We start from the raw sequence: 72,089 nt of genomic DNA, 5'->3' as shown, positions 1-72,089 counted from the left end.
TCGTCGGCAAATATTCGGTGTATGCGAGATTACCGTCCTATCCCCTACTGACTAATATTGCTGTGATGACGAAATTTCAAACAGGGGCTATGTTTGTAAATTTCCTCGCATTTGAGACAAGCGCTCCCTGAAGACATGGTTCCCCCTTCCTCTCTCCCTCCATTTCCTCATTCGTACTCTGTGGGCGCCAAAACACCCTCTCCACCCCAGCCTCCTCCGCCCGCCACCCCATCCACCGCCGTCCTCCTCCACCATGCCGGAGCTGATACCCCGACGTCGTCGTCCATTACAAGAGATCGACCTCTCTCATCCACGGCTTCGGACCGGGATCCTTGCATCCCGTCCTCTCGCTTCATTCCCGCCGCCGTCCACCTTGCCGGCGCTGCTGCTACTACCGTCTCGTCCGCCGCGCTCCGCCGCCACCGTCTACCCTCCTAGATCTGCTTCCACGCCGTGGACAGCCATCGCTACCGCAACACCGTCAAACTCTCAGCAGATGCATACACGGTGCCGCACCAGAGGCTGTACTCTTTCGTATCTGCTCAACTTATTTATCGCAGCAAGAAAATAGATCGCCACTACTTTACTCTGATTTCTTTTCCATCACTTACTTGTTAGTTGAAAGCAAACATTGGTTGCGAAGTTTCCTTTGTCCGGTTTGCACCTTCAGATCCGCCATGGCATGCTCAACACTATACTCGCAATGCTTATGGTTTTCCCCTTTTATATTCCACACTAGTTAAATGAGAGTAGACTAAATTTCAAAATTGGGCCAGTCGATTTTTGAGAGCTCGCTGGAGTTCGCCGGTGCGAAGGAAGGGGCACGGGTGGGGATGGTGGTTGTGGGGGGCGGTGGTGGGGCCTCGCCGAACGAAGAAAACTCGACGCTGGTGGGGGCGGGGGTGGGGGTGGGGGTGGCGGAGGAACACAGGTGGTGGGGGCGGTTCAGGGGAGGGCAGGGGGTCGGGGCCGCTGGTTCGGCCGGCGGCCCGTGCGGTGTTCTGTATAGGAAGAATCAGAGACGAGGAAGAAGAAGGGTTAGGAGATGTAGAATCTTCATCCAACCGCCTGAAATGGTCGACTGACCCAAATGACAAAAGTCACGCGACTTGCATGCAGACATGCCTTTATATCCAGTACCATCATCGTAGCTTCGTAGCACTGCTCTTCCTACTTTACTTTTGAAAAGCACGTGCACCACATATAGAGAGACAACAGGGAGTTGCATTCTTAATGCGCTCTGGTTCATCATGTGTGGGCACTGCGCAATGAACATCTTATTATCCAAAATCTGCTTGCTCTTCTTTAGCATGTTCCTCTTCCATTCTTCTTTAATAAGTACTCTCTCCGTTCCTAAATACAAGTCTTTGTATAGATTCCACCATGGACTACATATGGAGCAAAATGAATGAATCTACACTCTAAAATGTATCTGTATACATCTGTATGTGATCCATAGTGGAAATCTCTACAAAGACTTATATTTTGGAACAGAGGGAGTATGATAGTAGTACAATATGTTCCTTGTAGTGAAGACGAGCAGGGACATTTGCAGTGTAGAGGTCTATACGGTCGGTTGTGATGGACACTTTGAACTCTTTGGGCCTCTTTGATTCGTAGGATTTTGTAAACATAGGAATAGGAATTGTAGTGGCCTGCCCACTTGAATCCTATAAGATTGGCAAGGAAATGCGGGGAGCGGTGTCGCCTTTGAGACTTACATTGATATTAACAGTACCGCACCTTCAGTTGAAGAGAGCTGGTATCCGAAGCCTTTCTAGCCATACCGGCAATACTAGCACATATATTCCAGCAAGTTCCACTTTGCTGATTTTACTCCTGATGCTTACGGTTTTCTCGTTATATCTACACTGTGATCTGTGCAGCTGCTTTGTGTCACACTAGCAGCAATCCACTCTCGAAGCTAAACAACACACCAATCATAAGTCCAAAGCTTACTTCTTCAAATACGAATTGTGATATGAGCCTGACATTAGTTAACAGACACACATTTAATTGGTCAGTTAATGCTCCCACTTGATTTTCCAAATGCATCTGGCCACATATAGAGAGACATCATGGAATTGCATTTCTTTGGGCACTCTGATTCATCATGGGTGGGCAACCAACATTGTATAGAAAGAAGGGGAATCTCAATAATATGCTGCCTCTTCTGTTCTTTAACATGTTCCTCTTCTGTTCTTCTTTAGTAAGCACAGTATGTTCCTTGTCAAGAAGGGAAGCAGGGACATCTACAGTCGACACCTCTATTGGGACGGTTCTGCTAAATGATTTCGCACTTCGAGTTGGTCTTCCATAATACCCCGGAAATGGTGGGAGCCGCGCGGTCTTTGATAGACTAAACTGATAGTAACAACAGTGTGCCTTCAGATGAATAGAGCTGGCCTGTAGGTGACCGATAGGCTTCATATTTGTAGCGGCAAAACCCTATGTTTTCCAGCCAGTTTCGCTTTCCCGATTTATTTATGGTGGTTATGGTGTACCCCTATTATCTACACTATGATCTGCCTACCGGCTCTGCGCTCTCGTTATCATGGTCTGGCAATAAACTTTCTATACGGTATTTTATGAACCTATCATCTGCCAACTATCCATACATCTGGGGCCCCCCACAGGAACCTATTTTTGTGTGTAGTTGTGCCAGATTATATTAATCTGCTCACCATATCACATCACACATGGGCTCTCTCATCAGAATCCAGTGATAGCACACAAGGGTTTACGGATCCTCTATTATATTACAATATCCTATGCATTACAAAGATAATCTTACTACTATTTGTGTTTTCATGCTTTACAGATATTGTACGTAATCACAATGAATATAAGAATGCGCACATCAGATGTATATTGCAGAATAGTTCAATGGGTAACAAACTTGGCATCAAGGGATTGTGGTCCATCGTGGATGCAATGAAACCCACATGCTCCCGACCTATAGATTCGTATTCAGAATATGATCCTAATGACTATTCTGAGCTCAAGGAGTCAAAGGCAGATGGCCTATCCTGTTCACCCAAGAAGGTGCCTGTTCTAATTTGGCAAGGTTTTATTGGTTGCACATATCTTGCATAAGGTGCCTTGCATTTCTTTTGCTTTGTTGCACCGCCATCTGCTTAGTTTACTCATGATATATGTGAAGATGTCATGCCCATCCATTATCAACACCTATTCCATTTTTCGTCATACCATGTTTTTCCATTCAAATGTTGTTCTTGTGTTTCAGACATCCCAAAGGAAGAGGGTGATTGCAGAACCTGAAGGAGTACAAGAAAAGTCCATGAAAAAGGGGGTGCTACCGGGAAATCACATAGCACTCGATGTATATTGGCGATAGAACCCGCGCCGCAAAACTAGGATATCGCAACTATGCTGGTCGCTGCTTTGCTCTTGTGAGTACCTATTGTCCTATCGCCGTCCTTTTATTCATACCTGGTGGATTATGTGACATCATTGTGCATTATAGCTTGCTTATCCACTGTTTGCTCCAAATTATCAGATCTATATTAATGCTTAAATTAATGTAGAATAAACCCAATGCCTATGAAGAAATTTAGTTCTGCATTGTTCTTGTAAGTATCTGTTGTCCTTCATCACTGTACTTATATTTGTCAAATAGTTCTTCATGAACACTTTGCAGCTTATTTTCCCTTGTCTTCCATTTTTCTACACATCAGATCCACATTTACTCTTGCCAAAATATTGAATCAAACCAATGTTACTGAAGAAGTTTAGCTCCGCATTGCTCTTCTCACTGCCTTCTGCCTGTATGACGTATTTACATTTGTACTCTGCATCTTAAGTTAAATAATCGCCATTTGTTACTATATTTTCACATCTTCATTTAGTCTTAACAAAATGTAAAATAAAGGCAATACTCTTGAAGAAGAGTGTGCGGTAAACTTCTTGAATTGCCCCCCATCAATATGGACAAGGCCTTTATAGAGTCTGGCTTCACTACTAATGTAAGTTTGTTCTCCTCGAGCCTTCAAACTTCATTGTTTATAAGATTAACCGTAAGTACAGGATGTTTATTGATGCTATGCAGCTTAAGTTGGTGGATACGAGCGCCAAAGAAGCACAGTCTCATCAAGTTGCTAAGTTGCTTGCGCTGCAGCTCCTAGGCTGGGCTAACCTTTCTTGAACTCTGTCTATTATTTTGTCCACCTGTTAACTTCCACTGGTGGCGACCTGCCCAGTTTATGTAATCTGATGTCTGGTTGCCCTTTATTATCACTGGCGGCGAACTTTGATGCCGAGGGGATGTAATATGCTGTAATTTCTTTGTTGTATAGTCTAGGTTTATTCTTGGTTGATATGCTATAATTTAGGCCAGAAGGTTCAGTGGATCTTAGTGATGTCGGTCTTCAGGCCGGCCTGTTACTCATATGGGCCAAAACATGGGCCTATAATTATCTTGGGCCATTAGCAGGTCTAAACCTATAGTTGTTTCCCACCTCTAACATGCCGAGTAAAGTTCTGGCCAGCTGGGCCAGAGAATACCATGGGCTTTTAACAGGCTAAAACCTAGATTGGGATAGCGTTGAGACGAAAAATTCATGGGCTAATATAGGCCGAAACTGCCTAAGTCCCAAGTTTGGCCCAAATAGGACGAGTAGTTAACAAGCCACAATATATCTCGGGCCTATTTGGCCAAATAAAATTATGGGCTTTTAAGCAGGCCGGTATCTACACGGGCCATAGGGCTAAAAGTGTCATGGGCCATTATCAGCTGGGCTATAAGCAGGCCGGATTCAACGCGGGCTGTAATGAGGCCTAACTGTTACATGGGCCATTACCAGGCTGATAGGCGAGTTGGGCTGAAATTTATCCACAAAGACTACGGGCCGTTAAGAGGCCTAAAGTTACTTCGGACAAGAAATAGCCCAGTTTCTGCATGGGACGTTAAATGGCCTAAAGTTAAACCGGGCCGACAACGTCCTAGATGCACCATGGGCCGCTAACAGTCCGAAACTATTATCGGGCCGAACTAGTAAATGGGCATTTAACAGGCTGAAATACAAACCTGTCTCAAAATGGGCCCAAAAGAACAGTGACCTGTTAATGGGCCTTATCCGATATGGGCCGTAATTTGGCCCAAAACACGGCAGGCTGTGAACGGGCCTGATCTGCTATGGGCCTCAATTTGGCCCAAAACATGCCAGGTTGTTAACGGGCTAGCCCACTAGTGTCAAAAAAATGGTGGGCCTTTAGCTGGGCCGGCCTTTTCACCGTAATGGGCCTCTGTAGGGCCGTGCCACGTGTCGACGTATCATAGGCGCCTCATGTCCAATGAGTGGATGACATCTGTGCCAACGGTGAGCAAACATGTGTTTCCTCCGGCCAATGAGAATTTTACACATGGAAAGTCCCCATTTGTCCGGGCTGTTAACGGGTTATCGGATCCAAAACCGGACCCGATAGCTTAACGACGACCCGTTATGGTCGATGCCATGTGTCGGTCACCCTTGACGAAAGTACTTCTATTACACGCGATTTATCGTCATGGAAGTGGACACTTCTGTGATGATAATTTTGGTAATGTCATGGAACACTTCTACGACAGCACAAGTATGACTATTTTGATTCTGTCATAAAATCGTCATGGATGTACATGCATAACAGAAAACGTGACCTACTGTGACAAACATGTATCATCACGGAAGTATATATTTTTGTAGTGAGTAGCCCCAGGGCCGACGGCGCGCTCAGCTTCGCTTCGAGGCAAAACCAAGGGGCAAGGGCGAAGCGCCGCGGGCACCAACCGCCTGCGGACCCAGTCGACGCGTGGCGCTTGATGGGACATGGGCGTTTTCGCTTCCCCATGTTGCCTCAGCAAACGTCTTGGGCTGACAAAAAGGCTGGCGCCTGCCGCTGAGCCCTCATTGCCTTCCCTTCGTCTTGCTCCACATCCCCTTCGCTCCCTTCTCAGATCGCCTCCATATCTGCCAACATCTCCCGGAGTTTCCACCGATGACGACCGAGAAAGCAAAGTCCGCAACTCCTGCTGCGCGCTCGGCCTCCTTGCTTGAGCCGACCCTCAGTGCGTCCACCATCACCGTGGAGAAGCATCTTGCCGCCGTGCTCCCGCTGACGGCGAGAAACGCCAATAAGGGATGGGAGACGGCGCTCCGGGTTGGCTCCGTCAATCCGGAAACCTTGGGGGAAACCTTCTAACCCTTCTTCCTGCACAGCGTCCTTGCTGGGTTCGTCCCCCCCTCTTCTCCAATTTCTTCTTTGCCATCCTCAGCCATTACAAGATCCACGCCCTTCATCTTCATCCCAACTACATCCTCCTCCAGTAGATCTTCGCCTTCTACTGCGAGGCGTTTGTGGGGGTGGCGCCCTCTGTTGCGCTTCTCCGCCACTTCTTCTACCTTCGGATGGGCAGCTCCCAGTGCTCCTGGTGCGTCTGCTTCGTCGCATCTGATGGCAGCAACATGATCTCGAGGGCCGGGAAGAAGGTGGAGGACTTCCGGCACAAGTGGATCTTCATGGACGCTAAGCGATCTCACGCTTGGTTGGAGCTGCCGACCGCGTTGCCGGCGAAGCTAGATCGGTGGGCTCACGAGAAGCTCACCGACCCCTGGGCGGAGCTGCTGCTAGAGAAGATGACGGCTAACCTGAAGGAAGAGAAGTTGACAGGGGCCATGCTCATGAGGGTGTTCCTGACGCAGCGCATGGCTCCACTCCAGGCGCACTCGTGCCCTCTATGGAGCCATAAGGGCACAGAAGACGGCCTCCGGCTGCTCCCGGACAACTTGTCCGACAAGGAGTTGAGCAAGGCCGTGTGCACCTTGCTCGAGGAGGACCCGGGTGGCCTCCCAGAAGCCTATCTCCTGTTATACCGCCACGACGACGGAGAGAAGGTAGGCACCGCCATGCCCATCTTCAACGAGCAGGGGCTTATGCCGCCAAAGCCTCCCCAGCCCCCTAGCTCCCCTGTGCCGGTGTCCTCCGGTGAGCACTCTGGGGAGGAGGGGGAGGAGGACTCGGAGGCGACCTTGGAGGTGGTGGGGGAGACCTCTTCCCACGGCAGAGCGAGCACCTTCACGTCCTCTCCGATGATGACGACACCGGTGAGTACCTGGTCGAGGGGTCGCCGCGCTCCGAACGGGTTGCCAAGAGGTCCAGGGGTACCCCCCTGCGGAGGCTGAAGCAGGGGACCCCGAAGAAGGGTTGGACGATGTCGCTTCCCTGGGGTGACGCCTCCACCTTGTCGCCGGCGGCCACCGTCGCAGAGCCGGCGGTCGTGCGCTCATCCGCTCCTGAGAGCGCGGCGAAGCTTGTGTCCAGGAAGCTCGGGGGCGCCGCACTCCTGGCCAACAGCAGGGCATAAATTGCTGATGATGAGTGAGCAATTCACCTTGTTTCTGCTTCTAATCTTTGACGCTCTGCTGATGACACCCTCCTCCTGATGGCCAGGCTGCAGCCGGTGCTGAAGAGGATGAAGGAGGAGGCTAGGGTCTTCGAGGCCAAGTGGCCACCCGCGGCACATCGACTCTGGTGCGGGAAGAAGAGGCTGCCTCACATCCACCTGCGATGGAGCTGGCCTCTCGAGGCTCGGGGGTCCAGCCTCAGGGGAAGGCCGCCCATGTGGCCAAGCCGACTCCGGAGGTGCCCGTCTTCAACGCACCTGCTGAGGGTTTGAGGGCTCCGGAGCCCCCTGTCGTCCTTGCTGTCGTTGCTTCGCCAGCCCAGGCGCTGGTGCCAGCTCCTCCCCAAGCCGTCACGCTTGCGGACCATGGTTCCTCTGCCATGCCCGACGCTCCGGAGAATGCCTTCTCCATGCTGGACCAGCTCCGGGCTGATCTTCAAGGCGCCGACCGTCGCATGGCGACGGGGCGTTTGTGGCTGGTCTCGGGGTGGCTCTAGGCCAACTCGTCCGTCAGGACAGCCTGGGGCCAGGCCGAGGCCGCCGCCGAGGAGGGCAGGACAGTGGCCGGCGTGGCTGCAGTTGTTCACGACGCATTGGCCACCAAGAAATGCTGTCACACGGTGGAGGCCGAGCTGAAGCCCTTCCACGACGAGCAGGCCGCCCGCACCCGTCAGCTCGAGGAGTAGGAGGAGGAGCTGAAGGCCCGGGAGGCCGCGCTCACTAACCACGACGCTGAACTGGAGCAGGCAGCCCAGGAACAAGCTGCGGAGCGGAGCCGCCTGGAGAAGCTGAAGGAGTAGACGGAAATGGCCCAGGTGTCCCATACGAAGCTAGTCTCCGAGGAGAAGGCCCGGCTGGAGGCGTGACGCCTTCGTCTCCCTCGAGCTGAGGTCACACAAGGCACTGGAGGAGCTTTACGGGAAAGGGTACGAGAAGCCGCTGGCGACTCCAGATGAAGGCCCCACCAGGCTGCTCCCCAAGCTTGCCGCGGCGCTTGAGGGCATCGTCATCGGAGTGGGCCCCATGGTGGAAGGAGAGGCTCGCGCGCTTTTTACCTCGGCCGCGACGCGCATCTTCAGCCACCTCCATCTTCGGGACCCCAACTTCGACCTTGGTGTGTTGCTCGAACCTGTGGATCCTGAGCTCCACGACGCTGCCGCCAAGGCCGTGAAGAAGCAGGTGGAGGACCAACTACAGAAGTTGCTCTGCGTCGACCCTGCGACCGCGCCTGATGGCAAGGACGGCGGTGACATTGTCGATGACGGGCCTCCCCCGGCAGGAGGCTGTGGTGTCCAATGCTGAGGAAGAGGCTCGAAGGCGACGCTTCCCCCTATTTTAATCCTACAACATTTGTCATGCCTCGTGGAGGCGTAAGAACTTATGCTTTGAGAATTTAAGAGACAGTATGTTTTGTAATAATTTGCTAGGGTTTCGTGATTTCCTTTTCGTTTGCTTTAGTGTTCTGCGTCGGCAGGGCCCGGCCCCGCGCATACCTCAGTCGCCATTGGCTCTTCCGGATCACTAGGACGAGACCAAGGGGTGAGGGGCTACGTGACCAGTCAGGCTCCTTAGTCGAAATGGTTAGAAGTCCCCCTTCATATATGAACAACCTCAGGAAGGAGATGCAGGTGTAGGTTTTAGTGCTCTACGTCGGCAGGGCCCGGCCTTGCGCATACCTCAGCTGCCGTTGGGGCATTCGGATCACCAGGATGAGACAAAGGGGTGAGGGGCTACGTGACTAGTTAGGCTCCTGAGTCGCAATGCTCAGGAGTCCCCCTTGACATACGAACAGCCCTCCATACATTTCCTCATCGGGCTCTCGCTCGGGAGGGGCGCGCGAAGACCAGGTCTGAGGGACCTAGCGAGGTGGCGTACGCCAGGCTTGACCTGAGCGTAGCCCCCGTGCCCAGCCCCCTCGCCCGACTCTCTGATACGTCCATTTTGCATCATGTTTTACTACTGTTATTTATGATGTTTTTATGCATAAAAATGCTTTTTGGAGTAATTCTAATGCCTTTTATGTCATAGTATGCAAGGTACACACAAACAGGGGAATTCCGGCAGATGGAAATCTAGACCTGGAAAAGCTATGTCAGGCTACCTATTCTGCACAACTCCAAACAAGCTGAAACTTTACGGGGATTTTTATGGAATATATGATGAATATTGGAGCAATAACTACCGAAGTGGGCCACCCTGGTGAGACAAGACACCAGGGCGCGCCTTCGCCCTCAGGCGCGCCCTGGTGGGTTGTGCTCATGCAGGCCCACCTCTAGTGCCCATCTTCTAGTGTATAAGTCATTTTGACCTAGAAAAAAAATAAGGAGAGGACTTTCGTGACGGAGCGTCGCCGTCTCGAGGTGGAACTTGGGCAGGAGCACTTTTGCCCTCTCGCGGAGCGATTCGGTCGGGGGAACTTCCCTCCCGGAGGGAGAAATCATCGTCATCATCATCACCAACAACTCTCCCATCTTGGGGAGGGCAATCTCCATCAACATGTTCAACAGCACCATCTCATGTAAAACCCTGGTTCATCTCTTGTGTTCAATCTTTGTACCAGAACTATAGATTGGTGCTTGTGGGTGACTAGTAGTGTTGATTACATCTTGTAATTCATTACTATATGGTTTATTTGGTGGAAGATTATATGTTCAGATCAATTATGTTGTTTAATACCCCTCTGATCTTGAGCATGATTATTATTTGTGAGTAGTTACTTTTGTGGTTGAGGTCACGGGAGAAATCATGTTGCAAGTAATAATGTCAACTTGATATGTGTTCGATATTTTGATAGTATGTATGTTGTCATTTCCATAGTGCTGTCATGTGAACGTCGACTACATGACACTTCACCATATTTCGGACTAAGGGAATGCATTGTGGAGTAGTTATTAGATGCTGGGTTGCGAGAGTGACAGAAGCTTAAGCCCTAGTTTATGTGCTATTCCGTAAGGGACCTATTGGATCCAAAAGTTTAATGCTATGGTTAGAATTTATCCTGAATACTTTTCTCGTAGTTGCGGATGCTTGCGGGAGGGTTAATCATAAGTAGGTGGTTTGTTCAAGTAAGAGCAGCACCTAAGCACCGGTCCACCCACATATCAAATTATCAAAGTAGCGAACACGAATCAAATCAACATGATGAAAGTGACTAGATGAAATTCCCGTGTACCCTCAAGAACGCTTTGCTTACTATAAGAGACCATTTAGGCCTGTCCTTTGCCTCAAAAGGATTGGGATATCTTGCTGCACTTTTTCTACTATTATCGTTACTTGCTCGTTACAAAATATCTAGCTATCAAACTACTCTGTTACTTACAATTTTAGCACTTGAAGACATTACGTTGCTGAAAACCACTTGTCATTTCCTTCTGCTCCTCGTTGGGTTCGACACTCTTACTTATCGAAAAGAGCTACAATTGATTCCCTATACTTGTGGGTCATCACTCTCCTGAGGGGAAAGCGGCGCGGTGAGGCTGAGCAGCGAGCCTAGTGGCTCTCCTGAGGTTACTGCAGCCGTTAGGCTGCCCTCAGTTGTTTATTCACCAGCGCAGAGCATGGTGCGCCCGCTCTTGCACGGGCATAGCCGCTCCTCGACCGTGTCGTCCGCTAGCGGAGCATGGGGCTTCCACTGGTGCGTGGGTGGGAGCTCCCTCCGAGGGGAGACTCCGGGGCGTGTACAGCCGCATCCTGACACGTGGCTTGCACCGCAGGACTGGAGGAGGTGTGTATGGGCACTCGTGAGCCAGTGCGGGACTCACGAGGCCCAACCTCAAGGCGGGTTGCGCCTGAATTTGATTCGGAACACTTGTGATGGTCATGCGAGATGGTTAGGCAGACTGCGCCGAGTGAATCTCCTGAGGTTATCGCATGGGAAGGACAAACACCAACGACCCCAGGAGGTGACATGAACAGGGCCGGCCCGCTAGACAGAGCTCAGCCGTTGGGTTTGTCAACGCTATAGGGACGGACCCGAGCACAGACGCCGTGCCCAGTCTTCTCATGTGAAAGTCCTCAAGAAAGGTAACCGGCGTGTGGCTCCCGCGGCGGCTAGGCACCGGGTCGCGCGCCCTAACTTATCCGCCCCCGATTAGCTCATGCGAGAACAAGCAACCAAGGACCATGGGAGGTGACATGCACGGGAGCTGGCCCGCGAGCCAGAGCTCATCCACTTGGGTTTAGCGATGCTGCAGGGATGGACCCGAGCACAGACGCCGTTCCAGTCCTTAATCATGAGGCGGTCGTGGGCCGGTTTGGAAGGGCGTATGACCTTCATGGCGACGAAGCACTAGACATACAAGTGAACATCATAAAGCAACTCATGGAAAGGGTAAAGCCAGTTCTGATAGATGCAAAGAACGATACATGCCGCAGGGACGGACCCACTTGACTTGGAAATAATGCAGCCTGAGGGGCGGCCCCAACCGAACGAACCAAAAAGTGTCACCTGGCACCGTTGCTGAAGATGTGTTGAAGTAGCTGGAGACGTGTGATGCAGAAGTCGCTCCTCACGAGTCTCCCAGAAGTCAGGAGGCTCTGGAGTCCCAAGGGGCTCACAAGGATCCATCGCCACCTCCGATAGGATCGCCTGGTGCCCGGCCTCATGATCCGCCAGAATGCCCCGCATGTGGCGCTGGTGCGTGGCAGCCCTGTTCAGCAAACCGAAAGGCATGCGAAAGTAGCTGTGAGGGGGGCCTTCACACCGGCCAACGTGGGACGTCCAGAAGAGCTCCTGAGACGCGGCTCTTATGAGCCCTGGGATGCTCGGCTTTCTCATAATGAACGATCCATGCTTGATACTTCTTGTGCTTATTCTTTTATGAAGAAGACTATTGAATTCCGGAGGGATATTTAAGCAAAGAATTAAATGCAACTCTGAAGATTGGGAACTCGACGAAGGTAAAGAGTCAGATATTAAGCATAAGTACGATTGTGTTAAATCTTTTATGAATACCGATGTTTTTCAAAAGTTTAGCACTAAATATGGACTTGATTTGAGATAGAAGCCTCCTTTTGTGAATCATTTGCTACTCATGTTGATCTCCCTAAAGAGAAGTGGTTTAAATATCACCCACCTTTTAAAGAAGAAATTAAACAACCAGTGCTAGCTAAAGAGGAAACTATTATTTATAATGTTGATCGAGTTGTTCCTACTGCTTATATTGAGAAACCACTGAGGGAGTCCTGGATTAGGGAGTCCTCGGGTGTCCGGGCTATTCGATACAAAGCAGAAGGCTTTCCCCGTTGTCCGGGTAGGACTCTCCTATGCGTGGATGACAAGATTGGTGTCCGGATATGTAATTTCCTTTCTCCACAAACCGACTCTATACAACCCTAGGCCCCTCCGGTGTGTATATAAACCAGAGGGTTTAGTCCGTACAAGCTATCAGAATTCTCATAGGCTAGACAACTAGGGTTTAGCGATTACGATCTCGAGGTAGATCAACTCTTGTAACCACTATACTCATCAAATACAATCAAGCAGGATGTAGGGTCTTAACTCCATTAAGAGGGCTTGAATCTGGGTAAACGCCATGTCCCCCTTAACCCTTGTTACCCTCGATCCTCAGACGCATAGTTCGGGACCCCCTACCCGAGATCGGCCGGTTTTGACACCGACATTGGTGCTTTCATTGAGAGTTCCATTATGTTGTCGATAGAAGGATCGATGGCTCGCCATGTCATCAATGATGATATCACTTCTGGAAGGTCCCTAACCCCAGGACAGGTCTTCCAGCTCGGCGGTTTTTCCATGGGTGCTAGCTCGGCCGTTAAGCCAACGGCGGCCCCACAATCGCCAAACATTATCTCCACATCAGCCTCGAACACTCCGAAAAGATGGATCTGGCAGATATCTCGTCCTTTAACGAGCTGCTAGATTGCATTGCCACCCTGGGGCTTGCAACAGACTATGATCGGATCGGGCTTAAACCCGATCAGAGGGAAGTAAAGTCCCCACCGATCACCCATCTGGTAGCTGTCGTTGAGGAACGAGCCGAGAACTCTTCTTCCCCCAAGATAAAAACCAGCTATGTTCGGATTTCCGAGCCCCTCGAGCCGAACACCCGTTCTCGGGAAGAAACTTCATGTCCTCCAAACTCAGGATCAGGCATTGAGCCCGGAAGTCACCTGGACCTCCCTAGTCCTGAACTGGTGACCTCGGATATTCTTCATGCTCCGGATTCAATCTTTGGTCAGGATTCAGGTTTTAGCCCGCCCGCCCACCACAATCAATATTCCCCAAGTAATTTAGGCTCTCCAGACATATGTGACCTAATGTACGTACGACAGCAACCTCAGGAAATGGTCAATCACTTTTGGGCCAGATGCCTCCTTGTTAAAACCAAGATTAAAGATTGCTACGACGACGACGCGGTTTCGGTTTTTGTCGTAACTGTACGGATGAGGGAATTCTCAACGCCCTCAACCGCCGCCGCATAAAGCACTTTATAGAATCGGCACACATAGTACAGAAGTACTGCACGATGGAAAGCGCATGGAATGCCCAGACAGATTGGTGGGAACCCCCTGCCTTTAAGCAGCACACCGTACGGGCAAAACGGATGCACCCGTACGAGGCATCCGACCACAAGCCCATTAACAAGAAAAACAAACCCTTAATGGGATACGGAACTGTCCTTCACAAACTACTCGACAAGCCCTGTCAGATACATGCGATGGCGAGCACCGAACCAATGCACAACCTTCGGGCATGTTGGGTACTCCGGCAAGTGGCTAAAAGCGGCGAGGCTATCCTCATAGTACTACTCCAGAGTGGCATCCTTTGGAGAACAACAATCTTAACGTCTTTACTGCCTTCGAGACCTTCTCCTCAAATAATCGGCGTAAAAGGGCACTCCGCGACCTCGCTGAAGTCAACCAAGTAACCGCAATGAACCCTTGGAACGACACGACCATAACATTCACCACCGACGATGAACCAAGGGCCTGATCAGTCCGAGCTCCAGCCGCCTTGGTCTTAAACCCAATTGTGGATGGCTTTCAACTCACCAAAGTGCTCACGGACAGCGGCAACAAACTTAGCCTCATCTATGAAGACACACTCGACAAAATGCAAATGAACAAGAACCGCATCGAGCAAAGCAATACCACCTTTCGAGGCATCATCCCCAGTCGAGAAGCACAATGCTCGGGGAAAATTAAACTTGATGTAGTATTCGGCATGCCTAAGAATTACAGGTCTGAAGAGTTGCTCTTCCACATAGCCCCTTTTAATAGCGGATATCGCGCCCTCTTGGGGCGCGACGCCTTCACACGCTTCCAAGCCATACCCCATTACGGGTACATGAAGCTTAAAATGCCAGGGCCCAACGGAGTGATCACTATCACCAGTGATCCGGATATAGCAGTCCCCATCAAAAACAAAATCGCATCCTTGGCCCTCGAGGCACTATCTGAGGCCCTCGCGGCCGAAGAGCTAACCACCCTGCGTTCCACGGTGGGCAAAGACGATGTGATCCTCGATAAGAGGCCCAAATCCACCTCTTTCAAACCAGCAGATGAAATAGTCAAATTTCAAGTGCACCCGACGGATCCTAACAAAATATCATCCATTGGAGCACAGCTGGATCCGACGGTCGACACCGCCCTACGAGCGTTCCTGCGCAAAAATTGGGACATCTTTGCCTGGTACCCTTCGGACATGCCCGGGATCCCACAGAGACTGGCTGAACATAGCCTCAATATCATCCAAAGGGGTTCAAACCAGTCAAGCACACGCTGCGGCGATTTTCTGAACCCAAACGACAAGCTATGGGGGAGGAGCTAGCCAAACTACTCGAGGCCGGGTTCATTAGAGAATTCAAGCACCCGAACTGGCTAGCCAACCTGGTCATGGTGCCAAAGAAGGATAAATCCTGGCGCCTTTGTGTGAATTTCAAAGACCTCAATAAGGCTTGCCCTACGGACCCCTTCCCACTGCTCCACATTGACCAAATTATTGACGCAACCGCGCGACACGACTCATTATGTTTGCTTGACGCCTACTCCAGATACCATCAGATTAAGATGAAGGGGTTCGACCAGGCCGCAACGGCATTTATTACCCCGTATGGTCCTTTTTGCTTCAACACTATGGCCTTCAGGCTCAAAAACGCTGGTGCCACTTACCAGTGCATGATTCAAACATGTTTGGAAAAACAAATCGGCAAGACAGTGGAGGCATATGTGGACGACGTGGTCATCAAGACAAAACACGTCGAATCATTGGTGGACAATCTACGCCTCACATTTGACAACCTCCGAACATATGACATACGGCTCAATCCGGAAAAATGTGTCTTCGGTGTTCCAACCGGGAAACTGCTCGGGTAGATTTTCTCCAATAGAGGGATCGAAGCGAACCCAGCCAAAATCTGGGCCCTATCACAATTGGCAACGCCAACAGACTTAAAGCAGGTCCAAAATCTAGTTGGGTGCGTGGCAGCCTTAAGCCACTTCATCTCCATATTGGGAGAAAAGGCATTACCACTCCATTGTCTACTCCGACGCACCAATCACTTTGAATGGACGGATGCGGCTACAGCCGGATTGGAAGAAATAAAAACATTGTTAGTAGGTAACCCAATCCTAGCCGCCCCAGGTGTTGGCAAACCTATGTTGCTCTACATATCCGCGACTCACCAAGTTGTGAGCACTGTGCTCGTTGTCGAGCGAGAGGAAGAGGGACAAAAATTCCCCATCCAGAAACCAGTATACTACGTATCAGCGGTCCTTACACCATGCAAATCCTGATACCCTCACTATCAGAAGATAGCTTATGCGGTCTTTATGGCATTCCGAAAGCCGCGACAATATTTTCAAGAGTGTTCGATCACGGTGGCATCCAAAGTACCACTCAATGACATCATAAATAATCGGGGTGCCACCGGCCGCATAGCGAAATGGGCCATCGAGCTCTTACCATTTTAAATAACATACAAGCCGTGCCGAGCTATTAAGTCTCAGGTGCTGGCCGACTTTGTCGCCGAGTGGACAGAAGACGAGCTCTCTAAAGAGTACAATACATACTCCAACTGGATCATGTACTTTGACGGATCTAAAATGTTAGCCGGACTAGGGGCTGGTGTCATTTTGACATCCCCTCCGGGGGACACAGTCCGCTACGTGCTGCAAATAATGTATACGGACTCCAATAATGCAGCCGAATACGAGGCTCTTCTACACGGCCTCCGAATGGTTGTCTCCATGGGCATACAACGCCTAGAGGTGCGCGGGGATTCAAACCTCACGATATCCCAAATAAATGGAGAGTTCAATGCAAAAGATCCAAAAATGGTGGCATACTAAAACGCCGTACTCAAAATATCGACTTGGTTTGAGGGGCTTGAGTTCCATCATGTTGCTCCGGATAGTAACCAGGCAGCGGACATCCACGCTCGAATGGGCGCTAAACGCGATCCCGTCCTGCCTAACACCTTTGGGGAAAGGCTCTTTAAGCCATCCGTGGTATGGCAGGACGAGAGTGGTGATACTAGCCCGGACCCGATCATACCCCCAGAAACCGAACACAATACAAATTTCATCAGAGTTTCGGCCACCGAAATAACACCTTTCGCCCATGTAATCATGGCCGTTATTGCTCCATTGATCGAACTCTTCCTGGCTTACCTTAATAGGCAGGCGCTTCCCGATGATCAAAATGAGGCTTGTCGCATAGTTCGACGCTCTAAAGCCTATAAAGTTCACGAAGGTGAACTATACAAGAAAAGTACTACTAGAGTCCTCGAAAGGTGCATCTCCGAAGAGGAGGGACGGTAGCTCTTGGCAGGAATACATGCTGGTCTAGGTGGCCATCACGCCGCGACACGGGCCCTTGTAAGCAAGGGCTTCCGTACAGGTTTCTTTTTGCCAACGGCCCGAGCAGACGCACAGGCCCTTGTGCAACTTTGTGTGGGATGTGAGCTTTTCGCCATCACTTGGCCTTTTGCGGTCTGGGGGCTAGATATGGTCGGACCCCTTAAAGGGGGAAGCCACAAGAAGAAATATTTACTGGTTATGGTGGATAAATTCACTAAGTGGATAGAGGCCAAACCGGTAAAAACAGCTAAAGCAGGGCCAGTGATCGACTTTATATCCGGCGTGGTACACCATTATGGTGTCCCGCACAGCATCATCACTGATAATGGCTCCAATTTCACAGCCGATGAGGTGAAAAAACGGTGCGCTAACTTGGGAATTAAGCTCGATTATGCATCTGTATACCACCCTCAAACAAACGATCAGGTCGAACTAGCTAATGGCCCGATAATGAGCGGCATCAAACCCAGACTGGTGCGATACCTACGGGAGTCAGATAAGCACTGGGTTGAGGAACTCGATTCCGTGCTCCGGGGACTTTGGACTACGCCTAATCGCACGACTGGATACACACCTTTTTTCATGGTGTATGGCGCAGAGGCTGTCTTGCCCTGCGACATTATTCATGACTCACCTTGAGTGCGCATGTACGAAGAGAGAGAAGCCGAGCTCGATCGGCAGGACGACCTAGACGGCCTTGAGGAGGAGCGTGATATTGCACGAGCCCGTTCCGCATTTTGTCAACAATAGGCCCGGAGATACCAAAGCAGAGAAGTGCGGGCCAAGACTTATAATGTCGGCGAACTCATTTTATGCCTCCCAGAGAAGAAGAAGGACAAGTTCAAACCAAAATGGGAGGGCCCCTTCATTATAGATGAAGTTCTCACAGGAGGAGCCTATCGCCTTCGTAATGCATCGGATAATCGCCACGAGCCAAATCCATGGAACGATGCTCGGCTCCGAAGATTCTACGCATAAGTTCGGCCATGTTTCTTTTTTCGTCCCCCTTTTCTCCTCTTCATTCATTTTATCTTTCTCGTTTTTATACATTTCCCAGGATATGTTCGGATAAGCCGAACCCTTAAGGGGCACACATCTTTAAATGTATACACCCCACCATGACTGGCGACTTCTTTAAACCAAAGCTTTTTATTATTTAGAGCCTGGAGCTCACATTGTCTACATCATTTGTTTATATACATCCTTTTGCCATTATATGCACCTCTATGACTTAAGTTTTTGCCAAGCTGGGTTGCCTCACTCCTGTGTTTATGCCCTACGTTCCCGATTGTTCGGCTAGGGCGTAAAGGGAGCACCTCTGCGATTGTTACAATTGGGTAATTCGGACCTGTACCTCAGACGGGTGAAGCCGAAAGCTAGCGTTCTTAAGAAAATAAACTGTCGGCAATCAAATGATAGATTGTTACATTCCTGTAACTCTTCGAAAAAAAATGCGGGACAATTTCCCCGTAACTCATGCGCCTTCACGGCAGGCAGACGTCTTCCATAGCTCAAAGCGGCGTCGGGCACCTTTGAACATGCTCGCCAAACCCTCCATACTTGTTGGTGGGGTATCGGATGGTCATAAAGCCTTGGCCATATTCTTCATGGCTTTCCGGGCACCCTCATGCACCACGGACAGCTCCTTAAGCATGTCACCTCAAAATCCGGATACTTCTTTTTCCGGATGACCAGTTAATAGACCTGCAGCAACAGAGTTATGACATTCCGAATTTTGGACTAATATGAGTCTCTCTGATGGTTTTAAAAGTCATACCGAACATGCCGCCTTTCAGCTTCTCATTCTCATTCCGAGCGGCCGATAACTGAGCCTTTAAGCTCTTTATCTCTTCGGATTGTTTGTATTTTTCCTCCTTGTGTTTCTTCTTCTCGGAAGTGGTCACTGCAGCCTTTTTTGATCTTCGCCAGTTCGACGGTGATGGCATTAAGCTGTGTCTGGTTTGTTTTCAGCTCCTGGGATAGCGCAGTATTCTTCTCCTTGAGAAACTGCATGTCATATCAATCCTTAAATCGGTTGGCCTGACCGCTTCAAGTCTCAGGGGCTACTGGCATATGTCTATTAAAATTGCACAAACTCTTACCTGTATATCCTTTGAGAACAATTGAGTAACTCCGGCAAGTCCATCTCGAGCAACTCAGATATATGCATCCACCGAGTTGAGTGCGATAAATTCCTGCTCAGAAAAAGGCTGGAGCACGCATGGCCTCTTTCAATTGATGGTGATTCATTACACTCTCCACCTCAAAATTCATGACAGATACGTCATATGAATCCTCATGAGGGGGCGGAACTAGCATTGCATCAACACTCGTCCTAGTCGACGAATTCGGCGCCGGATTGGCTAATATTCGGCTACCATGGTGTTTTCCCACTGTCTGCTGTGTGCTCCTCCTGAATCAAAGATAGAAGGGAACTTTAACAATCCAAACTCGTGCCCATGCACATATCAAAGGGACATACCTCTTTGAAGACTGTGAGGGATTTACGGCGCTCCCGGTCTCCTTTCATTTTGAAGGATTACCATGCGTAGGGGCCGCCCTCGAGGGGGTGCGGCCTGCCGAGCGCCGATCCTATGAAGTGCGGTTTAGTATAATGGATAAAGGTGAAAGTAGGGACTTCTTTTTGAGAAAGATCTTTGAATACTTATGATGGAGAAGTAATAGGGGCGGGGGTAGTCCGCTGTAATAGCCACTTCCGAGCCGTCAAGGCTTGCCTGATACAATACTCCATCATCAAACTCTATGTATGTATCTGGATCCTCGCATCAGCCAGGGTCTTCGTCACGGTTGTGATCCTCTGGATGTGGGGCAGGATGGTGAATGTCCTTGATCATCTTCCTCCATGATTGTTTTATGACAACAAAGAACAACTTGATTAGCATGCCTTGATAGTAGTAAAGCGACACGGGTAATCAAAATATTACCCATTCGATGGGGCTGTACATAGAATAACCTTGTCGACAGTTTAAGCGGAGGAAGTCTTCTTTTTCGCCCTTATATAGATCGGCCAATATCATGGCCAGTTCGGCTGGTGTATCCGGACCCCTGTGTCTGTAACGAGATGCATCATCTTCTCCGTTGTAGCACCTTAAAGGAGTTACTCTAGACTGGAGAGGCTGGATACATCTTTTTATTGCAATGGCCATGACTTCGATTAACGGGAGCTTGGTATGAGCTAATAATTGGACCTTGCTGACCAACCTTTTTATTTAGGCACTATCTTCCAACTTGGGACTTCGGGGACGCTAGTTGACGCTTTCTTTAGAGGAGCGCTGGAAAATTCAGGGAGGCCGCGCCGAACTAGGTCCGACAGTGGGACATCATTGATATAAAACCACTCCGAAGACCACTCTGGGTATACCTCTTTGGGAGTTCACATAGGGTAGCATGATCCGGCTATACGCCATACTTCGGCGCCGCCCACTTCAAATAGAGAATCTCCTCGATGGCGGGGGACGAGGCAAAAGAACTTTCTCCATAGTTCAAAATGGGCCTGCAGCCCAGGAACAGTTTGCAGTGAGAGAAGAAACCTGAGATGTGCAGAATCAAACCTGGGGTGAGGTTGTGTAGCTGGATGCCATAAAAGTCCAATAGACCACTGAGAAAGGGATGGATCTTAAATCCTAAGCCCCGCAAAAGTAATGGAACGAAGCACACCCTCTCCTCCTTATTGGGGCTGGGAAAATTTTCAGCCAGCACGTCGTTGCCCATTGAGGCCAATCCCGGTCGTACAGAGACTAGATCTGCGAGGGGGAGATATCCCTGCATCTGGATTCGAATCAACTGAAGATGACACACTGAGCAGCTCTGCCAATCACCCTCTTGAGGGCCATGGGGGCGCGAAGAAGAGCCTGGGGCGCGGGCCATATTTTCAAGCTTTTTCTTGGCCAGTCTTGGTGTTTTTCTGCACGATGTGGATGGCACTTGGGGGATCTGGCCTCTTTATATAGGCGTGAAAGTGCTAGTTATAGACTAGAGGGGGGGGTTAATAGGCGATTTTTATGAAAGTCTTCAAAACATGGGAGTTTCGAAGACAAAAAATAGAAATGAACCTATTGACATGCATCGGAAGGTAGATTACACTAGGCAAGCCATAGTCAAGTATTCAATGAAGTGAAAGCACAAAGACTAATAGCAGCTAGGTAGTATGGATCAGGCTGGAAGATAGTATGCAGCCAAACAACAATAGTCATCACATAGTGAAGTCAAACAGATAATGCAAGCAGGCAATGACTTCACGAAGACAAACTGTAAGTAAAGAGAGGGAGAAGATAGAACCACTCGCTTGGTGAGGACAAGGATTTGTTGGACCAGTTCAAGTTGCTGTGACAACTGTACGTCTGGTTAGGGAGGCTGAGATTCAACTCAGAAGACCGCGTCTTCACCTTATTCCCCTTGAGCTAAGGACACTTATTCCTCGCCCAATCACTCTGGTAAGTCTTCAAGGTAGACTTCCGAACCTTCACAGACTTCGTTCACCGGCAATCCACAATGACTCTTGGATGCTCAGAACGCGACGCCTAACCGGCTGGAGGATTCATAGTCCTCAAGTGTAACAAGTCTTCAGATCACGCGGACAGAAAGACTTCAGTGATGCCAAACACTCTTTGGTCTCTGGGTGTTTTGGGCTTTGTCCTCGCAAGGATCTCTCTCTCAAACGCTTTGGAGGTGGGTTTCTCTCAAACGACAAAAGCCGCGCACTAACTCCGAGCAGCCACCAATTTATGGTGTAGGGGGTGGGCTATTTATAGCCACTAGGCAACCCGACCTGATTTGTCCGAAATGACCCTGGGTCACTAAGGAACTGACACTTGTTCCAACGGTTAGATTTCAAACACACGGAGCACCTTAACTTGGGCTACAAGTAAAGCTGACTCATCAAGCTATGGATAAGATTTGCTCTCATTGTCTTCGCTCGAAGACTTAGGATTTGGTTGAGAATCACTTCAGTCACTCTGACGTTGTTCACTTGGACCCCACTTAATAGTACGGTGGTTCCTATGACTGAACAAAGAAGAAAAGGAAACTACGAAACAGCTATGTCTTCGCATTCCACAGTCTTCACGTGAATGTCTTCTCGAGTCATAATCTTCATTGTGAATATCTTCACATACCACCATTGTCTTCAATGTCTTCACACATTTTTAGGGGTCATCTCCGGTAGGTAAACCGAATCAATGAGGGACTACTACCTGTGTTATCCTGCAATTCTCGCAAACACATTAGTCCCTCAACCAGGTTTGTCGTCAATACTCCAAAACCAACTAGGGGTGGCACTAGATGTACTTACAAGGCGCCGTCCCCGTGTGGCCGGGCATTTTCTTTTTGATAAAAAATTATGGACCATTTGCATTCGCCCAACACGCGGAAATCGAGGCGACAAGGAAGGAGTCATAAAGGCGGAACGAGGAAGCCAGGGCTGAACTATTACTTGCCCAATATATAGTGAAGAACCAACCTTGTAAAAGTCGAAGACGTAAGCTAGATACTGAATTGTTATTTGAAGGCCAGTTTGGGGGCTACTGAGGGAGTCCTGGATTAGGGGGTCCTCGGGTGTCCAGGCTATTCGATATTGGCCAGACTGATGGGTCGTGAAGATACAAAGCAGAAGGCTTTCCCCCATGTCCGGGTAGGACTCTCCTATGCGTGGATGACAAGATTGGTGTCCGGATATGTAATTTTGTTTCTCCACAAACCGACTCTATAAAACCCTAGGCCCCTCTGGCGTGTATATAAACCGGAGGGTTTAGTCCGTAGAGGCTATCAGAATTCTCATAGGCTAGACAACTACGGTTTAGCCATTACGATCTCGAGGTAGATCAAGTCTTGTAACCCCTATACTCATCAAATACAGTCAAGGATGACGTAGGGTTTTACCTCAATTAAGAGGGCCTGAACCTGGGTAAACGCCGTGTCCCCCTTGTCCCTTGTTACCCTCGATCCTCAGACGGACAGTTCGGGACCCCCTACCCGAGATCGGCCGGGTTTGACACCGACAACCACCTTTCCCTGTTAGGATATAGGAACATGCTAAAGATTCAACTGTGGTCAACAAGAGTTATATCAGAACACCTAAACTTGATGATCAAATTAAAGTAGAACCTAGTGTTGCTATGGTTAAAGATCTCTTGGAAGAAAATATAGATGGGCATGTTATTTACTTCTATGAAGAAGCTGCTAGAATTGCCAAACCCGATAAAAAGGATAAACATAGACCTATTGTTGGCATGCGTATTGTCTCAGTTAAAATTGGATATCACTGTTATCATGGTTTATGTGACATAGGTGCTAGTGTGAGTGCTATTCCCTTTACCTTATACCAAGAAATTATGAATGACATAGCACCCGCTAAAATAGAAGACATTGATGTGACTATTAAACTTGCTAATAGAGACACCATCACACAACTTGGGATTGTTGGAGATGTTGAAGCCTTGTGTGGGAAAATAAAATACCCTACTGATTTTCTTGTTCTTGGATCCCCACAAGATGACTTTTGTCCCATTATTTTTGGTAGACCTTTCTTGAACATCATTAATGCTAAAATATATTGTGAGAAACAAACTGTCGGTGTTAGTTTTGGTGATGAATCTCATGAGTTTAATTTTTCCAAGTTTAGTAGAAAGATTCATGAAAAAGAATTGCCTTGTAAGGATGAAATAATTGGTCTTGCTTCTATTGTCATGCCTCCTACTGATCCACTAGAACAATATTTGCTAGACCATGAAAATGATTTACATATGCATGAAAGAAATGAAATAGATAAGATTTTCTTTGAACAACATCCTCTGCTTAAACACAATTTGCCTATTGAAACTCTGGAAGGTCCTCCTCCACCTAAAGGTGATCCTGTGTTTGAATTAAAACAATTTCTAGACACTTTGAAATACGCTTATCTTGATGAAAAGAAGATATATCCTGTTATTATTAGTGCTAACCTTTCAGAACATGAAGAAGAAAGATTATTGAAAGTTCTAAGGAAGCAACGAGCTGCTATTGGATATACTCTTGATGATTTAAAGGGCATTAGTCCCACTCTATGTTAGCACAAGATTAATATGGAACCTGATGCTTAACCCGTTGTTGATCACCAATGTCGGTTAAATCCGAAGATGAAAGAAGTGGTAAGAATGGAAATATTAGAACTTCTGGAAGCAGGTATAATCTATCCTATAGCTGATAGTAGATGGGTAAGTCCTGTTCATTGTGTCCCTAAGAAAGGAGGTATAACTGTTGTTCCTAAAGATAAGAATTAACTTATTCCACAAAGAATTGTTACAGGCTATATAATGGTAATTGATTTTAGAAAATTAAACAAAGCACCTAGAAAATATCATTACCCTCTGCCTTCTATTGATCAAATGCTAGAAATATTATCTAAGCACACACATTTTTGCTTCCTTGATGGATACTCTGGTATTTCACAATTACCTGTTTCTCAACCTAATCAAGAAAAGACCAATTTCACTTGTCCCTTTGGAACTTATGCTTATAGACGTATGCCTTTTGGTTTATCCAATGCACCTGCTACCTTTCAAAGATGTATGACTGCTCTATTCTCTAACTTTTGTGAAAAGATTGTTGAGGTTTTCATGGATGACTTCTCTGTTTATGGGAAGTCTTTTGATGATTGTTTAAGCAATCTTGATCGAGTTTGCAGAGATGCAAGCAAACAAATCTTGTCTTGAATTGGGAGAAGTGCCACTTTATGGTTAATGAAGGTATTGTCTTGGGTCATAAAATCTCTGAAAGAGGTATTGAAGTGGACAAAGCTAAGGTTGATGCAATTGAGAAAATGCCATGTCCTAAAGATATCAAAGGTATTCGTAGTTTCCTAGGTCATGCTGGTTTCTACAGGAGATTTATCAAAGGCTTTTCTAAAATTTCTGGGCCTCTTACAAATCTTTTGCAAAAGGATGTTCCTTTTGGTTTTGATGATGATAGTTTAGAAGCCTTCGAAACACTCAAGAAAGCCTTAATTTCTGCACCTATTGTTCAACCACCTGATTGGAACTTGCCTTTTGAAATTATGTGTGATGCTAGTGATTATGCTATTGCTATTGTTCTAGGACAAAGAGTTGATAAGAAACTAAATGTTATTCATTATGCTTTTAAAACTCTAGACAGTGCTCAACGAAATTATGCAACTACTTGAAAAGAATTCTTAGCAGTGGTGTTTGCTTGTGATAAATTTAGATCTTACATTGCTGATTCAAAAGTAATTGTTCACACCGACAATGCTGCTATTAAATATCTTATGGAAAGAAAGATGCTAAACCTAGACTTATTCGATGGGTTCTTTTGTTACAAGAATTTGATTTACATATCACTGATAGAAAAGGAGCTGAGAACCCCGTAGCTGATAACTTGTCTAGGCTTGAAAATGTGCTTGATGACCGAACTTACTGATGATAGTTTTCCTGATGAGCTGTTAGCTGCAATAAATGTTTCTCATAACACTCCTTGGTATGCTGACTACGCTAATTACATTGTTGCTAAATATTTACCACCTAGCTTTACATACCAACAAAAGAAAAAATTCTTCTATGATTTAAGACACTACTTTTGGGATGACCCACATCTTTATAAAGAAGGAGTAGATGGTATTATTAGACATTGTGTTACTGAGCATGAACAGGGACAAATCCTACAGAAATGGCACTCCGAAGCTTATGGAGGGCATCATGCTAGAGACAGAACTGCTCACAAGGTATTGCAGTCTGGATTTTATTGGCCTACCCTCTTCAAGGATGCCCGTAAGTTCGTCTTATCTTGTGATGAATGTCAAAGAATAGGTAATATCGGTAAGCGTTAGGAAATGCCTATGAGTTATTCACTTGCGGTTGAACAATTTGATGTTTGGGGATTTGATTACATGGGACCTTTTCCTTCCTCTAATGGGTATACACATATTTTGGTTGCTATTGATTATGTTACTAAATGGGTAGAAGCTATTCCAACCAGTAGTGCTGATCACAACACCTCTATTAAAATGCTTAAGGAAGTTATTTCCCGAAGGTTTGGAGTCCCTTGATATTTAATGACTGATGGTGGTTCACACTTTATTCATGGTTTTTTCCGTATAATGCTTTCCAATGATGATGTTAACCATAGAATTGCATCACCTTATCATCCTCAGTCTAGTGGACAAGTTGAACTTAGCAATAGAGAAATAAAATTAATTTTCCAAAACACTATCAATAGGTCCCGGAAGAATTGGTCTAAGAAATTAGATGATGCACTTTGGGCTTATAGAACAGCATATAAAAATCCTATGGGTATTTCTCTGTATAAAATGGTTTATGGAAAAGCATGTCATTCGCCACTTGAGTTAGAACATAAAGCATATTGGGCAATCAAAGAACTCAACTATGATTTCAAACTTGCCAGTGAAAAGAGGTTATTTGATATTAGCTCATTAGATGAATCAAGAACCCAAGCGAATAAAAATGCCAAGTTCATTAAAGAAAAGGTTAAAATATGGCATGATAAAAGAATCCAAAAGCATGAGTTCAAAGTTGGAGAATATGTTCTTTTGTACAACTCTCGTTTTAGATTCTTTGCAGGAAAACTCCCCTCCAAATGGGAAGGACCCTATGTTATCGAGGAGGTTTATCGGTCTGGAGCTATAAAAATAAATAATGCCGAAGGTACTAACCCGAAGGTTGAATGGGCAACGAATAAAACATTATATCTCAAGTACGCCCATTAATGTTGAAAGTAATATTATCCAAACTTTGACACCGGAAGAATACATAAAAGAGTCCTTCCGGAACACTCCAGAATCATGAAAAAGAGGAGGTACGTGATACAGTAAGTAAACGGACTCCGAAAAATCCGCAAAAATATTTTCTGTCAGTTCTGGAATATTTAGAAAATTAGGAAAATAAGAAACTTCCAGGAAGCATACCCTGGTGGGCACAAGACACCAGGGCGGGCCTAGCTTGCCAGGCGCGCCCAGGTGGGTTGTGCCCACCTCGGGTACATTCCGGACTCCGTTTTTCTATAGTTTCCTTGTCTCCCAAGATAAATCTTTATATACCCCCCGAACCTATTGAACAACGTATCACAGAGAAATCTTTTGTTCTCTTTTCTTGCTGTTTTCGGTCAGATCTGTTGAGCCAGGCATCATGTCTTCTTCCTCCTCTAACAACGTGGAAGAGGATACTTGGTTGATGTAGATCGAGCTGAAGAGGGAAGAGCCCGTAGAAGCCATCATGGGAGACAAGAGCAAGGAGGCTACCGGGTATCAAGCACCAGCAGTTGAGCAGGCCTGGCCTGCCGAGGAAGAGGAAGAAGATATCCTTAACCTTATTATGCTCATCTTACCCTGACTGAGATTGAAGCCTTTCGAATCATTGAAACAGTTGATTTGCAAAACAAATATCTCACTCATCAAAATATTCTGCATCAAGAGCACATCATCTTCCTCTGGAGCGTCATCCGTAGATAGGAGAATCTCTTGATCTTGAAGGACAAGGTCTCCTCTACTTCATCACCACCACCTTCTTCTTCTTCACCAAAAGAAAATTGAATATCGGGTATGGGCACTCCCCTTTTCTTCCGCCAAGCTTAGGGGAGGTGCCCCGGTATTGTATCATCCCACCTATCTTTTTTCCTTTACTTATTTTAGTTCGATCTTTTGCTTTAGATGAATAAAAGTTTAGTTCAATCCTTTCTTTTCAAGAGTTTGCTTAGTGATCTATCCGTGTAATCGTTTTCGAGATATATAATAAAGTTTACTTTGAGTTTTTGCTTTCTTTACTTTTATGTTGCAATAAAAAGAAAGGAAACAAATTAAAAGATCATATGCTAATCTTATGGTAGGTGATGACACCACATAAGGAAAAGTATAAGTAGAAAATTTTATTAGAGATTGACAAACATAGCATTGGTCAATGATGCAACTCATGAAAGAATTAATAAGGGAAGAGAAGATTCACATATAAATATACTATCCTATAAATCTTTTGTGATTGTGAGCCCCCATCAAAATATTATATGCCAAAATTGTTGATGTTGGACAAGGAGGACAACATAATGATTTATGTTTGTTCATATTAAAATAGAAGTTATATTGTCATAGATCCTTTAACATGTGGTGCTGGCCCCTATCTTTGCTAGCCAAAAATTCCGCGCTAACTATAGATACTACTTGTGCATCCAAAAACCCTTAAACCCAAATCTTATTTTCAAGAGCTCACCATACCTACCTAGGGAAATTGCTTCTAAAAGTGTGAGATCATTTATTGTAAGAGAAAATTGAGCGTTGTACGAACTTGTGATGGTGAAGAATAAAAGTGTTAGACTGCATAATAAAGGTTGCCATCACAAGGGGCAATACAATGTGACGCTCTTTTGCACTAAGGGGTTGAACATACAAACAAATAAGCACCTGGAAACCTCTGCTTCCCTCTGCGAAGGGCCTATCTTTTACTTTTATGTCTTTACTTTTATGCAAGTGTCAAAGTTTTTCTCTCTATTCCTTTTTATTTTTCTCCTTTGGCAAGCATCATGTGGTGAGGAAAGATCTAGGCCCATATGTCCAGTTGAATATTGGTAGCATGAGTTATTATTGTTGACATCACCCTTGAGGTGAATATGTTGGCAGGCAAAACTATAAGCCCCTATCTTTCTATGTGTTCGGTTGAAACGTTTTGCTCATGTGTATGCGGTGAGTGTTAGCAATCATAGAAGACTATATAATGGTTTAGTATGTGGACTTGCCTAAAGGCTCCGATATGAGACCCTTCCTGAAAGGATGATGAATTGTAGTTGCAAAGTTGACTGAAAATATAGTTTGTTGGTTTACAATAGAGTTTATGCTTTATACTTCGATTGTGTGATGAATTGTTACTTATTCATGAAAACTTCTATGATAAAAGTCTTATGTTTAAATTTCTTGTTGTTAAAATAATCTACATGATGCTTCTTTGTTTGTATTTTGTTTTTACCGACACCTCTCTCTCTAAGCATGTGGACATGTTTCTCGATGTCTGTTTTCACTTGAGGACAAGCGAGGTCTAAGCTTGGGGAGTTGATACGTCCATTTTGATCATGTTTTCCTACTGTTATTTATGATGCTTTTATGCATAATAATGCTTTTTCGAGTAATTCTAATGCCTTTTCTCTCATAATATGCAAGGTACACACAAAGAGGGAGAATTCCAGCAGCTGGAAATCTGGACCTGGAAAAGCTATGTAAGGTACCTATTCTGCACAAGTCCAAACAAGCTGAAACTTTACGGAGATTTTTTATGGAATATATGATGAATATTGGAGCAAATAAGTACCAGAGGGGGCCACCCTGGTGAGCACAAGACACCAAGGCGTGCCTGGATGTCGGTGGGAAACGACACCTATGGGATCACGAAGATCCCTACTACGGTTGGCGGGCGCGGGGTTATGCAAAGAGCGGGTCTACTAGCTAGCACAGCGGGATCTACCCAGGTTCGGGCCGCGAGGATGTGTAATACCCTAGTACAAAAGATCCGAATCCTTCCTCGGTACACCTCGGGCCTCCTTTTATAGTCAAAGGGGTCGCCACGGTGGCACACAGGAGGTGGAAAGGCATGTACAGAGTACAAGCTTATCGCCTATCATTACAGGACAAAACGGATTAAATGCGCTACTTAGGTGTCCACTTGCTTTATCGGGGACGGTAACGAGGCCCGTCCCGTCCGTCGGAGCTCCGCCTTGCTCCGACACGCGTCCAGACCAACGAGGCATGCAGCGCCATGTAGGCTGGCAGGCTGCTGAACTAGCATGGTGGTAGGGTCTTCACGAAGATTTGCATGCCACCACGCAGGTGCTTCACTAGTTGGATTAGGAGCCACATACTGCCACGTGGGTACTTGCTTTAGTTGGTGGGTCAGCTGCTGAGCTGGGGCAGCGATGGGGTGATAAGGCCTTGCCGCGGTCTTGTGGATCTTCCCGGCAAGAGTCTTGTCGGGGCCTTGCGAGCGCCCTCGCCAAGAGCCTTGCCGAGGACTTGCGGATGTCTTCGGCAAGGAGCCTTGCCCAGGCCTCGTGAGCATCCTCGGCAAGGAGCCTCGCAGTTGTCTTGCCTTATGGCTCTCATCTTGGATTTGTAGGCTCTTTGTCTCCACAAAGATCTGCATGCCACCATGCAGGTGCTTACCGAGCCTTGGTTCCAACGTTGTCGATGGTGTCGGAATTCTCAGGCTCAAGGGTGACTGCTATGCTGGTGTTGGGTGAGCTGCCCCGGCAAGACTCTTGTCGGGGTTGCGTAGGCCGCCCCGGCAAGGGTCTTGCCGGGGGAAAGCCCATCTTGTCATTTGACCTTCTTGCGCCTCTGTCTCGGCGCTGCTCTGGTAGTCTTGTGTTTCTACTTTCCTCCTCTGCCCTGCTAAGTGTGGCCGTAGGTGCGGCTCTGACTGCCCGCGCACAAGTAAAGGGGTATAAAAGAGAGCCCCTACTTTTGTACACCGACAGGAGCCCCCGGACCTGGGCTATACATAAGCGCGACGCGTTGTTGGGCTAGGCCCAGAATGGTGCGTGGGCATGCGGGGCGGAGTTTTACTGCGGTAACTTCTCCGCTGGTTGCGCTTCCCCATGATCTGCGTCGAATGCGCGACGTGGGGGTCGTGCATGACGTGAGGGCCACGCGTGGGGTGGTTGCTGCCCTCATGCGTCACATCGTGGTAAACGGTAAAGAGGCAGCCCGCGCCTTCCCCATCAAAAAAAGAGGAAGCCACAGGGGCGCGGCTCATTTACTAACGGGACTCGGGTCGTGGCCATTATGGCACCCGCGCGCCATGATCATGGGGCACGAAACGGCCGTTCCACTTGCCATCTGAGTCCTGGCCCGCCCGCCACGCGTCCTCCATGCGTCGGGAATGGCAGGCGGTGGACACAGAAGGCATGGGCTTTAACACCGGGGCGGGGTCCGGGCGCCGCTGATTGGGGCAGCGGGTCGGTCCCGTCTCCTTGTGCCTTCGGCGGCTGGATTGGTCGATTGGGGCGGTCGCCTTCAGGCTCGCTTGGCCTCGTCCCCCTATAAAAAGGGAGAGGGACATCGTTCTCCTGCATCCATCTTCTTCTAATCCGATCCCTTTATTTCCCTTGTGATGGCGAGAGGGCATGGTCGGGGCCGTCCTTCCGCAGAGGTGACAAGGTCTTCCTCCGGCTAGAGAGCCGCGGCGGTCAAAGAAGAGCCGGACGCTCAAGGGGAAGGTCATGCCCAAGGTAGAGGCGCCGGTTGAGGCCGCGGTCGGCGAGGCGGTCGAGGTAGAGGCATGCGTGGACGGGGGACACCCGCGTCATCATCATCTTCGTCTCTATCTCCTCCACCGTCTCCTCCTGCTTCGTCGACCGGCCATGTCGGGGACAAGGCGCTGGAGTTCATTCTAAAACTGTGCGAGCCTCCGCGCAGCCGCCGTCGTCTCCCCGAAGCGTTTGCGTGGGTGCTGGAGGTCGACCAGCCACCGAGGTTGAGGCTTCACATGAAGGGGTGTTGCAATGGCAACATGTGGGCGAACACAAGGTTCCCTGCCCCTCATTTAATGTTCCTCCGTCGGGGTTGGAAGACCTTCACGCGTGCCCACTGCTTGATGAAGGGGCACGTCCTCTGCTTCAATTTAGCGGAGAGCGACCTGCTCTTCATCAAGGTCTTCGGGCACTTGGGGTACAGGATAGGGTGCTGTGCGGAGAGCTCTACTGATGATGAAAGCTCCTCCTCGAGCGAGAGTGACCAGGACGATAGCGACAGCGACGACGAGGGCAGTGGACGGGAGGATGATGGGTCCGACTAGGCGTCGGACATACCATCCCTGGGCGACACCGGCATGTAGCACCATCATCAGCATCGCCGGCTCCTTGAACTTCCCGGGGTCACCTCCTTGGGCGGTTGGCATGGGAAGGCTGGAGAGGACGAAGAAGGCGGGTGGAGGGCCATCAAGTCGGAGTACGCGGGCACCGACGCCTTCGTCATGTATTGTCGGCCCGCTGCCTCATCTTCCGGCCCTTCTCCCGGCACGATCATCACCATCCCTCTTCTGGACGGCCGCCGGGATGTTCTTTTCGTGTCTTCTCCTGCTCGTACCTCGCCTAGGCACTCCTTTTGCCCTTCTGCCATCTTGTTCCATTTCCCGAGGAGAGGGACAAGAAAGGGATTACGGGCACCTTATCTCTTTTTAGTTTTCAAGCCTATGGGCCTTAGTAAAATTTAAACCTTGTAACCCCCTTGCTCGTGTTTGCATTCCGTATGAATTGTACTTGTTAACATAATGAAGAGAAGCGTGTTCGTCGGGTTTTGTTTGTGCGTGGGTGAGGCCCACACCAAGGAACGAATCCTCGTTATCTTAAGATAAACATTGTAACCCGGCAACAGTCCTTGCCATCTTCCTGCTCTATAGCTCGACTACACTCACGCCCTTGGTGGAGGTAGGGGCAAAGTAGGATTAGGCCCTTCGCTCGTTCCCTTCCCACCGCACTACGACCAAGTTTCGGCCCAAAGTAAGGTTTTTTGGGCATGGGAAAGAGGGAGCAAGATTGTATAAGAGTGAGCGAAGTCTCGTACATTCAAGTTTCATACGGAAATATAGAGTGGGAGATGAAAGACTTATCTGATTCTGCAGCACCCGGCAATCTTGGCTTGCCGTGGTCGGATCTTTGGATCTACAGCTCCTGGCAACCGTGGCTTGCCGGGGTCGGAGCGTTGGCCTGTTCTCTTTCTTCCGAACAGCTCAGCAGAAATGACCATGCACTCTGCAAACAAAAGAGGACGGAAAGGAACAGAGTGACGCATACTCGACCTCTATGCTAGGGGTTAGTCACCGCTAAGCACTATCAACCCTAACAGAGAGAGACTCAACCTAGCATGCACTCTAAGACTTAGGGTGCCAGCGCTTCATTTATTTATGCTCAGTGTCTGCGCCTGGCTTTGTACAAAGGGTTACATGCCTTGCCGGCAAGGCTTGTACAAAAAGTGGTCTACCGGGGAGCCCGGCAACCGCGCCTTATGGGTAAAACTTGCGAAGATGTTTGCTGTTCTAGGAGTTGCTCACTGGAATACCATCTTCCGTCTCCAGACGGACTGTGCCAGGCCTGGTGACTCGTATTACTCGATAAGGGCCTTCCCACTTTGGCGTCAACTTGTTGGAATTCTTGGCCGACTGAACGTGTCAAAGAACAAGGTCGCCTTCCTCAAAGCTTCGGGCATGAACCTTGTGGCTATGGTAGCGGCGCAAGGCTTGCTGGTAGCACGCCGCTCGCACAGCCGCCCGAAGACGATCTTCCTCGAGGAGCATTGCGTCATCTTGCCGCAATTGCTCTTACTCAAGCTCATCATAAGCGAGCACTCGGGGTGACCCGTATGTGAGTTTTGTGGGGAGAACTGCTTCTGCCCCGTAAACGAGGGAGAAGGATGTCTGGCCGATGGCTCGATTTGGTGTCATTCTGATTGACCAAAGAACTGTCGGTAATTCATCAATCCAGCGTCTTCCGCACTTGTGTAGCCTGTCAAAAGTCTTTTTCCGGAGGCCTCTTAGTACTTTAGCATTTGCCTTTTTTGCCTGGCCGTTGCTCCATGAATGTGCAACAGAAGGAAAAAAAACCTTGCTGCCGAGGTCTTGGATGTACTACATGAAGGTGCAACTTGTGAACTGCGTGTCGTTGTCAGTGATGACTCTGTTTGGCACACCAAAATGGTAGACTAGCCCCTTGAAGAATTTGACGGCTGATTGTGCTGTCACCTTTCTCACTGCTTCCACCTCCGGCCACTTTGTGAACTTGTCAATTGCAACATTCAAGTACTCAAAGCCCACAGCAACACGGGGAAAGGGGCCCAGTATGTCGAGCCCCCAGACCGAGAATGGCCAGGAAAGAGGGATTGTTTGCAGCACTTGAGCTGGTTGATGAAGCTTCTCTGAATGAAACTGACATGCTTCACACTTGGTTACTAGTGCCGTTGCATCCTGGAGGGCAGTGGGCCAGAAGAAACCTTACCGGAATGCCTTGCCGGCAAGGGCTCGCGACCCTATGTGGGAGCCACATATACCTCCGTGTATCTCTCCCAACAGCTCTAGTTCGTCGTCCCGGGGAATGCACTTCAATTTCACGCCGTTTGGTCTCTTCATGTCCAGAACGTCGTCGACGAACTGATACATGGCAGACAGATGGGCTACTTTCTCCGCTTCTTCCTGTTCCTCAGGGAGCTCCCTGGTTTGGAGGAATCGAACGGTATGATGTGCCCATGCCGGATCCTGAGGCTCGATGGCATGGACTAAAGGCATCTCTTCTGCCATGGGAGCTGTTGTCTCCATGGCCAGGGCTTGGCGCCCTGCCGGAGTCTATCGCCCCATGGCAGGCTCAGTGTCCTCGGGAACATCTTTGCCGGCGGCTCCTGGGAGCTCAGCGGGAAAGTACTTGTCGCGGCCTGATTTCCTCCGCTTGTTCTGCTCTGTTGATGTTTCAACGGGATGGTTGAGTTAATCGAAGCACAAAGGTACCTGGTTCCACAGGCAGTTTGAGAGCAGCGCATTTCGACAAGTAGTCGGTGATGCCGTTCTCCGCTCAGGGAACATGCTCCGCTTGTATACCGTCAAAACACTCCTCCAACTTCCTCACTTCATCGACATATGCCTCCGTCAACGGGCTCTGGTAATCCTTGTTAACTTGCTTGACGACAAGCTGTGAATCACCCCTGAGGATGAGCTTCTTGATTCCGAGGTCTGCCGCGATCCTGAGACCGGCAAGCAACCCCTCGTACTCTGCAGTGTTATTTGTTGATCTCTCCCGGGGAAACTGCATCTAGACTACATACTTGAGGTGCTCTCGGGTGGGTGCGACAAGTAGCACACCGGCACCGGCGCCTTGCAGTGAGAAGGCCCCATCAAAGTACATAATCCAGTTGTGACTTGTTTCCTTGCCGGGGAGAGTAGTCTCTTGAACTTCTTCGTCGGGTATTGCGGTCCATTCCGCAAGGAACTCTGCCAAGACTCTGCTTTGGATCGTCGAAGTACTCTCAAACTTAAGACCAAAACTGGATAACTCCAACGCCCATTCCACAATCCTCCTGGTGGCATCTGGGTTATGCGAGATCCGTTGCAACAGGAGGCGGGTGACGACGGTGATCTCGTGCGCTTGGAAGTAACGACGCAGCTTCCTCGAGGCCATAATGAGGCCGAAGAGCAATTTCTGCACACCGGAGTACCTTGATCTAGCCCCCTGCAAGAGTGAGCTAACAAAGTAAACTGTGTGCTGCATCATCTTCTTCTTCTGCACTGCTTCATTTGGTTGCGCCGCTTTTGCCCCAGTGGCGTCAGATTCTGTCAGGCGCCATGTCTCGCCATCTGTCAGCTCTGCCGTTGCTACCACTTCTGCATCGACCTCCCTCTGCGCCACTAGCGCGGCACTATCCACATGATTTGTTGCCGCTAGATATAGTAGCAACGGCTCTTGTGGTTTAGGTGCAACCAGTATTGGCGTAGAGGAGAGGTATTTCTTCAAATCTTGCAGCGCTGCTTCGGCCTCTGGGGTGCACTCGATTGGGCCCGCCTTTTTCAGATTTTGAAAAAGGAAAGGGCGCGCTCAGCAGATTTGGAGATAAACCTGCTTAAGGCAGCAACACAGCCAGCATGCCGACGCACATCCTTGACTCGCCTTGGCGCCTCAATCTGCTCAATCGCTTTGATCTTGTCGGGGTTCGCCTCGATCCCGCGCTGTGACACAAAGAACCCGAGAAGCTTGCTGGATGGAACACCTAAGACGCACTTCTCAGGGTTCAACTTGAGGTTGATCTTGCGCAAATTGGCATATGTTTCTTCTAAGTCTTGTATGAGTGTTGCCCTGTCCTTGGTTTTGACCACTATGTCATCCATATAGGTTTCCATATTTCTATGTAGCTGAGGTTAAAACCAATTTGGACTGCTCTTGCGAACGTTGAACCAGCGCTCTTCAACCCGAAAGGCATTCGTATAAAACAATACATACCACATGGGGTGATGAACGCGGTCTTCTCTTCATCTTCTCTTGTCATGAAAATCTAGTCGTATCCTGAGTAAGCTTCAAGTAATGACAACCAATCACACCCGGCCGTGGAGTCCACAATCTGGTCGATGCGAGGAAAAGGGAAAGGATCCTTTGGACAAGCCTTATTGATGTCTGTGTAATCAATACACAACCTCCACTTCCCATTTGCCTTGCGCACCACCACCGGATTGGCCAACCACGTCGGGTGGAGCACTCCTCTGACTAAGCCTGCCGCTTCCAACTTCCTGATCTCCTCTGTGATGAACTCTTGTCGTTCCAAATCTTGCTTCCTGACCTTCTGCTTAATGGGTCGTGCATGAGGGCAGACAGCAAGATGGTGCTCAATCACCTCCCTGGGAACGTCGGGGTTGTCAGATGCTTGCCATGCAAACACGTCCACATTCGCCCGCAGGATGGTGACGAGCGCGCCTTCCTATCTGCTGTCGAGGGTGGAGCTTATGGTGAAAGCCCCTCCCATGCCATCCTCCCTGACGGACACCTTCTTGCTCTCTGGCGGTTCAACTCCAGATTTCTTGCTCCTGCCGGTGGAGCTCTCTGGCACGTCCTTGACGGGAGCACAACACTCCGAAGAGGTGCACTTGCCGGAGTGGGTGTGAAAGGTCTTGCCGGTCTTTTTCCCTCCCGGGGCTTCAGCGGCAGGAGCAAGTGCCTTAGCGGTAGTTGCTGCAACTGCCTCCCGGTAGAGTTGATCGGCGCAGATTAGCGCATCTTTCTTGTCGAAGGGGACGGTGATGATGGTCATCGGCCCAGGCATCTTCAGCGTGTTGTAAGCGTAATGTGACGCCGCCATGAATTTGGCTAGTGCTGGGCGGCCGAGAATCCCGTTGTAGGGCAAGGGGATCTCGGCAACATCAAAAACAATCCTCTCTGTCCTATAGTTCAGCTCGCCTCCAAATGTAACGGGCAGCATGACCTTACCCTTTGGCTGACTTCTTCTCGGATTGACCCCTTGAAACGTGCCCGTCTCTTCAAGGTCTCCATCAGGAATCTGCAGCCTTTTAATCACAACAGGGGAGATCAAGTTCAGACCGGCCCCGCCGTCAACCAGCATTTTTGTCACCTTGAGGTTGCGTATTGTTGGTGAGACCAACAACGGCAATCACCCGACCGTAGTTGTACGATCAGGGTGGTCCTCGGTGTCAAAAATGATAGGCGTGCTGGACCACTTCAGTGACATTCGAGCATGGAACGATGGTTCCGCTGTTATGATCTCACGTGCCCACTGCTTGAGCCGGCGGTGAGAGGTGTGCAACGAGGCACCACCGTCGACGCACACGGCCTCCGTAGCTTTCTGGAACTCATGCTCACCGGAATCATCGTCCTCTTCACGATCGTCGTCTTGATGTTTCTTTTCGTGGCCCCGAGCGGGCCTTTCTTGTTGATTATCCTTGCCGCGTCGGCCAACTTGGCCGCCACGCTTCTTCTCGGATCCCTCAACACCATCCTAGCCCTTCTCCTTGTCCCGACTTTCATATTCGGCTTTCTGCTTCTCTGCGAGCTGCTCGACTTGCCGGCAGTTCTGGAGGTCATGGCCCTCAGTGCGATGGATCTTGCAGTACTGCTTGTCGGAGCTTCCTGGCTTGTCAGCAGCCGCCAAGGCCAAGCAGGCGGTGCACCCGGCAACTTCCTTGCCGGGGTCGTCTGCCTTGGTCTTCTTGGCAGCGCCGGCGTCGTCGGATCCCTCGATGGCAAGCACGGCCTTGCCCTTGCGCTTCCTGTTGCGGCGTCGGCCCTTCTTTTCCGGGGTGGCGGTGTCTTCGTCTGTGAAGTCGGTTTCCGCACCGGCGTCTTCGCCGGGCTACTTCCGCCCCACTTCAGCCCGAGCACATCTATCGGCCAGAACGTAGAGTTCTGCCACATCCTTGACCTTGTTCATTGCCAGCTCTTCACGCATTTTCCGGTTACGCACATTCTGATGGAATGCACTGATGACAGCGGCGGGGTGAATGTCCGGAATGTTGTATTGCACTCGGCTGAACCTCTGTATGTACTTGCGCAGGTTTTCACCTTCTTTCTAGGGGATCACATGCAAATCGCTTGCCTGGCCATGAGCTTGGTGGCCTCCCGTAAAGGCCCCAACAAACTCATGGCACAAATCCGACCAAGAAGAAATAGAATCTACTGGCAAGTGCATCAACCATGACATGACGTTAAGTTCAAGTGCCAACGGGAAGTAATTGGCAAGCACCTTGTCATCGCGAGCTCCGGCAACTTGCATCACGAGGGTGTAGATGCTGAGGAACTCTGACGGGTGAGTTTTGCCGTTGTACTTCTCGCCGACGTCAGGCTTGAACGTGCGATGAGTGGGCCACTGGAACTGCTGCTGCTCACAGGTAAAGCCCGGACAACCAACCTCGTAAGGTAGGCCACCAGAGCCCCCCGGTGCTGGGTGGTCCATAGTGGGCCCCGCCCACCTATCTGACTGATGGCGCGCGTGGCGCCGTCGCTCGATGGTGGTTCGAGCATCTTCATGGGCTCGCTCCCGAAGAACTTGGCGCTGATCATGGTGGGTCCGTGGGTCGGACGACGCTATGGAAATGTTATCACAAGCGTCGTCCCGACGGACCGGCACCCGTGGTGGCTGGCGTGGAGGAGGAGAGTGCACCGTCGCTGCAGCACCTCCGGTCCTTCCATCACTGGCATGCGGTGGCTCGACAGAGCGTCGGCCTGAGGGCCCAGCTGGTCGCGGTTCATATTTGTTGGCGATGCCGAGGAGGCTTCGGATGGTGGCTCTCCACTCGTCGAGCTTTTCTGCAGCAGGAGGGAAGTCGAGGAGCAACGACACGCGCGCCAAAGCTTCGGCTGGCGTGGGCGGCGGCGGAAGCTGCGTGGACCGTGACGCGCTCCGACTTCTAACCACGTTAGAAGGAGCTTTATCACGGCCTTGCGGCTGCGCGCCATTTTCCCCAGCGCCTCGGCGTGCATGCTGGTCTTCTGCGTCCCGTGAATGATGCGTAGGACTCTTCCCGAGGCCCCGCCCGGGGTCACTAGCGTGGTGGCGCTGCTCGCCGCGCACAACCTGAGAAGAGCGCGTGGCGGGGGCCGGCTTAGGCGTCTTGGAAGTCGCCGTGACGCATGTAGGTGGCACGACGCCACCCTTGGAGGGCCCCCCGCCGCCTGCGAGGGGCCCGACTCCGTCTTTGGATTTTGTAGCGTGCGGCTCGTTGTCTCTCGCATGAACGACGCCGCTCACCAGGCTTTGGCTGCCAGAGCGATCTGGGTGTTTGCGGGCCGCGCCTCGGCCTCCGTCGGCGACCACCCCATCGCTCGCCCGCAGAGGTACGGGCCATTTGGCTCTAGATGAACCGATCACCGTGATCGTCTTCTTCTTGGGAGCCATGGTGATGAAGAACTGCTATACTAAATGCTAGGCCGAATTCTCACAACGACGCCCCCTACCTGGCACGCCAAAGATGTCGGTGGGAAACGACACCTATGGGATCACGGAGATCCCTTCTACGGTTGGTAGGCGCGGGGTTGTGCAAAGAGCGGGTCTATTAGCTAGCACAGCGGGATTTAACCAGGATTGGGCCGCGAGGATGCGTAATACCCTACTCCTGCTTTGGTGTATATTTGAGTGTTCTTGAGTTCTTGAACTAGCTACGGTGCGTGTCTAGTCCAAAAGATCCGAATCCTTCCTCACTACGCCTCGGGCGTCCTTTTATAGTCAAAGGTGTCACCACAGTGGCACACAGGAGGTGGAAAGTCCTATACAGAGTACAAGCTTATCGCCTATCATTACAAGACAAAACACATTAAATGCGCTACTTATGTGTCCACTTGCTTTATCGGGGACGGTAACGAGGCCCATCGCGTTCGTTGCCGCTCCGCCTTGCTCCGACACTCGTCCAGACCAACGAGGCATGCAGCGCCATGTAGGCTGGCAAGCTGCTGAGCTGGCGTGGTGGTAGGGTCTTCACGAAGATCTGCATGCCACCACGCAGGTGCTTGACTAGTTGGATTAGGAGCCACGTACTACCACGTGGGTACTTGCTTTAGTTGGTGGGTCGGCCGCTGAGCTGGGGCGGCAAGGCCTTCCCGCGGTCTCGTGGATATTCCCAGCAAGAGTCTTTCCAGGGCCTTGCGAGCGCCCTCGGCAAGAGCCTTGTCGGGGCCTTGCGGGTGTCTTCGGCAATGAGCCTTGCCGGGGCCTCGTGGGCATCCTCGGCAAGGAGCCTCGCGGTTGTCTTGCCTTCTGGTTCTCATCTTGGCTTTGTTGGCTCTTTGTCTCCACAAAGATCTGCATGCCACCATGTAGGTGCTTCCCAAGCCTTGGTTCCAACGTTGTCGATGGTGTCGGAACTCTCAGGCTCAAGGGTGACTGCTATGCTGGTGTTGGGTGAGCCGCCCCGGCAAGACTCTTGCCGGGGTTGCGTAGGCCGCCCCAACAAGGGTCTTGCCGGGGAAAAGCCCATCTTATCGTTTGACCTTCTTGCGCCTCTGTCTTGGCGTTGCTCTGGTAGTCTTGTGTTTCTACTTTCCTCCTCTGCCCTGCTAAGTGTGGCCGTAGCTGCGGCTCTGACTGCCCGCGCACAAGTAAAGGGGTATAAAATAGAGCCCCTACTTTTGTGCACCGACAGGCCCCCAGGCGCGCCCTGGTGGGTTGTGCTCATCCAGGCCCACCTTCGGTGCCCATCTTCTGGTATATAAGTCATTTTGACCTGGAAACAATAAGGAGAGGACTTTCGGGACGGAGCGTCGCCGTCTCGTGGCGGAACTTGGGCAAGAGCACTTTTGCCCTCCGGCGGAGCGATTCTGCCAGGGGAACTTCCCTCCCGGAGGGAGAAATCATCATCATCATCACCAACAACTCTACCATCTTGGGGAGGGCAATCTCCATCAACATCTTCAATAGCACCATCTCATTTCAAACCCTAGTTCATCTCTTGTGTTCAATCTTTGTATCGGAACTATAGATTGGTGCTTGTGGGTGACTAGTAGTGTTGATTACATCTTGTAGTCGATTACTATATGGTTTATTTGGTGGAATATTATATGTTTAGATCCATTATGCTATTTAATACCCCTCTAATCTTGAGCATGATTATTATTTGTGAGTAGTTACTTTTGTTCTTGAGGTCACGGGAGAAATCATGTTGCGAGTAATCATGTGAACTTGATATGTGTTTGATATTTTGACAGTATGTATGTTGTGATTTCCTTAGTGGTGTCATGTGAACGTCGACTACATGACACTTCACCATATTTGGGCCTAAGGGAATGCATTGTGGAGTAGTTATTAGATGATGGGTTGCGAGAGTGACAGAAGCTTAAACCCTAGTTTATGCGCTATTCCGTAAGGGACCGATTGGATCCAAAAGTTTAATGCTATGGTTCGAATATATTCTTAATACTTTTCTCGTAGTTGCAGATGCTTGCGGGAGGGTTAATCATAATTAGAAGGTTTGTTCAAGTAAGAACAACAGCTAAGCACCGGTCCACCCACATATCAAATTATCAAAGTAGCGAACACGAATTGAATCAACATGATGAAAGTGACTAGATGAAATACCCGTGTACCCTCAAGAATGCTTTGCTTACTATAAGAGACCGTTTTGGCCTGTCCTTTGCCTCAAAATTATTGGGCTATCTTGCTGCACTTTTGCTAGTATTATCATTACTTGCTCATTACAAAATATCTTGCTATCAAACTTGGAGACATTACTTTGCTGAAAACCACTTGTCATTTCCTTCTGCTCCTCGTTGGGTTTGACACTCTTACTTATCGAAAAGAGCTACAATTGATCACCTATACTTGTGGGTCATCACTCTCCCAATGGGAAAAGCAGCGCGGTGAGGCTGAGCAATGAGCCTAGTGGCTCTCCTGAGGTTACTGCAGCCGTTAGGCTGCCCTCAGTTGTTTATTCACCAGCGCGGAGCATGGTGCATCCGTTCTTGCACGGGCATAGCCGCTCCTCGATCGTGTCGTCCGCCAGCACGGAGCATGGGGCTTCCACTGGTACATGGGTGGGAGCTCCTCTTGAGGGGAGACTCCGTGGCTTGTACAGCCCCGTCCTGACACGTGGCTTGCACGCCAGGACTAGAGGATGTGTGTATGGGCACTCGTGAGCCAGCGCGGGACTCACGAGGCCCTACCTCAAGGCGGGTTGCGCGTGAATTTGATTCGGAACACTTGTGATGGTCATGCGAGATGGTTAGGCAGCCTGCGCCGAGTGAATCTCCTGAGGTTATCGTATGAGAAGGCCAAACACCAATGATCCCAGGAGGTGACGTGAACGGGGCCGGCCCGCCAGACAGAGCTCAACTGTTGGGTTTGTCGACGCTGTAGGGACGGACCCGAGCACAGACGTCATGCCTAGTCTTCTCATGTGAAAGTCCTGAAGAAAGACAACCGACGCATGGCTCCTGCGGCGGCGAGGCACCGGGTCGCGCGCCCTAACTTATCCGCCCCCGATTAGCTCCTGCGAGAACAAGGCACCAATGACCATGGGAGGTGGCGTGCATAGGAGCTGGCCCACAAGCCAGAGCTCAGCCACTTGGGTTTAGCGACACTGCAGGGCTGGAACCGAGCACAGACGCCATGCCAGTCCTTAATCATGAGGCGGTTGTGGGCGGGTATGCAAGGGCGTACGACGTTCATGGCGGTGAAGCACCGGACAGACAGGTGAAAATCATAAAGAAACTCATGCAAAGGGTAAAGCCAGTTCTGATAGATGCAAAGAACGATACATGCCGCAGGGACGGACCCACACGGCTTGGGAATAATACAGCCCGAGGGGCGCCCCCAACCGAACGAACCAAAAAGTGTCACCTGGCACCGTTGCTGAAGAAGTGTTGAAGTAGACGGAGACGCGTGCTGCCGAAGTCGCTCCTCACGAGTCGCCCAGGTCCTGAACCTCGCGAGGCTCTGGAGGCCCGGGGGCTCGCGAGGATCCAACCCCACCTCCGACAGGATGGCCTGGTGCCCGGCCTCGTGAGCCGCCAAGACGCCCAGCATGCGGCGCTGGTGCGTGCCAGCCCTCTTCAGCAAACCGAAAGGCATGCAAAAGTAGCTATGAGGGGGGCCTTCACACCGGCCAACGTGGGACGGCCAGAAGAGCTCCTGAGATGCGGCTCTGTTGAGCCCTGGGATGTTGATGCAGACGAGCAGCTCGCTGCCCTCTTCAGGGGAGGGAGCTACGTTGGGTGGTGTAGGGTGACGCTCACCTCACATGGCTCTTGCCTCCTGAAACTCCTTGGTTGCCTTGGTGATGAACTCCTGTGCGCCAGGCGCCTCGTGCCTTGAGCTCTCCTAGCGGAAGGGCGCGTTGAAGCACGCCTCCACATGGTGCCCGAGCACCTCCCTCGTGACGCTGGCCTGGTCAGAGGTCCTCCAGGAGAGAGCCCCCAAGCCCAGCCTGAGAGGGGCGCTAGGTGCGCCTTCCTATGGGATAGGGGAAGGCGCCCCGTCAGTGGGCGCAGGTCCTGAAGCATGGCCGTCGGATGCCCCATCCTCCTTGGGTCCTAGGCGAACCAACTGCTTCTTCTTCTTGGAGACGACCTCAGGAGGGTAGACAGCGCCCTCGTCTCCTGGGTTCTCGACCTCCGCAACCTGGTAGGGGCGCTCGAGGGAGCACACCGCGTCCTTTTCATCGTAGGCGATTGTGATGATGCCACAGCTTCCTGGCATTTTGAGGATATTGCAGCCATGATGTGTTGCAGCCATGAACTTGGCCAGGGCCAAATACCCAAGGATGGCGTTGTACGCGAGGCGAATGTGGGCGACGTCGAAGTCGATGAGCTCAATGAGGTAGTTGTCGCGCTTGCCGAAGGTGACAGGGAGGGGGATCTGCCCTATTGGGGTGGTGGAGTCGTCGATCACTCCTAAGAAAGGCTTGGTAGGTAGGAGTTGGTCGTACGACACCTAGAGCCTGTCGAACGTTTCGACGGAGAGGACATTGAGTCCCGCGCCGCCATCGATGAGTGTCTTGGTGACAAGGACATTGCTGATGGTAGGCGAGCAGAGCATCGAGAGGGTGCCGGCAGTGGATGCGCACTTGAGCTGGTCAGTAGAGTCGAAGGTGATGGCGTACTGGGACCACCTGAGCGGACGCGTCGCTTCGAGATTTGGGAGGGCCGCGTTAACCTCGCGAGCGAACTGCTTGAAGATGCGATGGAAGGCAGGGGCCTGAGCGCCACTGAGGATGCAAGTGATGGCACGAGGCTCTTGAAAGCCCCCAGCTCCATCATCTTGGTGGTGGTCTTTGTTCCTCCTTGGTCACGGTGGTAGCGGAGGAAGGCCAGCGTTGCCCTGAGGTCAGTCCTCACGAGGCTGATCCCTCCAGGGACTCTCGCGAGACTGGCTCTGCCAGCTGTCCTCACGAGGCTGATCACGCTAGTCCTGGCGGGGGTCGCGGTTGTCCTCCGCCTCAGCCTCCTCCACAGTCGTAGCCTCGGTCCTTGTGCTCAGGGCGATGACCGAGGCACCCGTCGCAGATGGCCCTGAGCTCTTGGCAGTCCTTGGTGTTGTGGTTGTGCACATTGTGGAAGACGCAGAACGAACGACCACCCTTGGATGACTACGGGTGGTAGCAGTCGCGCTTCATCTCGGGTTCGGCCGCGAGCACAGCTGGTCCCTTGCGCTTCACACCCTTGGCCTTGGCTTTCTTGTCTTTTGTGTCAGCCTCCGGAAGCTCCAGTGGGGAGAGGCGACCTTCCTCGGCCCTTGCGCACCTGGTTGCCATGTTGAACATCTCTAGAGCCGAGCACAGGTCCTCATGTATGGCTAACTCTTCCTTCATCTTGACGTCGCGGACGCCATCGGTGAACGCCAAAATGATGGCCTCATCCGACACCTTGGGGATGTATTTGTGCAACGTCTCTCCTGGCTGCTGCTTGATGCGCCACAGTCGCGAGTGCCCTAGAAGTTAGCGATGAAGCGCTCTCGCATCTCATCGTAGGAGTTGATCTATCCCGTGGGGAGGTTCATGTCAGGACCCCGATCCTAAGTCACGCCGATCTAGCATGTAACACATCATATCACTTTGCGGCCTCACGCACGGTATTCCCACAGGTGCCACCTTACCTGGCCCGGGACCGTTTGCGCCTTTTGGCTCACGTATATTATAGTTTCGCTAGCATCCATATGACAGAGAACCCGGGCCGACATGACTAGTCGTAAACCCAAAGTGGCACTAACTTATAGGGACAGGCATACATGACCCAGCAACGAACGTGCCGGTCATCAGCGAGTGAATCCAGGCTGTAGCAGGCTAACGGACTCCGATAGACACCGCGTGACATTTCCCCTAACGGACAGACACAGGAACTAAGAAGGACACATGCCGGCCAGCCTATGTGTTCCGGAGCAGTAGCAAGCTACCATGGCTAAGTGGAAGCACTAGGAGACATTTCCCGATAAGAGAGGCTACCAAGGATAAACAACTAGGTTGCCGGATCCCACACATACCAAGCATTTCAAATCATACACACAATATGCTCGATATGTGCAAATACAAGATGGCATCACAACAAAACTCTACAACTCAAAGTATTTATTCATTAGGCTCCGAAGAGCCAGATATTACAAACATGGGTCTGATGACCTAGCATTCAAGTCATACAAGCAACAAGCACAAGCGGAAGCTTAACTTGTCTGAGTACAGACAACTACAAAACAAAAGGTTGAGAAGCCTGACTATCTACAAGACCCTGCTGAGGGCACAAGATCATAGCTAAGGTAACAAGCTAAATGTCGGAGTCCACGCGGAACTACTAGTGAGACTGAAGTCTCTCTGCAAAACATAAATTAAGCAAACGTGAGTATAAATGTACCCAGCAAGACTTACATCAGAACTATCAACATATGCATCAGTATCAACAAAGGGGGTGGTGGAGTTTAACTGCAGAAAGCCAGCTTTGACTCGATGGCTATCCTGAACTACGACTGCAAGTAACTCTTTTGGGGTGGCGCACACGAGTCCACATATTCACCAATCAATACACCACTATGGATCCGCTCCCACCTCCCTACGAGAGAGCCATCCATAGCACTCACGCTTATCTTGCGCATTTTAGAGTATCCACTTTCACTTGTCTATGAACTGTACAGGCAACCCAGAAGTCCTTTACCGCGGACGCGGCTATTCGAATAGATCATTTATAACCCTGCAGGGGTGTACTTCTTCACACAAGCTCTCGCCACTTACCTCCATGTACATGTCATGTATCTCGGCAACCTTCTAGCGGAAGCCTGGCGAAGGTGTCGGCCATGACCTGACTAACCACACAAGTCCCTAGTCCAGGTTTATCGCCTATTCAGGTTCCATCCGAAGGGAGTACGGCTGAGGTTTCCACTTACGGCCCTGAACGATGCGTGCAGGGTTCCCGAGGCACCAAACGGGTCCCGGTACACCGTGCCATGTGCCTACCGCATCATAGCCCACCCCTCGGGTTAGCGCTGCGCATGGCCTCCAGCATACTACAAACACCAGAAACTAGTTGCAACTCTCGGACAGAGGACAGGGGCGGTTAATAAGTCGAGAGGGTCCATTGGTTTCGGGCCCAACGCGCGGTATTAGCTGTTCAAGGATCACAAACACATAACCCAGTTCCTGAGGACGGTTTCAATGAGACAACCCACCATGTACTCCTACATGACCTCTCACCGCTACCTTTACCAGATCGTGTTCACACACTTAGCTCACACACAGTAGGACATGTTCACCACATTCTAATTCATCCCCAATGAATCAGACCTGACTCAACTCTAAGCAGTAGCAGGCATGACAACAAGCATGAATGAGTAGGCACTTCCAGGCTCAAACAACTCCTACTCATGCTAGTGGGTTTCATCTATTTACTGTGGCAATGACAGGTCATGCAGAGCAAAGGGGTTCAACTACCGTAGCATGTAACAGTTGAATCGTTGTTGTCCTAATGCAGTAAAAGAGAGCAGGAGCGAGAGAGTGGGATTGTATCGGAATGAACAAGGGGGTTTTGCTTGCCTGACACGTATGAAGATAGTAATAGCTCTTCATCGGTGTCATCAAACTCATCGTCGGAACACGTCTCCTGAGAGAGGACATATACCGGCAATAGAGAGGAAACACAATCAATGCAATGCAACAATATGATGCATGAATATGACATGGCAATATGCTGTTGATTGAGCTAATGCAACTACCAACTAGATTAAATGAAGTTGGTTTGAATCAAAGATTCAGATTCAACTCCATGTGTGAAGATTCAAGTGCCATTTATTTCATTTGCCCTAAACAGTAGTCATAAGTTGTTCTAACATGCATGCAAGTGCCATAAACAGATTCTTCATATTTTTCTGATCATTTTACATACATAAATTATTTTCATTGGAGTTACGGTAGAATTTCTATGATTTTTTGAAGTTTGGAGTATTTTCTGAAATAAATAAATCATTTCTGGTTTATTTAAAATCCCAGAAAACATTCACTGTGACGTCAGCGGTCAATAGACCGTGCCAGGTCAAACCTCACGTCTGGGTCCCGCATGTCAGCCTTCCTCTAACTAAGTTGTTAATTAGCACTAATTTAACCCTAAGCCTAAACTAATTCGGGCCTGGCCCACATGTCAGTGGGTCAGGGGGGAGTCAAACCCCTGGTCAACTGGGTCAGACTCGCCGGCGTTTAGCCGCCGGCAGGGTCAAATGCGGCGGTGGTGCTCGGGATTGCTACTCCGGCGACCAAATCAACGGTGGAGCCCATCTACGAGGACTGGGAGCTCACGCGCGTCGAGCGGTGGTAGTGGGAGGTGCTGGGGTGGCCGGAATCTCCCTCGGCGTCGACCGTGGCGGCTGCCGGAGCTCGGGTGAGCTCGTGGTTGATGCTCCAATGGCCGTGGCAATGCGGGGTTGGCACCAACAGCGTCTACGCGGTGGGGCAAGTACGTTGGACGCATGCCCGGGACCAAATGGTCATCGGAGCATCAACGGCGGCGAGCTCAGGTGGCGGCGCAGTCGGGCACGAGCGGCGCGATGGTTACAGCGGCCAAACAGCGCAGGGAAAGGGGTTGGGCTGGTGATGGCAGGGTGGCGAGGTCGATCTTGGCGAACCGAGGAGGAAGAAGAGGTCGGGGACGATGCGTCGGGGTGTCCGGCATCGCGTGAGTCGGTGGGGAGGACGACGACGTCGTGGCAGAGCTCGGGGACAGCTCGGCGAGCGGCGGCGATGGTGGTGTTCGATCCCGGGAGAGAAAGGGCAGCATAGGAGAGAATGAGCTTGGGAGAGAATGAGAGGGTCTGGGGGTGCGTGGCGCTCGGGGCCGTCTCCAGCAGCGAGCAAGCAGGCAGGAGGTGGCCGCACGGCGGTGCGCATGCGTCGGGCACGCGCCCGTCCTCCTGGAAAGGAGGAAGATGACAGGAGGAGGTGGCCATGCGGGCTGGGCCGCCAGCTGGGCTGCACAGGACCTGTGCCAGCCAGGTAACTCTCTCTCTCTCTCTTATTTGTTTCTGTTTTCTATTTTTCTTTCTTTGTTTTGATTTGATTTACAAACCAAACCATTTTAAAACTTTCTGTAAATTTTTATATAACAGAAATATTTGAACTTACAAAAATAGTCCAAGGTCACATGCAAACTTACAAAAATATTTGAACTTTATTTCTTATATAACAGAAATAAATCAAACTCAAATATGTTATTGATTTAATTCAAAGGCACAAAATAAATATCTCTGAGATTCCAAAAATATTGTTTTGAGTTTTACCTCTTGCCAATATTTCCAGAGACTAAGAGGAACATTTTCCTAGACTTCTTTGAAAATATTTTAATGTTGATTATTTCTGAAGTGATTTCTCAGGGTTTCAACTAAGCTCACTTCAACTTTCACAAATTTTAGACATGATGCATGAGTGCAGATGCAACTATTTCACTCAGGTATTCTAGGGGGTTGTGACAGTTCAGGAGCCATGAGCGCGTGCCATCCTTGAGGGCCATGGGAAACCAGTTCGCCATGACCTTCTCATCGCCTTTGGCCGCCTCGATGCTCAGTTCATAGAGTTGCAGGAACTCAGCAAGGTCGGGGGTGCCGTCGTAGCATGGAGGCAGGTCTGGCTTGAACTTTCCCGGCCCGACGATGCGGTGAAGCTTCCGGGTGAACGCGCGACAGCCTGCCGAGGTCACAGGAGCCCGCCGTGCAGGTGGAGCCTGATCTTCGCGCTCGCGCACGGCCGCCTCGGGCGGCATGCGGTCTTGACGTGGCGGTGCTGGGAGCGCACGCGCCTCTCCTTGCGGCCGCTGCACCACCTGGCACCTCTCCTCGTCACGCGTCGGTGCCTTGCACGGCGGGTCGCGCCGAGAAGCCTCACGCCTTGGCTCAGGGGCGACGTCTTGCCTGGGAGGCGGAGGAGGCGCACCATGGGCCATGTCGCCCGCCAGAGGTGGCGGGGGAGGCAGCGAGCGGGACGGTGCAGGTGTAACTCCCCGAGACCGATGCTCGAGACGCCTTCCATGTTCTTCGTTGTCGTCGTGTGTTTTATTTTTTTGTTGCATTCATCATGTCATCATTTGTAGTGCATGGGTAGTCCGTTGCCGTCATTGTTTCTAAAACTTGTATCCGCTCGTAGTTGCCGCTTCCTCCTTGTCCATGTTTTCTTACGATCCTCCTTGTCCCTGTTGACCTCCTCTTAGATCAACCGGACTGCTCTATTCTCTCTCTTCTCTAAGTCCATCAAACCCCCTTGTCTTTGTCGACCTCTCTCAGACCCCTCTCGCAACCTAGTCCGAAACTACCCCGAACCCGAACCGGGCTGTCGTTACCGATGCGTCCGGATCATCCCCAAACACACCCTAAACATCTTTGGTTTCTTATTTGGTCTACCTAACCTATTTATCTCGATCGTTCGATTTTAATCAAAGGGTCCGATTAGCCCCTAACCAAAACCCTCATGCTATATATGTCACATCCCTAGTTCTGGTATGACCTAGACTAACTAGTCATGTGTGCATCATGTTTAAAATTTCATTTAAATTTGAATTGGGGACATGTGAAAGCCTCAGAAATCATTTCTGGAAATGACCCAAATAAAATTGCTCCAAAAAGGTCCAAGAAAATGTTCATGTTGCTCTCTGAAAATATTGGTCAGAGGTTAATTTCAAACCAATATTTTTAGGAGCTCACCAATATTCATTTGGCCATTTGGAATTAATCCAGAATTTATTTGCATTCGATATATATATGTTATGTATATAATATATGTCCAAAAATTATGCTAGTTGTTGAGGAACTCTGGAATAATACCACTAGCTCCTACAAAAATTGGCATAAGAAAATAAAATGATTTATTATTATTACTAAATCAGAACAAATGTCAGAAAATAGAAAAGAAAAACAAAAGAGAAAAAAACGCTTACCTGTGCTTACCTGCGGCCTGGCACTGTGCAGCCTAGCCTGGACCAGCGGCCCAGCAGGCCGGCCCAGCCAGCTGGTCGTGCCAGTCGTCCCCTTCCTCGCGCCAGGAGGACAGGGGCACGGGCTCGGTGCGCGCGGCCACGCGTCCGGCCACCTCCTGCCTGTCTGCCTCACGCCCTCGTCGCCCTGGACGGCCTGGACGATGCCACGCGCCGCCCCGGACCTCTCTCACCGTCTCTCGCTCCTCCCCCTCCCCTAGATCTCTCTCTCTCTCTCTCTCACGGCCGAGCGCTGTCGTCGCCGCAGCTCACCGCCGTCGCAGCTACCGCCTCCCCCTCGCCCTCTCGTCATGCCCATGAGCTCGGCGCCATTTTCCTGCATCATCTCCCTCATCCACGCAAGCCGGAGCGCCCCGAGGAGCCGCCATCACCGTCATCTTCATCGTCGGCCGCCCGAGATCGCCGGAGATCGCCCGTCTTCTCCGGCGCCTCTCCCGAGCCGAAGAGCACCCCCACGACACCGCTGTGAGCCCCGCCATCATTCCCCCTACTCCCCTGCCCTTCTGCGCCCTCTAGCCCTCCTGCCGCTCGAACCGAGCTCCGGCCGCCGCCGCGAGCTCCGCTCCAGCGAGCTCCAGCCTCCCCAACTCCTCCCACCTGCCCACTAGATGCGGGAGAGCACGGGCTACGCCCCGGTGCTCTCAGCCGCCACCCCCGTGCCCTGCAGCGTGGACACCGCCGCGACCAGAGGTCGCCGGCGACGACCTAGCCGGCCTGACGTGCGGGCTCTTCTTGCCAGGTGATTAGCTTAAGGCTAATCACCATTTAACTAAACCCTGACACTCACAGTGGGGCCCTGCACCCTAATCCTTTAATTAGATTAGTAATAACGCCCTTGTTAACTAACCGTGTCACTGACGTGTGGACCCCACACGTCAGGTTTGACCTGGTAAGCGCCATGACGCAGTTATTCTTTTCTGGTATTAAAACAAATCAGGAAATTCCAGAAATTGTGATAAACTTCAAAAATTCATAGAAATTCAACTGTAGCTCAGATTGAAATAATTTATATATGAAAAATTATCAGAAAAATTCAATCTATCCATCTGTACTAGTTTCATGCATCACAAACCGACTTATACCTGCTGTATAAGTGAAAACACATAAATGGCATTTATAAGAGCTTATCTTGGAGTTGCAGTTGAATCTTTGGTTCAAATGGACTTCAGCCAAATGAATGATAGTTGCATTAGCTCAAACAACATCGCATCTTCGTACCATGTTCATGCATCATATTGTTGCATATGCTTGTGTATTGATTGTCGACACCGTTCCTTCTCGATAGGTCCTGCTTCGGAGAGTGTTCCAGAGTACCTGTCTGAGGAGCAGTGCCCCCATGTTGATCTACCAGGCAAGCAAACCCCCCTTGTTCATTCCGATACAATCCCACTCTCTCGCTCCTGCTCCCTTTTATTGCATTAGGACAACAACGATTCAACTGCTACTTTATGCTGCGGTAGTTGAACCCCTTCCTCTGCATGACCTGCCATTGCCACAGTAAATAGTTGAAACCCACTAGCATGTGTAGGAGTTGATTGAGCCATGTTGTGTTCCTACCATTCCATGCCTGCTATTGCTTAGAGTTGTGTCAGGTCTGATTCATTGGGAATGAATTGGAGTGTTATGATATGTTCTGGTGCTGAGAGTTAAGTGTGTGAACACGATTTGGTAAAGGTAGCGGTGAGAGGCCATGTAGGAGTACATGGTGGGTTGTCTCACTGGAACAGTCCTTAAGCAATGAGTTCTGTGTATGTTGTCCAATGACTAGCTACTACCACACATTGGGTTCCGGTAACTCGGCCCCTCTCGACTTATTAACCAACTTGATCTCTGTCCAGGAGTTGCAACTAGTTCATGGTGTTTGTAGGTAGTGCTATTTTTCTACCGAGTGGCACCCGGCAGGGTGGGCTTGGGACAGACTAGGCACAGGTGGCATGGTGTACCAAGTAGCACCCAGATGGTGGGCTTGGGAACCCTGCTCACATCGTTTGGTGCCGTGAGCGACACCCCGGCCGGATCTCCTTGCGGATGGAACCCGAATAGGCGATAAACCTGGACTAGAGTCTTGTGTGGTTAGTTAGGTCATGGCCGACACCCTCGCCAGGCTTCCGCTTGAAGGTTGCCGAGATACATGACGTGTACATGGTGGTAAGTGGAGAGAGCGTGTGTGAAGAAGTACACCCCTGCAGGGTCAACATGATCTATTCGAATAGCCGGGTCAGCGGTTATGGACTTCTTGGATGCTTACGTGGTACATAGACAACTTGAAGTGGATACTCTAAAATGCTCAAGAGAAGTGTGAGTGCTATGGATGGCTTCTCGTAGTGAGACGGGAATGAATCTATAGTGGTGTATTGAGGTGGTGATTAGTGCACTCGTGTGCGCTTCCTTACCTCAAAGAAGTTACTCGTAGTCGTAGAATAGGTTAGCCACTGAGTCAAAGCTGGCTTGCTACAACTGAACCCCACATTACCTCCTTGATACTAATGCATGTATGATAGGATCTGATGTAAGTCTTGCTGAGTACCTTTGTACTCACGTTTGCTTTATTTATGTTTTGCAGATGAGACATCTGTCTCACTAGTAGTTCCGCTTGGACTTCGACGAGTAGCTTGTTACCTCAGCTACGATCTTGTACCCTAGGGAGGGTCTTGTAGATAGTTAGGCTTCTCAGCCTTTTTCTTTTGTAGTTGTCTGTACTCAGACATGTAATGCTTTCGTTGCTTGTATGCTCTGAATGATGGGTCATGAGACCCCTGTGTGTATTAAATGCTATGTGGCTCCTCTGGGCCTTTATCTATATGAGTTGTTGAGTTATGTTGTGATGCCATGTTGTATAGCACATACTTGCATGTTATGCGTACGTGTAACGTGTATTGCTATGTGTGGGATCCGACAACCTAGTTGTCTATCCTTGGTAGCCTCTCTTATGGGGAAATGTAGTCTGGTGCTTCCACTGAGCCATGGTAGTCCGCTACAGCCCAGTTTATCGGAGTCCTGCTAGCCCAGCACTACTGCTCCGGAACGCTTAGACTGGCCGGCATGTGATTCACTTCGTTCCTGTGTCTGTCCCTTCGGGGAAATGTCACGCGGTGACATCTGGAGTCCTGCTAGCCTGCTACAGCCCGGGTTCCCGGAGTCCTGTTAGCCCAGCTGCTACAGCCCGGATTAACACGCTGCTGACCGACATGCTCGATGTTGCTTCATGTATGCCTGTCCCCGTAAGTTAGTGCCACTTTGGGTTCACGACTAGTCATGTCGGCCCGGGTTCTCTGTCATATGGATTCTAGCGCCACTGTCATATACGTGAGCCAAAACGCGGCCATGGTAAGGCGACACCCGTGGGAATACCGTGCGTGAGGCCGCGAAGTGATATGAGGTGTTACATGCTAGATCGGTGTGACTTAGAATCGGGGTCCTGACAGCTTTGGTATCAGAGCCTGACTACCGGAAGACTTACCAAGCCAAACTGGTCGAAGTTGAGTCTAGAAATTCTTTAGTTATGTAGGGGAATTGATTGTGGAAGGGAATGAAAGGCTCTTTTCACTCCTTATACATCATGCCTTTCTGATCTGAGTCATCCTATCTTTCCTACGGGGTTAAGGAACTAGGCTTTCTCTTCCGTCTATCAGGATCACATGTTACTTCTCCGTAGTCCCATAGGATTGGTTGATCAGAGTCCTATCCCAGTTATCGAGTACTTCTGGTGTAATCTGTTTAGTATTATCACAGAACCTTGAGTGATGATGTTGAGTATGGTACTACCCCATCGTTTGCAGGATGCCTCATTTTAGGCATTTTACTGCCGTTATGCTGCCGGAATTGTCCTTGGAGTTCGAGAGATACTAATTTCTTGTGCTACCTTCTGCATCCTATAGTTGATGCTGAATCCACACTTGTTTTACTTGGTTTCGTTCTTCAGGATGTTGCCGGCTAACCGAAGTTCTGTTGCTCATAGCCGGAACCACGGAGATGGTAGGGATGAGGATCCTCCCGTCCAGTCTTCGTTGGCAGAGTTCATGTTAGAGATGGAGAGGAACAAGCATGAGTCTAACCGCTTGTTAGCACGTATCGAGGAGAACACCGCACCCCACTGCAAAGAGTCAACGACCATCTATGATTTCATTGGTCCGAAACCACCTACCTTCCATCATTCCATTGAACCACTCGATGCAGATGACTGGCTTCGTAGTATCACTCACAAGCTGCATTCTGCGAACGTAGCTGAAGGTGACAAGGTCACCTATGCTGCATATCACCTGGAAGGTCCTGCTAGTCTTTGGTGGCAGAACTATGAGGCTATGCTTCCAGCTGGCCAGATACCTACCTGGAGAGATTTCACTGAGGCTTTTCGTGAACATCACATTCCTCAAGCTCTCATTGACCGCAAGAGAGAAGAGTTTTGTAGTTTCACCCAGGGTAAGCTGGCTGTTGATGCTTACAGTAGAGAGTTTGAGAACCTCGCCCGTTATGCTACAGAAGAAGTGTTCACAGACACCAAGAAGCAGGCTAGATTCCGGAAGGGTCTTAACCCCAAGTTGCGTCATGATCTCCACTGGCACCATTGCAAGACATTCCAAGCTCTTGTGAACAAGGCCATTAATGCGGAGACAGCTCAGCTTACTTACGAGGAGTCTCGTAAGCACACCCGTGATTTGGTTTCTTCCTCCGGTTCTAGTTCTCATAAGCACCGGATTTGTGTTCCGAACTCCGCTCTTCCACCCGGATATGCACCAAGGCCATCTTGTGTGGCACCTCACCCAGTTCAGCAGTATTCTCCACCCATGCCTATTGGTAGACCGCTTGTCAATGCGGGTCCACGTCCAACTTCAGGGACTTGCTTCACGTGCGGAGAGCCAGGACACTATGCACGTGTCTGCTCTCAAGCCAGTTATGCTCCACCCTAGCCCGAGAAGCCTATTGGCCGTGGTAAGCCACCAAGCAAGATGATCAGTGTCAAGTCAGCTCCCACTGAACGTGGATGTGTGCATCACGTCTCAGCTAAAGACGCTCATGATGATTCGGATGCCGTTCTTGGTACACTTCTTGTCAACTGTCATCCAACATCGGTTCTGTTCGATACTGGAGCATCTCACTCCTTCATTTCTGAAAGCTATGTCAGCTTGCATAACATATCCTTTTGTGATATGCCCTCTCCACTAGTCATTCAAACTCCTGGATCCAAATGGCAAACTTCTAGTGTAAGCCATGGTAATGAAATCCTTGTCGACAGACTTGTATTCCCTGCATCACTTATAGCCCTCAAGTCTACAGATATTAACATCATCTTGGGTATGCACTGGATGAAAGCTCATTATGCCAAGATTGATTGTTACACTAGGTCTGTTCAGCTTACACACCCGTCTGGCAAGCTAGTAACTGTCTCCACTAGAGTTGCAAAGCGTCAACTCTATTCTCTTAATGCCAGCCCTCTTCCAGATCTTGAAGATATCCCGGTAGTCCGTGACTTCCCGGATGTCTTTCCAGAGGAACTGCCAGGCATTCCACCTGACAGTGATGTAGAGTTTGTCATAGATCTTATCCCAGGAACCGCTCCAATTTCTAGGAGACCTTACAAGATGGCACCCTTAGAACTAGCCGAGCTTAAGAAACAACTCGATGAATCCTTGCAAAAGGGTTTCATCCGTCCTAGTTCTTCTCCTTGGGCTTTCCCCGTTCTCTTTGTCAAGAAGAAGGATGGTACGGACCGGATGGTTGTAGATTATCGTCCCATTAATTTGGTCACGATAAAGAACAAGTATCCGCTCCCCAGGATCAACGATCTGTATGATCAGCTTGCTGGATCCTCAGTCTTTTCCAAGATGGATTTGAGGTTAGGCTACCACCAAATCAAGATTAGAAACGGGGACATTCCTAAGACGGCTTTCGTCACTCGTTATGGCTAGTACGAGTACACTGTCATGTCCTTTCGTCTAACCAATGCTCCAGCTACATTCTACCGCTTGATGAACTCGATCTTCATGGAGTACATAGATAAGTTTGTCGTGGTTTACCTCGATGATATCCTTATATACACGAAGAACGAGGAAGAGCATGCCGAACATCTTAGACTTGTGTTAGAGAAACTCAGAGAGCACCGCCTTTATGCCAAGTTCTCCAAGTGCGAATTTTGGTTGCCAGAAGTGACCTACCTAGGCCACGTGATCTCTGGTAAGCGCATTGCTATCAATCCCGAGAGAGTTCAGGCCGTTCTTGATTGGACTCCACCTGAACAGTTAAACAAGTTAGGAGTTTCCTTGGTCTAGCCAGTTATTGTCGCCGCTTTGTTGAAAACTTCTCTAAAGTGGCCAAACCTCTCACGAAACTTCTCAAGAAAGATAAAAAGTTTGAGTGGTCCCCACAGTGTGAGTACAGTTTTCAGGAACTGAAAAGACGCATGGCTTCTGCTCCCATACTTGTGCCACCGGATTTCACTAAGGACTTTGTTATCTATTGTGATGCCTCACGATAGGGACTAGGTTGCATTCTTATGCAGGATCCTCATGTGATTGCCTATGCATCTCGACAGTTGCATCCACATGAGGATAATTATCCTACACATGATCTAGAGCTTGCAGCCGTAGTCTATGCACTTAAGACATGGCGACATTAACTTCTTGGTAAACGTTGCGAGATTTACACCGATCACCAGAGTCTCAAGTATATTTTCACCCAACCAGATTTGAACCTTAGGCAAAGACGTTGGCTGGAGTTGATCTCCGATTAAGACTTAGGGATTACCTACACCCCAGGCAAGGGCAATGTCATGGCTGATGCACTAAGTCGTAAGTCCTATTGCAACAATCTTATGTGGCAGCAGGGCCAACCACTTCTCCATGAGGAATTATGTAAGCTTAACCTTCACATTGCTCCTCAAGGATTCCTTTCTACCTTGGTGGCGAAGCCTACTATTGTGGATCATATCATAGAAGTCCAGAAGCATGATACGGGAATCTCCCGAATCAAGAGAAATATCTCCAAGGGAGTAGCTGGTTGTTTCTCTGTGGATGAACGAGGTGCTGTTTACTTTGGGAACCGCTTGGTGGTTCCCAAGAGTCAGTAGATGCAACAATTGATCCTTAAGGAGGCGCATGAATCCCCTCTCACGATTCATCCCGGTAGTACTAAGATGTATCAGAACCTACGCCAGAGGTTCTGGTGGACTAGGATGAAGAGAGAAATCACCGACTTTGTTGCTAATTGTGACGTTTGTCGTCGGTTAAGGCAGAGCATCAAAGGCCTGCTGGCACCCATCAGCCTTTAGCCATTCCTGAGTGGAAATGGGATAAAGTTGGTATGGACATCATCACCGGCTTTCCCAGCACCAAGAAAGGGAATAACGCTATCTTCGTAGTTGTTGATCGTCTTTCCAAAGTGGCTCACTTCCTACCTGTTCGAGAGAGTATCACTGCTAGTCAGCTCGCTGACTTATATATTTCTCGAATAGTGTCACTTCATGGTGTCCCACTAGAGATCAATTCAGACCGTGGTAGTCTTTTCACTTCTCATTTCTGGGAGAGTTTCCAAACTGCCATGGGCACCCATCTTTCTTTCAGTACCGCTTTCCACACTCAGTCAAGTGGTCAGGTGGAAAGGGTCAACCAATTTCTCGAAGACATGCTCAGAGATTGCGTTATCCCATTTGGTATGGATTGGGAGAAGTGTCTTCCTTTCGCCGATTTTCCTTATAACAATAGCTACCAATCCAGTCTCAAGAAAGCTCCTTTCGAGATTCTGTATGGACGAAGATGTCGAACACCTTTGAACTGGTCAGAAACCGGTGAAAGACAATTCTTTGGACCGGACATGATCCAGGAGGCAGAAGAGCAAGTTCACATCATTCGTGAGAATTTGAAAACAGCCCAGTCTCGTCAAAAGAGCCAGTATGACCGTCGTCATAAGGAAGTGGCTTATGAAGTTGGCAACAAGGCTTACCTTCGGGTTACTCCCTTGAAGGGTACCCATCGTTTTGGTATCAAGGGCAAGTTGGCTCCTCGTTACATTGGTCCTTTTCGCATTCTCGCTAAACGAGGAGAGGTTGCCTACCAGTTGGAACTACCCCCACATCTTTCTCAAGTTCATGATGTCTTCCACGTCTCTCAACTCAGGCGTTGCTTATCGGATCCCATCCGTGGAGTGGACCACGAAACGCTTGATCTCCAAGATAACCTCACATATCGAGAGTACCATGTTTGCATTCTTGATCAAGTAGAGCGTGTTACCCGACATCAGAACATCAAGTTTCTCAAGGTTCAGTGGTCTCATCATTCCGAGAGAGAAGCTACTTGAGAGCGAGAAGATCGTGTTCGACTGGAGTACCCCACCTTTTTTCCATCGACCCCTGAATCTCGGGACGAGATTCTTTCAAGTGGGGGCGAGTTGTCACATCCCTAGTTCTGGTATGACCTAGACTAACTAGTCATCTATGCATCATGTTTAAAATTCCATTTAAATTTGAGCCTCAGAAATCATTTCTGGAAATGACCCAAATAAAAATTGCTCCAAAAAGGTCCAAGAAAATGTTCATGTTGCTCTCTAAAAATATTGGTCAGAGGTAAATTTCAAAGCAATATTTTTAGGAGCTCACAAATATTTATTTTGGCCATTTGGAATTAATCCAGAATTTATTTGCATTGGATATATATATGTTATATATATAATATATGTCCAAAAATTATGCTAGTTGTTGAGGAACACTGGAATAATACCACTAGGTCCTACAAAAATTGGCATAAGAAAATAAAATGATTTAGTATTACTACTAAATCAGAACAAATGTCAGAAAATAGAAAAGAAAAACAAAATTGGAAAAAAACGCTTACTTGTGCTTACCTGCGGCTTGGCACTCTGCAGCCTGGCCTGGCCCAGCGGCCCAGCACGCCGACCCAGCCAGCTGGCCGTGCCAGTCGTCCCCTTCCTCGCGCCAGGAGGACAGGGGCACGGGCTCGGTGCGCGCGGCCACGCGTCCGACCACCTCCTGCCTCTCTGCCTCACGCCCTCGTCGCCCTGGACAGCCTGGACGATGCCACGCGACGCCCCGGACCTCTCTCACCCTCTCTCGCTCCTCCCCCTCCCCTGGATCTCTCTCTCTCTCACGGCCGAGCGCTGCCATTGCCACAGCTCACCGACGTCGCAGCTACCGCCTCCCCCTCGCCCTCTCGTCGTGCCCACGAGCTCCGCGCCGTTTCCCTACATCGTCTCCCTCATCCACGCAAGCCGGAGCGCCCCGTGGAGCCGCCATCGCCGTCATCTTCATCGTCAGCCGCCCGAGATCACCGGAGATCGCACGTCTTCTCCGGCGCTTCCCCCGAGTCGAAGAGCACCCCCACGACACCGCTGTGAGCCCCGCCGTCGTTCCCCCTACTCCCAAGCCCTTCCGCGCCCTCTAGCCCTCCTGCCGCTTGAGCCGAGCTCCGGCCGCCGCCGCGAGCTCCGCTTCGGCGAGCTCCGGCCTCCCCAGCTCCTCCCACCTGCCCCTTTAGATGCGGCAGAGCACGGGCTACGCCCGATGCTCTCAGCCGCCGCCCCCGTGCCCTGCAGCATGGACACCGCCGCGACAAGAGGTCGCCGGCGACGACCTAGCCGGCCTGACGTGCGGGCCCGGCCTTCCAGGTGATTAGCTTAAGGCTAATCACCATTTAACTAAACCCTGACACTGACAGTGGGGCCCTGTGCCCTAATCCTTTAATTAGATTAGTAATAACCCCCCGTTAACTAATCGTGTCACTGACGTGTGGACCCCACACATCAGGTTTGACCTGGCCAGCGCCGTTGACCTGCTGACGCAGGCATGACACAATGCTGACGCAGTTATTCTTTTCTGATATTAAAACAAATCAGGAAATTCCATAAATTGTGATAAACTTCAAAAATTCATAGAAATTCAACCGTAGCTCAGATTGAAATAATTTATCTATGAAAAATTATCAGAAAAATTCAATCTATCCATCTGTACTAGTTTAATGCTTGACAAACCAAATTATACCTGCTGTATAAGTGAAAACACATAAATGGCATTTATAAGAGCTTATCTTGGAGTTGCATTTGAATCTTTGGTTCAAATGGACTTTAACCAAATGAATGCTAGTTGCATTAGCTCAAACAACATCGCATCTTCATACCATGTTCATGCATCATATTGTTGCATATGCTTGTGTATTGATTGTCGACACCGTTCCTTCTCGATAGGTCCTTCTCCGGAGAGTGTTCCAGGGTACCTGTCTGAGGAGCAATGCCCCCATGTTGATCTACCAGGCAAGCAAACCCCCCTTGTTCATTCCGATACAATGCCACTCTCTCGCTCCTGCTCTCTTTAATTGCATTAGGACAACAACGATTCAACTGCTACTTTATGCTGCGGTAGTTGAACCCTCTGCATGACCTGTCATTGCCACAATAAATAGTTGAAACCCACTAGCATGTGTAGGAGTTGACTGAGCCATATTGTGTTCCTACCATGCCATGCCTGCTATTTCTTAGAGTTGTGTTAGGTCTGATTCATTGAGAATGAATTGGAGTGTTACGATATGTTCTGGTGCTGAGAGTTAAGTGTGTGAACATGATTTGGTAAAGGTAGTGATGAGAGGCCATGTAGGAGTACATGGTGGGTTGTCTCACTGGAACCGTCCTTAAGCACTGTGTTCTGTGTATGTTGTCCAATGACTAGCTACTACCACACATTGGGTTCCGGTAACTCGACTTGATCTCTGTCCAGGAGTTGCAACTACTTCATGTTGTTTGTAGGTAGTGCTATTTTTTTACCGAGTGGCACCCGACAGGGTAGGCTTGGGTCAGACTAGGCACAGGTGGCACGGTGTACCAAGTGGCACCCGGATGGTGGGCTTGGGAACCCTGCTCACATCATTTGGGGCCGAGAGCGACACCCCAGCCGGATCTCCTTGCGGATGGAACCCGAATAGGCGATAAACCTGGACTAGAGTCTTGCGTGGTTAGTTAGGTCGTGGCCGACACCCTTGCCAGGCTTCCGCTTGAAGTTTGCCGAGATACATGATGTGTACATGGCGGTAAGTGGCGAGAGCGTGTGTGAAGAAGTACACCCCTGCAGGGTTACCATGATCTATTCGAATAGCCGGGTCCGCGGTTATGGACTTCTTGGATGCTTACGTGGTACATAGACAACTTGAAGTGGATACTCTAAAATGCTCAAGAGAAGTGTGAGTGCTATGGATGGCTTCTCGTAGTGAGACTGGAATGAATCCATAGTGGTGTATTGAGGTGGTGATTAGTGGACTCGTGTGCTCTTCCTTCCCTCAAAGAAGTTACTCGTAGTCGTAGAATAGGTTAGCCACTGAGCCAAAGCTGGCTTGCTGCAACTGATGCATGTATGATAGGATCTGATGTATGTCTTGCTGAGTACCTTTGTACTCACGTTTGATTTATTTATGTTTTGTAGATGAGACACCTATCTCACTAGTAGTTCCGCTTGGACTTCGACGAGTAGCTTGTTACCTCAGCTACAATCTTGTACCCTAGGGAGGGTCTTGTTGATAGTCAGGCTTCTCAGCCTTTTTCTTTTGTAGTTGTCTGTACTCAGACATGTAATGCTTCCGTTGCTTGTAGGCTCTGAATGATGGGTCATGAGACCCCTGTTTGTATTAAATGCTATGTGGCTCCTCTGGGCCTTTATCTATATGAGTTGTTGAGTTATGTTGTGAAGCCATGTTGTACAACACATACTTGCATGTTATGCGTACGTGTAACGTGTATTGCTATGTGTGGGATCCGACAACCTAGTTGTCTATCCTTGGTGGCCTCTCTTATGGGGAAATGTAGTCTGGTGCTTCCACTGAGCCATGGTAGTCCGCTACAGCCCGGTTTACCAGAGTCCTGCTAGCCCAGCACTACTGCTCCGGAACACTTAGACTGGCCGGCATGTGATTCACTTCGTTCCTGTGTCTGTCTCTTCGGGGAAATGTCACGCGGTGACATCCGGAGTCCTGCTAGCCTACTACAGCCCGGGTTCCCGGAGTCCTGTTAGCCCAGCTGCTACAGCCCGGATTCACACGCTGCTGACCGACATGCTTGATGTTGTTTCATGTATGCACGTCCCCGTAAGTTAGTGCCACTTTGGGTTCACGACTAGTCATGTCGGCCCGGGTTCTGTGTCATAATATGGATGCTAGCGACACTGTCATATACGTGAGCCAAAAGGCGCAAACGGTCCTGGGCCATGGTAAGGCGACACCCGTGGGAATACCGTGCGCGAGGCCGCAAAGTGATATGAGGTGTTACATGCTAGATCGCTGTGACTTAGAATCGGGGTCCTAACAATATATATAGACCAAACCCCTAATTTCTAGGGATCCTCCTAGCCCCTGTCGCCACTATCTTCCTCGGGATCTCATCTCGATTCAATCCCACCAACGAGTGTCCGATTCCCCCGAACCAACTTCTGCCTAAGCATCCCCCTTCCTCACCTCGCTGCCAGCCTCCTCTGCCCGAGCCCCGCAACACACGAGCAAGCCTCGTCGCCGTCCAGAGCCACCTCGTCCCCGCACCCCCGAGTTCCCTCACATGGCGGCCTCGCGCCCGAGCTCTTCATCAGCCTCGCGTCACCGGAGTAAAGCCGCCGGCTGCCCGAGTCCCATTTGCCTCTGCCTCGAGGGCATCCTCGTCCCCAACCAGTGTCGCCGCCGACCTCCAGCCGCCTTCAACCGCCTGCTTCACGCGCCCCTGCGCCGACGAGTGTCCGAGACCGCAGCCTCCTCCTCGTCCAGGACCACTTTCCCTCGTCGGAGCACACAGCCGCTAGCGACCTCAACCACCAGGCCGTCCCCTGGCCCTTCCCTTTCCTTTCCGTTTCTTCTCGCTGCCTCTCCTCTATAAACTATGTTGCTCTCTATGTTTGTTCACAGCAGCAACAGCCGCCATGGATGCTAGTCCCGCCGCCGCCCTGCCAAGTCTGTCCCGTCGGAGCTCCTCGTCGCCGGGAACCGCCTCCCCGACCCTCAGACTGCTCGGATCCACCGCGGCCGCTAGGTGGACCCCGCCTCCTACCTCGCTTGGACCGGCAAGACCGGCGGACCAGCCAATTCACTTGCGAACCTACCCGGTTCGACCGGCCCCCGCTGAACCGCCTAGACCGGCCCACGGGCCCGATGTGAGCACCCCATCTATCCCTCACCCAAGGCGATATATAGCATCCTGCGCTTGCTCTGTTTCCCCTGAAATCGCCTAAGCCATTTTTCCTATTAACTTCATGTATGCATGTTTGGATGGCCATAACTTTGTGCATATTGGTCCAATGGTGATCTTCTTTATGTGCAAATGTTCATCTCTGAATTCTCTACATGGAGTTATAGTTTCCATGCATGTTACTACTCACCTTGATGCCCTAATCATTGTTGCAAAAGTGCATGTTGCTGTTAAGTGCTGAAAACTGATCTAGCTTGCTCTTTTGTCATTTTCGTGTGATTTAATCCATGCATCATATGAGCATCTCGTCAAAATCAGTTTGATGTATAATCATGTCCTCTTGCTTGTAGTATTTATGTCATGCCATGATATGCCCTATGGTAACTAGTACAAACTTGCAAAGTGGGGTACTTGCTGTTTTGTAGATATGTCATGTCTGAAACTGATAAATTATGTTGCCATGTTAACTTGATGCTACTAGTGAATCCATGCATATTCTGGAGATGCTCAGTAAGGATGTTTTGTAGATATTGTTATGCTCTATGCATCGATGCCCTTGTTTGAAATTATGGCCTGCTGTAGCTTATCATTACCATGCTCTAAAATTGCTAAATAATGTTTCTGTCAGCCTATTATCAGTAAGTTCAGTTTTTCAATGTGAATAGCTAGAGTTCTGTGCATCTGATGACAATGTTCTTGCCATGAGTGGCTGCAAAAATATACCTTCTTTCTGTTGGTTGTATTCAAATGCCATGATATGCTTTATGTTGAGTTAACCAAGCTTCCAAACATGTCTACTTGTCGCTGTTTCTGCCATGTTCACTAATTTCATAGTTTGTGAATCTGTTATCATTTGCATTTTTGCCATGATGTTTTCAGCATGTTCTAGTGGTTTCTAACAGTAGCTCATTGATCATGTTTTACAGTGCTGTATATGTACATGCTGACCATGCCCTTGGATGCCATGAAATATTCCTGTAGCACACACTTTTCTTGTCTCAAATCATGCATAATGAATCTGTTTTCAGGCTTGCTCTGTTTTTCACCGTCTGAGAATCTGTTATTACTTGCTTACTTGTATCAATGATTGCCATTGATATATGGGCTATATGGAGATGCTTAGTAATCATGTTGTGCCATGTATAGCCTGTAATTTAATGACATGCTTTTGGTTGCTATGATCTTGCACTGTAGAATCATTGTTTCATGCCTCCAACATGTCAACATGTTATTTATGCTCACATGTATGCCATGTTTTTCATTATCATAATTTGTGTTATAAAGTGGCTTGTTGCATTGATCATGTTGGATTAATCCTGATGACTATGAACCTGAACCTTGATGTTATATGTAGCATGTTACCTGTTCTACAAGTTCATGTAATGGTTGTGTCAATCCTGTTATTGTAGCATGTCATTTTGATGCTTGCGATATGGCTAGTTGTTTTTGACAGCTTGTCCTTTAAACTTGTTTCATGTGTATGTGTTGAACCGTTGCTCCGTTTTGAGCATGTTCTATATGAAACTTGCTTGGTTTTCATGTAGTTTCATCATGCCATATTGCATCCTTCATTTGGAGTGCTTGTGATTGTGTTTGTCAGCATTTTGCATCAATGCCATGTTTAACTTGTTTTGCTCATATCTTCGAGGCCGTAGCTCCGAATTAAATGAAATTTATATGTAACTTGACAAGAAAGACGCGTAGATCATCATGGAGCACTTTAACTTGCTGTTTAACAACTTCAACATAATGTGTTATTCAGATCTGGACCAATTACAAAATTTGCATATGAGGACTTACCGGAGTTGTTATATGTTGTTTCCGGCCTCATTTAGACGTGCTTTGATGTGTTGTTCTTGTATGCATCATCTCTTGCCATGAGTAGCATCATGTAGCCTTGTCATGCATCATACCTGGTTGAGCATCATGTCATCTTTATGTGTTGCATGTTTACCATGTTGTTTGCTTCTTTCCGGTTGTGCTCCTTCTCGATATTTCTGGTAACGTTGCGATTGTGAGGATTCGTTCGACTATGTTGGTTCGTCTACTTCATGGATTCGGTCTTCTTCCTAGCGGGATTTCAGGCAAGATGACCGTCACGTTGGATCTCACTACTATCTTTGCTATGCTAGTTGTCTCGATGCTATCGCTATATCGCGCTACCCACCACTTATTTATCAAGCCTCCCAAATTGCCATGCCAGCCTCTAACCTTTTCCACCATCCTAGCAAACCGTTGTTTGGCTATATTACCGCTTTGCTCAGACCCTCTTATAGCGTTGCTAGTTGAAGGTGCAGTTGCAGGTTGTTCCATGTTGGGACATGGATATAATGGATATCATAGGATATCACAATATCTCTTATTTAATTAATGCATCTATATACTTGGTAAAGGGTGGAAGGCTCGGCCTTTTGCCTGGTGTTTTGTTCCACTCGTGCCGCCCTAGTTTCCGTCATACCGGTGTTATGTTCCTTGATTTTGCGTCCCTAACACGATGAGGGTTTATGGGCCCCTCTTGACAGTTCTCTTTGAATAAAACTCTTCCAGCAAGGCCCAACATTGGTTTTACCATTTGCCTAATAACAACTAAAACTTGCATAGGGACCGGCTAGCACCCGAGGATTCTTAATCAACCCCCGGGCCAATGCTCCTCATGAGTGTTGGTCCAAACTAGAGCACTGTGCGGGGCCGCCCCAGGGCAACCTGGGATATTTTGGCACCTATACGCATCACTCATCCGTCTTGTCCTGAGACGAGATTCGCGCGGCTACTATCAAGGTGTCGGCACATCGCGAGGTCTTGTTGGACTTGTTTTACCATTGTCGAAATGTCTTGTGCACCGGGATTCTGAGTCTGATCGGATGGTCCTGCGATGGAGGATTGTCTCCGCGGATCGTGAGCTTGTCATGGGCCAAGTTGGGACACCCATGTGGGGTTTAAACTTTGTAGAGCCGTGCCCCCGGTTATGTAGCAGATGGGAATTTGTTAATATCTTGTTGTAGTGGACATGAACTAAACTCAACTAAAATACACCAACCGCGTGCGTAACCGTGGCTGTCTCTTTTCGGGTGCGTTCAAGAAGAGAACACGGTTGGGTTATGTTTGAACGTAAGTAGTTCAGGATCACTTCTTGATAATTACTAGTTTGCGACCGTTCTCATCTTACTCTGGTACTCGTAAGATAGCCACCATACAATGCATGGCCACCTGCTGCAACCTCACCACTTATCCATTCCTTACCCATTAAGCTTTGCTAGTCTTGATACCCATGGTAATGGGATTGCTGAGTCCACGTGGCTCACAGATTACTACAACAACAGTTGCAGGTATAGGTTATGCAATGATCATGACGTGAGAGCGATGTTTACTTGTTTGGGAGTTCTTCTTCTTCGTCGATTTTGGGATATGTTCTAGGTCGGCAGCTTGGGCTAGCAGGGTGGATGTCGTTTGAGTTTCTGTTTGTGTTTCATTCGTAGTCGAATGTTGTTCTCATGTATGATGTTTGATGTATTCTTGTGGCATTGTATTCCCTTTGTATGTATCCCCAGTTATTATGTAATGTTTCGATGTAATGATATCCACCCTGCAAAACCGTTTCACTATGCGGCTCTATCCTTGGTGGACCTTCGAGTTCCTCTCGGATAGGATCGCATATTGGGCGTGACAAGTTGGTATCAGAGCCAGTTTAATGTGATTGCAGATGCGTTGAGCAGAAAGGCATATTGCAACAGCTTAATTCTCAAGCCATTCCAATCTGATCTTTGTGAAGCTTTCCGCAAGCTCAACCTCCAAGTTGTTCCTCAAGGTTTTCTTGCCAACCTTCATGTCACTCCAACTTGGAAGATCAAATCCGTGAGACACAACTCCTTGATACCATGGTGAAGACGGTGAAACATGGTGTTGCCAAGGGCTTACCCAAATACAAGTGCTATCACATTGATGACAGAGACACTTTGTTCTTTGAGGACCGGATTGTGGTTCCAAAAGGTGATCTCAGGAAGGTCATAATGAATGAAGCTCATAATTCTCTTCTTTCCATCCATCCTGGCAGTTCAAAGATGTACCATGACCTAAAGCAGTCGTATTGGTGGACTCGCATGAAGCGAGAGATTGCTCAATTCGTGAATGAATGTGATGTCTGTCGAAGGGTGAAAGCAGAACATCAACGACCAGCTGGCCTCCTCCAACCTCTTTCTATTCCAGAATGGAAGTTTGATCATATCGAGATGGATTTTGTCACTGGCTTTCACAAGTCCAAGCGAGGGAATGATGCTATCTTTGTTGTCATTGACAAGCTTACAAAAGTGGCTCATTTCCTTCCAGTGAAAGAATCTATCACGGCAGCTCAATTGGCAGAGCTATACACCTCCATAATTGTCTTGTTACACTAGATTCCTCAATTGGTCTCCTTAGACCGCGGAAGCATTTTCACTTCCAAGTTCTGGGACTCCTTCCAGAAGGCCATGGGCACCAACATTCATTTCAGCACGGCTTTTCATCCTCAAACAACTGGCCAAGTCGAGAGAGTCGATCAAATCCTCGAAGACATGCTAAGAGCTTGTGTCATCTCTTTCTGTATGAAGTGGGAAAATTGCTTCCCATATGCCTAATTCTCCTACAACAACAGCTTCCAAGCAAGTTCGGGCAAGGCCCCATTTGAAATTCTATATGACAGAAAGTGTCGTACTCCTCTCAACTGGTCTTAAACCGGCGAGCGCCAACTCCTTGGAAATGACTTGATCACAGAAGCTGAAGAAATGTGCAAAGTCATCCGCGAAAATCGCAAAGCCGCGCAATCGCGCCAGAAGAGTTACTATGATAGCAAGCACCGTGACTTGGCTTTCGAGATCGGAGACCTTGTCTATCTCCGCGTCTCTCCCAAGAAAGGCACTCGATGCTTCGGTATCAAAGGGATGCTTGCCCCGAGATATGTGGGCCCTTTCAAAATTGTTGGCAAAAGAGGCGACCTTGCTTATCAACTTGAGCTCCCGTCCAACTTCTCAAATGTGCACAATGTGTTTCACGTGTCACAACTTCGAAAGTGCTTCAAGACGCCCGAGCGCACTATCAACTTCGAAGAAATTGACCTCCAAGAGGACTTGTCTTATCATGAGCATCTCATTGCCATTCTTGAAGAAACCGAGCGCAAAACTCGCAACAAGTCAAACAAGTTCCTCAAAGTTAAGTGATCTCACCATTCTAACCGAGAAGCTACTTGGGAGAGCGAGGATTACCTCCGTTCCGAATATCCGGAGTTCTTTTAGTCCTAGATCTCGGGACGAGATCCTCTTGTAGTGGAGGAGAGTTGTAACACCCCGAGTTGAAGAACTTCCATATTTGGCAATGTGTCCAACCTTGTCATGATCAATCCCAAGTGTTTTCCTCCTTGTTGGTTTCATTTTGGGGTTTTGCTTTGTTTCATATTGCATTGTTTTGCCATTAATTGTTGCATCATGGCCTCATCATATGTTGCATTGTGCTTGGTGTTATTTTGCATATTCTCATCATCATGTGCATCTTCATGGTATACCTCATTGCATTGTGGCATGTTCTATGTAAATCCAAGCATCATCATCCCCCTTCACTCATCAGCACGTCTCATTCTCTTTTCTTTCTTTTTTTGCAAGTGCCATCTTGCCCTCCTCCATAAATGTTCATCTTCTCCCTATTAATCTTTCTACATGTCCAAAACTTCTCTGCCAGATCTCATGCATTTTGGAGTTTCTTTGGTTAGGTTCAAAAATGCCTCAAGTTTGGACCAAATTCAAACTTGTTTTATTTTTCTACCTCTAAAAATGCCCAACTCAATTTTATGAAATAGTGGGTAATTCCAGGATCATGGGGATATTTTTATATTTCTCCAACTCCTCTCCTTTTCCCCTGTGCATTTCTGTTTATTTTATGTCTGAAGAAAACAAAAGAGAACGCAAGCAGTGGCAGTCCAGCCAACAGGAGCAGCAATGCCGGGCAGCCACGGTCCAGCAGCCACCTGGTCCTTGGCCTCCAGGCAGGCCCAGCAGCGCGCCAGCCCGCCCACTCGGCCTACCGAGCCCTCTCCCTCCTTTCCTTTTCTCACTCGCAGACCCACTCGCCCCCGCTGCTCCGCCGACACGTGGCAATGGTGGCCCCGCTGGTCAGCGACCCCGCGCGCACCCGCACCCACCTTTCTTCCTCCTCAGTCCCCCCTCGCTCGCCCGCACATGGCCGCGGCCGAGAGCGCGGGAGCTCGCCCCGCTCACCCTAGCCCCCTATAAGACCCCTCTCCTTGCCCTACCTAACCGCTAGGGTTCCCTCTCCCCCTCGCCGCCGCCTCCAGGCCACCGAAACCACCAGATCCGTCGGTCTTCGTCGTGCCCGAGCGTGTCCAGGAGCAAGTGCTCATCATCGGCGTGCCCTCCGTCGACCTCCGCCTCGCCAACCTTGCGGTCTTCTTCCCCGTCGTCTTCTACGTCCACGACGTCGACTACGAGCAACCGGGAGCCCCTTCAAGATGCCGTCCCCTTCGTCCTCGTCCGCGTCGGCCATCGTTCATCCCCGGTGAAATCTGCCGCCTCCCGTCTTCCCCGAGCCCGCTCGACTCCTTCGGCGACCGCTACGTGACCAGGCGCACCTCCCCGACCTTTTTCCTCTTCGCTAGCCTGCTCCATCGCCGTTTGCCGCATTTGCCCGAGCTCATCGCCGTCGGGACTCGTCTCCGGCGACTACCCCGACCCCCGTAGGTCGCTTGTTCGTGTCCATCTCGCTCGTCACGCTGCATATGCTCAACCCGCGCCCTCAGCCGCTCGCTTAGGTTGCTGCTGCGTCACGTTCGTGCTTGCCGTCGCCGCCTCTGTGCCTCGTCGCCGGTGTCGCCTCAGTCGTCGTCTGGTGCGGGGAGACGCACACGCGTGTGCGGGATCGCTTGCCGGTACTTCTGCGCGCCTCCGCCGTGCCGTAGGGTCCCCGGAGCAACTCCGGCGAGGCCCTCCGCCGTGCCCGTCGCCGGTCGGCAGCGCCTCTGCTTTGCTTCGTTTTTGCTCCAGCCGCAGCCACCGCCTTATGGGACCCCGCGGGACCCACCTGTCATACCCAGAGAGGACCAGGTCCCACCTGTCATCCCCTCTCCCCTTATTCCTTTTCTTTTATTTCTTTTCCAGCGAATATTCCAAATCAGGCAGAGGGCATCTTTCCATTTCGGGCCAGTCCAGATCTGGACATGTCCCTTTTAGGCAGTTTCCATTTCTGTCTTTTCCATTTAAGGCAGTATTTTGCTTATTGCATTCATGAGCATTTTTATACAGCAGTATATGCATATTATATATGTTTTTGTACTAGAAAAATCCAATGTATCCAGTGGTGGCATTTGTTTTTGAATTTGAGCAAGTTCATGAACATATTATTTTACATCACATTGCTGTTTTGTCATTTATGTAAAAAAATATAAAAATATGCTTTGGGGTATTTTTGCACATGTACGTGCTCTTCATAATGCCTACTTGCAGCTAGAATTAATTTCATGCCATGATATGCCTTGTATAGAGTTAAACAAGCTTGTAAACATGCTATCATGAATCTGTTTCTGCCATGTTTGCATTGATGCTATCATCATTTCTGTAGATCTTAAGAGCAAGTTCAGTAGGGGAGTTTTATTGAGTGCATTTAGCACTAGCATGCCATGCTCTTTTTTGCTATAATATGTTCCTGTAGTATATAGTTTGCTTGTCCTAAACACTGCTATATGAATCTGTTTTGCCATGATTAGTGAATTTCACTGTCTGTGAATCTGTTAATATTTGCAATCTTGACATGATTTTTTGAGCATGTTCTATTGGTTTCTAGCAGTAGCTCAGTGTTCATGTTTTGTACCGCTCTACCTGTATTTCGCTGCCATGCCTTTAGTTATCATGTTGGAGTGTTGTAGCATATTTTTATGTTGCACCTCAAGTGCCATGTTGCTGTTAATCTCAGCTTTGCATTGTTATTGTTTTGCTCACCGTTTGAGTTGTGTGCATCCATTCCTCGTGATCTTTATATTGATTTCAACCGAAATATCCCAATCTCTCAAGTGGCATGCTTAGTTTTCCAAGTTAGTGCCATGTTCATCTTTCCCCTTCCGGAGTACCCATATGCATTGCACATCATATCTTGCATTCCATGCCATGTCTTGCATCATGTTGCTTGCGCATTGCACCGTGATTGATTGTTGTTCCGTTGCTTGTGTTCTTGCTTTGGGTAGAGCCGGGAGACGAGTTCGGTTTCGAGGACCCTGTCGAGTATGTTCACGAGGAGCAAGGATTCGATACCTCTGAAAACATTGTAG

Source organism: Aegilops tauschii, chromosome 3, assembly GCF_002575655.3.
Source record: "Aegilops tauschii subsp. strangulata cultivar AL8/78 chromosome 3, Aet v6.0, whole genome shotgun sequence".
Classification (NCBI taxonomy): Eukaryota; Viridiplantae; Streptophyta; class Magnoliopsida; order Poales; family Poaceae; genus Aegilops; species Aegilops tauschii.
This window is presented reverse-complemented; position numbering follows the sequence as displayed.